The sequence below is a fragment of the Oryza sativa genome, chromosome 3 (genome assembly GCF_034140825.1).
Source record: "Oryza sativa Japonica Group chromosome 3, ASM3414082v1".
Lineage (NCBI taxonomy): Eukaryota > Viridiplantae > Streptophyta > Magnoliopsida > Poales > Poaceae > Oryza > Oryza sativa.
Genome location: NC_089037.1, coordinates 30944333 through 31011682, shown reverse-complemented (window position 1 = coordinate 31011682; position 67350 = coordinate 30944333). Strand labels below are relative to the sequence as shown.

The 67350-nt window shown below is 43.3% G+C and overlaps 12 protein-coding genes, 1 long non-coding RNA gene and 1 pseudogene across 13 annotated transcripts; 8 read left to right on the top strand and 6 right to left on the bottom strand.

Moving 5' to 3' along the window:
- Window positions 1–1747: 1747 nt before the first annotated feature.
- LOC9270243 (uncharacterized) lies at window positions 1748–4492 on the bottom strand. The gene is made up of 4 exons (XR_003241545.2): window positions 4076–4492; window positions 3625–3686; window positions 3432–3487; window positions 1748–3319 (listed from the first exon to the last, which is right to left on the bottom strand). It is a non-coding gene; the product is annotated as an uncharacterized lncRNA (long non-coding RNA).
- A 1455-nt stretch (window positions 4493–5947) lies between these two features.
- On the top strand, window positions 5948–9598 carry LOC4334023 (uncharacterized). The gene is made up of 8 exons (XM_015777738.3): window positions 5948–6249; window positions 7457–7537; window positions 7617–7705; window positions 7803–7877; window positions 7995–8101; window positions 8172–8423; window positions 8513–8578; window positions 9106–9598. Exons 1-8 carry the CDS (start codon window positions 6127–6129, stop codon window positions 9201–9203), a joined length of 891 nt encoding a protein of 296 aa, XP_015633224.1. The 5' UTR covers window positions 5948–6126; the 3' UTR covers window positions 9204–9598.
- Window positions 9599–12273: 2675 nt separating this feature from the next.
- LOC4334022 (pentatricopeptide repeat-containing protein At3g28660-like) lies at window positions 12274–14051 on the top strand (annotated as a pseudogene).
- A 310-nt stretch (window positions 14052–14361) lies between these two features.
- LOC4334021 (WD repeat-containing protein PCN) lies at window positions 14362–19338 on the bottom strand. Its single transcript, XM_015776760.3, has 11 exons — window positions 18913–19338; window positions 18679–18810; window positions 17941–18256; window positions 17795–17858; window positions 17578–17691; window positions 17337–17499; window positions 16989–17139; window positions 16319–16902; window positions 15763–15935; window positions 15260–15514; window positions 14362–15012 (listed from the first exon to the last, which is right to left on the bottom strand). Exons 1-11 carry the CDS (start codon window positions 19084–19086, stop codon window positions 14715–14717), a joined length of 2424 nt encoding a protein of 807 aa, XP_015632246.1. The 5' UTR covers window positions 19087–19338; the 3' UTR covers window positions 14362–14714.
- Window positions 19339–24620: 5282 nt separating this feature from the next.
- LOC4334020 (glucose-1-phosphate adenylyltransferase large subunit 1, chloroplastic/amyloplastic-like) lies at window positions 24621–29957 on the top strand. The gene is made up of 15 exons (NM_001418647.1): window positions 24621–24997; window positions 25295–25408; window positions 25517–25690; window positions 25799–25891; window positions 26187–26270; window positions 26354–26409; window positions 26567–26660; window positions 27209–27321; window positions 27535–27607; window positions 27808–27888; window positions 28171–28257; window positions 28498–28602; window positions 28697–28803; window positions 29207–29267; window positions 29511–29957. Exons 1-15 carry the CDS (start codon window positions 24806–24808, stop codon window positions 29610–29612), a joined length of 1536 nt encoding a protein of 511 aa, NP_001405576.1. The 5' UTR covers window positions 24621–24805; the 3' UTR covers window positions 29613–29957.
- A 220-nt stretch (window positions 29958–30177) lies between these two features.
- LOC4334019 (GATA transcription factor 19-like) lies at window positions 30178–35026 on the top strand. Its single transcript, NM_001418640.1, has 8 exons — window positions 30178–30445; window positions 32743–32829; window positions 32914–33029; window positions 33777–33893; window positions 34003–34108; window positions 34262–34330; window positions 34408–34481; window positions 34720–35026. The coding sequence occupies exons 1-8, from the start codon at window positions 30272–30274 to the stop codon at window positions 34790–34792; spliced, it is 816 nt and encodes a 271-aa protein (NP_001405569.1). The 5' UTR covers window positions 30178–30271; the 3' UTR covers window positions 34793–35026.
- Window positions 35027–39155: 4129 nt separating this feature from the next.
- LOC4334018 (folate transporter 1, chloroplastic) lies at window positions 39156–43863 on the top strand. Its single transcript, XM_015772861.3, has 11 exons — window positions 39156–39416; window positions 39506–39585; window positions 40290–40366; window positions 40606–40699; window positions 40961–41054; window positions 41369–41442; window positions 42069–42179; window positions 42625–42696; window positions 42790–42810; window positions 42889–42956; window positions 43334–43863. The coding sequence occupies exons 1-11, from the start codon at window positions 39284–39286 to the stop codon at window positions 43464–43466; spliced, it is 957 nt and encodes a 318-aa protein (XP_015628347.1). The 5' UTR covers window positions 39156–39283; the 3' UTR covers window positions 43467–43863.
- A 2505-nt stretch (window positions 43864–46368) lies between these two features.
- On the top strand, window positions 46369–46995 carry LOC4334017 (uncharacterized). Its single transcript, XM_015774518.3, has one exon. The coding sequence runs from the start codon at window positions 46500–46502 to the stop codon at window positions 46812–46814; it is 315 nt and encodes a 104-aa protein (XP_015630004.1). The 5' UTR covers window positions 46369–46499; the 3' UTR covers window positions 46815–46995.
- An 841-nt stretch (window positions 46996–47836) lies between these two features.
- LOC4334016 (uncharacterized) lies at window positions 47837–48767 on the top strand. The gene has a single exon (XM_015776830.3). The coding sequence runs from the start codon at window positions 47949–47951 to the stop codon at window positions 48474–48476; it is 528 nt and encodes a 175-aa protein (XP_015632316.1). The 5' UTR covers window positions 47837–47948; the 3' UTR covers window positions 48477–48767.
- Window positions 48768–50442: 1675 nt separating this feature from the next.
- On the bottom strand, window positions 50443–51001 carry LOC4334015 (proteinase inhibitor type-2 CEVI57). The gene is made up of 2 exons (XM_015776832.3): window positions 50935–51001; window positions 50443–50831 (listed from the first exon to the last, which is right to left on the bottom strand). Exons 1-2 carry the CDS (start codon window positions 50978–50980, stop codon window positions 50629–50631), a joined length of 249 nt encoding a protein of 82 aa, XP_015632318.1. The 5' UTR covers window positions 50981–51001; the 3' UTR covers window positions 50443–50628.
- A 1282-nt stretch (window positions 51002–52283) lies between these two features.
- Window positions 52284–52898, bottom strand: LOC4334014 (uncharacterized). The gene is made up of 2 exons (XM_015776831.3): window positions 52793–52898; window positions 52284–52699 (listed from the first exon to the last, which is right to left on the bottom strand). The coding sequence occupies exons 1-2, from the start codon at window positions 52854–52856 to the stop codon at window positions 52485–52487; spliced, it is 279 nt and encodes a 92-aa protein (XP_015632317.1). The 5' UTR covers window positions 52857–52898; the 3' UTR covers window positions 52284–52484.
- Window positions 52899–53620: 722 nt separating this feature from the next.
- On the bottom strand, window positions 53621–54403 carry LOC4334013 (uncharacterized). Its single transcript, XM_015776834.3, has 2 exons — window positions 54277–54403; window positions 53621–54011 (listed from the first exon to the last, which is right to left on the bottom strand). Exons 1-2 carry the CDS (start codon window positions 54320–54322, stop codon window positions 53809–53811), a joined length of 249 nt encoding a protein of 82 aa, XP_015632320.1. The 5' UTR covers window positions 54323–54403; the 3' UTR covers window positions 53621–53808.
- Window positions 54404–57036: 2633 nt separating this feature from the next.
- LOC4334012 (uncharacterized) lies at window positions 57037–57806 on the bottom strand. Its single transcript, XM_015773806.3, has 2 exons — window positions 57703–57806; window positions 57037–57592 (listed from the first exon to the last, which is right to left on the bottom strand). Exons 1-2 carry the CDS (start codon window positions 57746–57748, stop codon window positions 57405–57407), a joined length of 234 nt encoding a protein of 77 aa, XP_015629292.1. The 5' UTR covers window positions 57749–57806; the 3' UTR covers window positions 57037–57404.
- Window positions 57807–63128: 5322 nt separating this feature from the next.
- Window positions 63129–66998, top strand: LOC4334011 (endoplasmic reticulum oxidoreductin-1). Its single transcript, XM_015772704.3, has 10 exons — window positions 63129–63445; window positions 63566–63697; window positions 64494–64749; window positions 64845–64955; window positions 65245–65363; window positions 65451–65555; window positions 65685–65887; window positions 65974–66097; window positions 66433–66596; window positions 66686–66998. Exons 1-9 carry the CDS (start codon window positions 63224–63226, stop codon window positions 66583–66585), a joined length of 1425 nt encoding a protein of 474 aa, XP_015628190.1. The 5' UTR covers window positions 63129–63223; the 3' UTR covers window positions 66586–66596; window positions 66686–66998.
- The last annotated feature ends 352 nt before the right edge of the window (window positions 66999–67350 follow it).

Genomic DNA, 67350 nt, shown 5'->3' with positions numbered 1-67350 from the left:
GACTTTAAAGTTTAAATTTTAAGTTGAAAGTTTTTAAATCTATCTTGAAAGTTTTTAATATGTTAGTAAAAAAAATCTTACCTTAATTATCATCATTATCTAAAACTGATTTAGCTAGTTAGACTATGTTCTTTACCGTGGGTTCCCAACCCATCTCCATCGTTTTACGTGTGCACGCTTTTTAAACTGCTAAACGGTACACGTTTTGCAAAAAGTTTATATAGGAAAGTTGCTTTAAAAAAATCATATTAATCCAATTTTTAAATTTTTTATACATAATACTTAATTAATCACGTGCTAATTTACCATTCTGTTTTTCGTGCGGAAGCCCAGCCCCTCCCAAAGAACTCAGCCTAAAACTACTCTAGGAAAATGCACGTTGCCGGCGCGCGCGAGATAACTTTTCCGGACGATGTAAGCGCAGTCGAGACGGACGAGTGGGAGATGCGCCGCCGACGCCGAGAAAGAGGAGGGGTTTGTTGCGGGCTTCGTGCGTGGCCTAATTATGAATGGGCATGTATCAGCCAGGCCCATATACGATTACTTCCATTGATTTGTGATCCAGATATGGGTAGAAAAGGTCCACATGTCGTCCCTCAACAACAAAAACAGATGTAGAGTGTCCTCCAACTTATCAATACCAGTGTAAATTGAGTCCTTGATAAATTGGAGAGTGAATTTATCCTATGTGGCACCCACATGGAATGTTGACTACATGATGAAAACACTGTATATATACTAATCTTTACTATTATAAAAATTGAAGATGTTTTTGTCGATATTTTGGTACGCTATTCGTGTTTGAGTCGGTTTTTAAGTTCGTTCACTTTTGGAAATACAGATCCATGTTTGAGTTGGATTTTAAGCTCGTTTGCTTTTGAAAATACAAAAAAGAGTCGTATAAGAAATCTCTTTTAAAAAAACTTGCATGCTAACTTGAGATGAAAGTCGGACTCCTAATTGCAGCTCGTGATTTTCTAAAAAAAAATCCATACGAATTCCCACAGTGAATTTTACCCTATCTAAACCGTATAATAATAATAAGATTAAAATAACATTCACCCGTTGCAACGCACATGTTCTATTTCTAGTAAAAATTAATATATAAATAATACGGTGGACCGCACCGCAAACGCTTGATGTGGGTGAGCCTCCACCTGATGGTTCATAGGGCAAGGCCGACAGAAAGGAGATAAAGGTCTCATCTCCTCTCCTCAACCACCCTCTAGGAAGGGTCGTAGCAGCATAAATGTGAGTACCCATGCCAGTTGGAGTCTTGTAGGACTTGAAGACTAACCGGTTGAGCTACACTCCTTTTATTATAAAGATTGACACGTCATTTATTATCAACCTAATAGTGGATACATACATGTGCTTAGCTATACATATATATACACTACACCATGGGTATTTGGCCCACTTCTTTCACACGTAGATTGTTAGAGCCCGTGATGTAGCTAGGCATAAATTAGTAGCTTGTTTTTCTTCTCTCTTCTCTCTATACGACAACTCATATAGCCCACGCTTATGTTATCTTATTATACTCACTCTTAGGGATGTGTTTGGTCATGTGTCTATCGTGAGCTTGCAGGTTTTCATGTTAAAGTTTAAACTAGAAATATTTGCGCGCTACGCTGCGCCTGGCTGATGATGCCACTGATTTTGAAGGAACACCCATTATAAGTAATGGGTCTGACAAATGTCTGAATTTCATTCACCCGAATCACATCACATAAGAACGTAGACATGTTTTGCTTCGGCATGCAATGGTTGAAGTAGGATAAAAGAACTTCTACAAAATATCTTTACACAAAGCGGTGTCTGAAATCAATGTCAACTTGCAATTACATTGGTATTAGAATTAGGCAGAATCAACTAATGTATGGTGATCTCCCGTGTTTGACTATGGCCAGGACACCATAAAAACAAAAGGTAAATCTTTGCTCTATTATCCTTCCAATTGTACCAATATCATTCAGAAAGGCATCACCTATCATACAATTCAACAGAATATATACCGGTGTTACCACACTAATAGATTGAGGATAGTATCAATGGAGAAAAGGGAAAAAGATGCAAGTGCAGTGAATGTGATTCCGTAAAGATGGGTAAGGTATATATAAACAAAGGAGATGTTGACCTAGTGAAGAAAGCACCAGTTATTACTGCAGTCAACAGAAGAGAGAAATAACTCAACGAAGTAATGAATTAGCCAGTGACTAAATATAGCAGTTTCTTTGTGTAAGTCAAAACTAAAAACATATGGATATGCTAATTAACTTATCTTACAAAGATTAAATAAGATGTAATCATGCAAGGACTTCACTTGTCAATGCTTAGCTAATTCACATAAGAGGATACATTCATTAAGTCATAATGTGGCATAAAGATCTAACCACCATCTGAGAGTATGAATACAACACAATAGAACTTGATTACACGTGCTATTTGGGAGCTTTGCTCAACAACTGATTACTACCAAATGGTTCAATTATTTATTTGGACTGTAGCTTGGAATAAACTAATATTAATATGAATATATAATATGGACATGTAACTTTATAAAGGGTCAAATAAATCTGTTTTAGGGTATAACTGAATCCTGAAATGCAATAAAGGTAAATTGTCTTTCAGTCAAGCAAATATTTAGAGTAAATTTATTTTATTTGAACACTACCATAAGGAATGTGTGTGGTAAGAAATATCTACAGCTTTCAATTGGTTGTGACCAAAGCACTGTTGAAGATGAATTCAGACTTTATGAATTATTGCACGTAAAGGAATTAAGACCCCATTTTATATGGGCAACCAACGTATCTGAAGAATATGGTACATGCAAGTTGCAGGTCTAAGCAAGTATGTTCTCTGAAGTGATGTGCCAGTTGTAAGTCTTAGTTCTGCCAGATAGCTGATCTGGTCAAGTAACAACTTTATAGCTAAGTTAATGACCATATAGCTAAGCCTTATTACCCACAAGCCATGTCTAATTGTACTAATGCCTATCTTTTTGCTACTTAGGTCATATGAAACACGCCAAATTTGGACATTTGTTATGATTCCACATCTGTCCTACCAGCAGGAAAGAATCCTGAAATGACTATTGCTGCTTCATATAGATGCTATAAAAATAGAGTAAGAAACTATAACCAGAAAAGGCACCTAGAAATGTGATAAATTGGCATTGAAGAATGCTAGGTATAACCAGAAGAACATAAGAACCTAACACTGTTAGATTTGTGCTGCAGCAGAACTTGCTTCAGCGACTGATACTTGTTGAATACATCAATGAGGCTTGACAAAAAGCAATTGCAGTGAGCAACTGCAGAGAAAAGGCATTGCAGTCAACCTAAAACTTAGTGCCACTGATTGGGATCCAATGCATAATTTATGTCATAGAAAGTAGCAGTTAATCGCAATGAGAGGAATAGTACCGTGTATTACTTGAATAGATGGCAATCCTGATGTTGGAATCGTCTTGGACAAAAGACTGCAACATGCAAGTAGTCAGGTATGACATCTGAACTTTACAGTACAAAGAAGATTTGAAGATAAATCTGCACCCACACACGTTGAGTACCTCAGAATGACAGTTAAAAGAATAGCACAATGATATGTTATGATTACCTCAAGCATTATGGGGCAATTGTCTGTCCTCGCAGTTAGTGATAGAGCATGAAGCTTGTTTGCTAGAAATCAGCAGCATAATCAAAATATAAGAGGGGCATCAGATAAGTAGAAAATGATCATCATAATCATAAATAGATAAGGCACCGAAGTCCTTGTTGATTTGCATTGCTTGGCAAGGACAAAAAGAACCATAGAATTTATAAGTTTATTTAGACAGAGGCATGAACCATTTGGCTACTTAAACACTGACCAACTTAATTAACTCACCCAAGCCAACAATATCATCTAAATTATATATATATATATATATATATATATATATATATATATATATATATATATATATATATATATATATATATATATATATATATATATATATATATATATATATATATATATAAAAGAACTAACCTCACCCATTATAAATCATATGGCAAGGAGCTACCTCATTCAAAGAAACGTATCCATGGCAGGGAAAGAGCAGGGCCACACAGGCAAACACCTCTAGCTGCAACTAGGAGGGCAGTTTGGCGGTGACGGCACCAGAGCAGAGGACAACAACGAAGGTGGAATAGAGGGCGGCAGCATCACCGGCGAAATAGAGGGAGGTGGCAACGGCATGACCGGCGGAATAGAGGATGGCAGCGGCGGTGTCGCCGGCGAAATAGAGGGAGGCAGCGGCGACGGCGACGGAGAGGAAGGCGAGTGGCGATGGCGACGAAGAGGAAGGCGCGCGATGACGGCGACGGCGACGGAGAGGAGGGCGCGCGGCGGCGGCGACGGAGAGGAGGGCGGGCGGCGATAGCGACGGAGAGGAGGGCACGTGGCGACAGCGACAGAGAGGAGGGCACGAGAGGGCGGCGGCGGCGTCGTGGACTGGAGGAAAGGGATGAAGCTAGGGTTTTCGTTAGGAGGCTTGGCTCAAGGGATCTGAGCCGTTCGTTTCTTTTTCTCTGATTCAACGGTGGTGGAAGGGTCGGCACACAGGGCCACGTGGATGGTTGGATCAAGCCTTGTATCAGATCGTACGGTCTACGTGAATTCGAACGTGTATGCTATTTCACCAGATGATGAGGGGTTTTCTGTAAAAATTGCTGACGTGGCGCTCCAACGATCCCACGGCTTTTAAGTAAACAAATTTCCAAACGCGCTTTAACCTTTGGGGGAATCTTCCTTGCCAATGGATGGTTGGACGAAGGATACCCATTAGAACTTAAATCCTAAAATTATTACTCGTGATTTACCGTGTTTTGAATTGCACACATTCATACGTTTTAGTGGCTATATAGCACATGCCATGAAAGGCGATTCATGGTCTTATAACATTTTCAAGCATGTCTAAAAGGTACAAACCAGAGTTATATGATTGGTAATAAACATTATGTATGTCAAGGAGGGTGTAGTCTATTAAAAAACTTAGGACAATGTTAACTTTTGTTTATCGTTGAGCAAAAGCCGGAACATTATTCCATTATAAAAAATATGTTAACTTTTTAATTGGACTTTTGCATGGCAGGAAATTTGTGACAAGGTTTTCTTGAAAAATGTTTTGTCAAAAATTGTACGGAGTATGAAGGCTATAAGCTTATTTAACTCAGGAATGAAAGAACCTTGTTATAGGGCTTGTTTACTTTGTTATTATTTTCGGTTCTACCATTTTTGTTAAGAGGACAAACAAAATATAGTACTTTTCTCTATTTAAAAAAATCAACTTCTAACTATATAGATTGACATGGTCATAAGTTGTTTTTTTTTTAACGAACGATGTACTTGCAACTTGCCAATGCTACATTATCAAACTTTGACAATTCTAGAAGTTTTCGCTCTTAAAAAATCTGCCAAAATTTGACAACTCTTAAAAATAAACGCATCTAATACTACCAAAATTTAATTAAACTACTAAAATAGGGTTAAAAATAGCTACAAAAGTGAACAAGTCTATAGGGCATGTTTGGTACAGCTCCAACTCCTAAATATAACTCCAGGAGTTGAGTCTGGAGTGGAGTTGTGGAGCTGCCTAAACCCAGCTCCACTACTCTAGTACATTTTGTGAGAGAACTATACCGGAGCTGAAACTGTTTGGCTGAGCTCCAGCTCCAGGAGGGGTGGAGCTGGAGCTGTGCCAAACAGGCCCATTGTAGATTCTATGGCCACCCCTCGAAAAAAACGGCCTTAAACAAGGAAAGAGCCATACATCCGACGGCCCAGGAGATTTCCCAAACGATCTTTTCTCTATCCTTTTTTTCGCCGTCGTTAACTAGATAGAAAATACTAATAAAAAGGCCTATTTCGTGTAAGCCGAGCCTCCCCACGAGGCGTGCCGTCCGTATCGTTGGCTCCGCCTCTCCTAGGGTTTTAGCTCCCCTCTCCCCTCCCCTCCCCTCCCCTCCCGCCGCCTCCTCCTCCTCACGCTTCGCAATCCCTTCCACCACCTCGCCGCGGCGGCGACGAGCGGGCGGCGCCGGCGGCGCAGGCGCAGGCGCGGGGGCGGCGGAGATGGACCGGTACCAGAGGGTGGAGCGGCCGCGGCCGGAGTCGGCCATCGAGGAGAACGAGATCCGCATCACCGCGCAGGGGCTCATCCGCAACTACGTCTCCTACGCCACGTCCCTCCTCCAGGTGCGCGCCCCTTCGCCCCTCCTCTAATCCTCTCGTCCCCCCGCTCTATGGTGTTCGTCTTGCGTGTGCGTGGTGGAGGATTCGATTCGGCTTTGTCGGTGTTTGGGGTTTGGGAGGTCGTGGTGCACCCGCGCTAGTTTTGTGTGGAGAGATCAGTATATTCGAACGGCTAGTTTCATGTGGTCTGATTCTGATGGCGATGTTGCGTTTGGGCGATGTGGTTTAAGATGTGAGATGGTGTCGGGTTGAGTTTGGCCTACTGAAGCGACAGATAGGTTACCTATGTACTGCCTTTTTTTGGTGTTTTGATGCGTATTGAAGAAAAAAAAACATGTTGAACATGTGTGGTTTAGCTGTTAATTCACCTGGAAACCCAATTTGATGTATCCGATGTTGAGATTCTGCGATTCTGTGTCATCCAGCGGGTAAATCTGGAGGAGTGAAGGTTAAAGTGCGAACCTGTATTTTGTTTTGAAATGTTGATAATGTATATGCTGATAGTAGGGCTAGCTTGTATAATGGTAATATAATTTGGCATTCCTGATATTCATTGAGGTTGTATGGTCTGAGTTCCATGAGAAATTGGAAGATTAACGCACCAACCTGATCATCTTGGCGTAGCATCAGGGATATCAATGCAACTATACATGGATATTTAAAGAGTTATGTGTTTATAATTTCTAATTCCATGTCTCTGTTGTGATCTTGCCCTATGGGTCCATGTTGTTGATTTTTGTGTCTGACTTCACCACCATCGGACACAGCCCGTTTGTGTTATATACTCCGCTGTAGGACTTGAGATGTCTGTGGTCTAATTATCAGTGCTTAATGTGGTTCTAAAATGTAGTTCCTGATTCCTATGCTGATTGTTATGCTAACATCAGTTCTAACTTTCAACCATACAGATCTGTTGTGTTTTGGGGCAAATTTTTCCCTTTTTTATTTTGTAGTTTGACTCCAACTGCTGGCCATTTGATAAAATACATGTCGTTTAATTGTTAGGTTTTCTTTATACATTATTTACCTGTGTTATCGAATATCTTTACTTACATTGAAGGGCTGAACGTTTTTGTTTGTTGTGTCCCGATTGTATTAGTCAGCACTCGACTAATTTGTCAAAAAGTCTTAGTTTGTTTATGGTTTCATTGTGGTCATGTTTTTTTGGATCCATCTGGTGTTGCTTCATAAGATTATTGTTTTGAATTAGGATCGGAGGATTAAAGAGATTGTTCTGAAGGCCATGGGGCAGGCAATCAGCAAATCTGTTGCTGTTGCAGAAATTATCAAGGTGATAATTCATATGTATATATTTTTCTCATGGGTCATATCTTATATGCGACATTAACTGATGGCTTTCATGAAAACAGAAAAGAGTCCCTGGGCTTTATCAAGATACCAACATCAGTTCTGTCAGCATCACTGATGTCTGGGAACCTATTGAAGAAGGCCTTGTTCCGTAAGATTCTTCCTTCCACTGTACCCCGTCCGCATGCTCTACATTATTCTGCTGTGTTGAGTATTCTTACCTAATTTGCGGTGTACCCACTTTGCAGACTAGAGATGACTCGTCATGTTTCGATGATTTCAATTACCTTATCTCCCAGAGATCTGGACAAGAACTCTCCTGGGTAAGTCAGATGCTTTAATGCTTATATCCATTAATTCATTAAATTTCTAGGTTATGAACTTGAATTGCAGTTCTATACAAAGGAAATTACTTTGGAATGCTAATATGTTCTTTACAGGTACCAAACCCCAGTTTATGTTGAACAACCCCGGCAACAGCCGCGCCTCCAGCAGGCGCCACCACCACCACAGCGCCAAGTTCGTCAACCACCACCTGATTATGAAGGTACTATAGAAATAATTAGCACAAAAGTTGGTACTTCTGTTCAAACTTCTGATAGTTTCTGCTTTGTTAGACTCCTATGTCCGGGGTCGTGGCAGAGGAAGGGGGCGTGGACGTGGAAGGGGTTGGGGTAGAGGAGGTTATGGTGGTTATGGTGGATATGGAAACAATCAAGGTGGGTACAACCAAGGTGGTGGGTACTATGATAACCAAGGTGGGTATGGTGGCTATGATAATCAGGGAGGATATGGTGGCTATGATAATCAAGGGGGATATGGTGGTGGTGGATATGGCTACAACCAAGGCAGATATGGAAACTACCAAGGTATTGGAGGGCATGTTCTGTAGTTGAATTTTTAATCCTCATTGTTTAAGAAACCTTGGATAGTTACTTATCTTGTTTTGTTGAAACAGAAAATGGTGGATATAACCGAGGACGGGGTGGCATGCGCGGGAGGGGCAATTGGAATTACCGTGGCGGTATGTCTTGTTATTGCATACTTGTATTTTCTGAGTGCTTCAAATGTTATGCTTTATTACTTAATAACGATCATGATGTTTCCTGACCTGTGTATATGCACTGATGCTACCTTAACCTAATCTGGTTAAATTCACCGTAGATTTATATCATATAAACAAATCCTGTCTCCAAAAACTTACATCACGAACACTCATGCAATGATTGGTTTCTATTTAATTGTACCCTAAAGCATATCAATGGTGGTAATTCTGATGGCATACACCTGTCATGCTGTCACACGCGGGCTTATAAATTTTTATACAAACACTAGTTTTAGATAATCTTAGGGTAGCGTAATGAAAGAACTGCCTTTTCTGTGTTTCAGTCAGACACGTAATTTGTCATTTTCTTTTTGCTGATGCTTTATCATTCCTGGCTTTCCATGCTGATCATCGGCTGTTTCATCAGACTATGCTTAGGTAATCATGAACAATAACGGTTACCATTTATTAGCGTAGTACCCACATTTGTTGTCTGCAAAACACAGGGTACGAACGAGGCAGAGGTGGCGGTTTTCCTGGTGGAAGGGGATATGGCGGCCGCGGGCGGGGAAGAATGGGTGGCCGTGGTGGACGAGGAAACTGAAGATCCAAGCAGTGAGCAGATGGGTGAGGAGAATCCATGGGCTACTGGTGATATTTAAGTGCATGCTTTATTTAAATATCAGGGAAAAAAGTTATCTATTTATGTGTTGGGAGCCCTCATGTTTGGTTTGTTGTTTTCCCTGAGCGCGAGGTTTGGTTGTGAGCATAATGCCTTTTTCCCAAAGGTATCCTGTAGTCTTTCGATGATGTTCGGGTATCATCCTGTAGTCAATCTTTCAGTGTTGGTTATCAGCTGCTGGCGAGTTTTGCTTGTTTCTCAATGGTCGATGAATGCTGAGCATGCCTCTATGTTCATGCCCGTCGTATTTACCTGATGTTATTAAATTCATGCCTCTATGCTGAGCAATCCCCTATGTTATTAAATTGTTCATTCAATTTGTGCAGTTTTCTTCAATAATGCTTCGTTTTTACAAATGATCAAAGTCCATCAAAGACAACTTTGCGTCTGTGTTCCAAATGTGCAACTGAAAATAATGCAAGACAACTTTGTGTTAGCCTGTTACGTAGGTCCATTTAAATTTAAATTATGAATGTTAAATTTCCAAAACCAAATTTTTGGAGCAGGTGATCTGATATACTCAAATGCGATGAATCTCTAATTTATCTCCTTAATCCTTACACGTGGAAACCGATACAAGTACAACTTGATTTCAGCTTATTTAGGTTTATCACATTCCAAAAAGTTTCCATAAAACTATGGTTTGTTTAAAAACTTTGTACATTATTTAGTTAACTTTTTTTATGAGCTTTATAATCCTTCCACGTGGAAACCGATACGGTACAATTTTTTCAGCTTATGGAGCTATATTGATATGGATTTTTCTTATCACGTTTATGGTTTGTTTAAAAACTTCTGTACGTCAACATTATTCAGAATTTCAGGAAACTTTTTCTATACCCTTCATAATACTACCTCCTTTTTTTAATACCTTTGAATTTTTATTATGAGTTTGATCATTTGTTTTATTTAAAAAATTTTCGTAATCAAAGTATTTTATGCATGATTTACATTATATACATTTGAATAAAATTTTTGATTAAGACGAAGGATAAAACATATATCCAAAAGTTAACGGCGTCATCTGTAAAAAAAAAAATGGAGTCACGTGTATTTTTTTCTCTGTTTATAATCTACTATCCGATCATCTGTTAGAATGCTGTTGGTTATAAGGATGAAGCTACGGCTCGGCAAGTTTGGGCAGCGCTTGATTTACGTGCAAAACTACTTTAAACTGATTTTTCTCCTAAATTACTTATCCAAATCATGATTCGATTGTATCATTAAATTTGTTGCAATTAAATCTTCAAAACAAGACCACACATGGATATATTCCAATGAAAAAAATTTAGCTTATTGTTAAATTATTTTTAAATGTTGCACGATGTTCCAGTAGTTATATCGGAATTGTTTCACTAAGCAGATCGAAAATGTTTCACTCGTTTAAATCGGGTGTTGTTTCACCTTATATTAAAACAATGTTTCAGCAAATAACGAAAAAATATTTCAGTTCACAATGAAACATTGTTAGTACACTAGGTGAAACATTTTTCGGTGGAACAAAAAATAAACCAAATTCCCTTAATAGGGGGTTTCCAAAATATGTGGGTTTTTTTATTGCAATGGAATATTCCGTTCACTGCAACATTAGATCTATACATAGTGAAACATTATGAGTACACTAGGTGAAACATTTTTTGTGGAACAAAAATAAACCAAATTCCCTTAATAGAGGGTTTCCAAAATATGTGTGTTTTTTTGTTGCAATGGAATATTTCAGTTCACTGCAACATTGATCTATACATAGTGAAACATTGTGGGTACACTAGATGAAATATTTTTTTGGAATAAAAAAATAAATCAAATTCAGGATTTCCAAAATATATAGGTGATTTGTTGCAACGTCGTGCATGGTGAGGACAAATGGCAGTGTGGCAGGGAAGATGTGGTGGGGCCCTATGGGCCTTCGCACGCCTCCTTTGTGCTACTAGCTGAATTCATATGCGTTGCATCAGGATTTTAAGAAATAACCCATCAAACATGGTAAAACCAAAAAAAAGATTTCACTGTAATTACCAAATTATATTTAGCATAATTTTAGACATGTATGTCAAACTACATAATTGTTCGTAGGGATGAACAATATATTGGACATGAATTATCTATATTTCTAAACTATTGTATATGATATGCTAGTCCTTGGGAAGAAAAGGTATTTTTAATATTTGGTTGAGAATTTCCCTTTACTTATTTCAGTCCATAAGAAAGTTTTCTACGACACCCATATTTTCACATGGAGTGATGGAAGCCATCATCCATTTGTCTCCAGAAGCAGATCGACAGAATAAACACCAGAAAAACCAACCTACTATTGCACAAGGCATAGAAGCCCATGAACAGCCCAGCAGCCCATCGACATGCCTAACCCTGACTGCTAACTGCCTAACTCCAAGTCTCCAACCCCGGTCCACTCACTGTCCCACGCGGCCACGCCCGCACTCGTTCACATCGCACACACGCCACGCCGCTTTGGATCCGACTCCGTGGCCAGCACCCGCATCGCCGCGGCGCGCGCCAACGGTGGCGCCGACCTGGCCGTCTTCGAGCAGTTCGAGCGGCTGGTGCGCCCGCCCTTCTCTATCCCCCCTCTCGTCGACGGATCCCGCCGCCTCTCCGCGACGGGTTCGAGCAGCGGGCGAAGCAAGAGCAGCGGCGGCGGTGGCCCGTCGACGAGGGCGGCAGTGAGCTCGGGCGACGTCAGCGGCATGCAACCGTGAAGGTCCGCCGGCGTCGGCGACGGGAAGGGCGGAACCGGCACCCCCTCCTCCTTCCCTGCAGGCTGCGCGTATTTCGCCACCTCTCCGCCCCGCACGCACGCGGCCGGATCCTTTCCCCCTCTCACCGACAATGTGGGCCCACAAGTCAGCCTGGCAATTGTGGGAACGGACACCACGGTTGCTGTCTTTTTAAGATGGTATAGACTACTGTGAAAATGCGCAGGAGGGCTCCAAGCTAAACAAACGGCCATTCCAACCGCGCGCGCCGGGCGAGCATGCGTCCGTACATCCCCAAGCAAACCTTCGCCTTCCTTCTGCCACTCCCTCCTCTCCTCGCGCCTCCTCCCGTCCGCCGCCGCCGCCTCCTCCCCCACGGCGCCGACCCTGCCCGTGCAGGCGCTCCTCACCACCGCCGGCCTCCTGCCCCCGCGCCACCCCGACCTCTCCCTCGTCGCGCTCAACTCGTTCCTCCGCGTCCTCTCCCGGCGCGCCTCCTCCCCGGCCCACCCGCTCCTCGCGTTCCGCCTCCTCCTGCTCATGCTCTCCCCCGCCTCGCCCCTCCCGCCGCCCGACCACCTCTCCTTCCCCTTCGCGCTCTCCGCCGCCGCCGCCGTCTCCCCGTCCCCCGGGACCCAGCTCCACGCGCTCCTCGTGAAGAACGGCCTCTTCCCCTCCGACCACTACGTCGCCACCGCGCTGCTGCAGCTGCACGCGGCCCGGCCGGACGACGCGCGAAGGGTGTTTGACGAATTGCCCAGGCGGGAGGCTATACATTACGACCTGGTGATCGGCGCGTACGCGCGCGCGGGGATGGCAGCGGAGGGGCTGGGGGTGTTCAGGGCGATGTTCATGGACGGGGTGGCGCCAGACGCCGTCGTGCTCACGACGGCCATCACGGCGTGCGCGCAGGCCGGCGCGCTGGAGTGCGGGGAGTGGGTGCACCGGTACGTGGAGAGGAGCGCGCCGGAGCTGCTCGGGGACGCGTTCGTCGGGTCGGCGCTGGTGAGCATGTACGCCAAGTGCGGCTGCCTGGAGCAGGCGGTGCGGGTGTTCGACGGAATGCCGGAGCGGAACGACTACGTCTGGGGAACCATGGTCGGCGCGTTCGCGGTGCATGGCAGGGCGGAGGAGGCCGTGTCGTGCCTGGACAGGATGGCGAGGGAGGACGGCGTGCGGCCGGACGGCGTGGCGGTGCTCGGAGCGCTCTCCGCGTGCGCGCACGCTGGCAAGGTCGACGACGGGCTCAGGCTGCTCAGAGAGATGAGCCGCCGGTACGGCGTCGCGCCGGGGCACGAGCACTACGCCTGCACGGTGGACATGCTCTGCCGTGTCGACCGGCTGGAGGACGCCGTGGCGCTGATCGAGACAATGCCAATGGCCCCGCTCGCCTCCGTCTGGGGCTGTGGAGCTGGCGGAGGTGGCCGCCGCCGAGCTCGGCAAGCTCGGCGCCGGCCCCGACGAGGGCGTGTACGTGCAGCTCTCCAACATCTACCTCGACGCCAACCGGAAGGACGACGCGCGGAGGGTCAGGAAGCTGATCGGTAGCCGCGGCATCAGGAAGGTCCCCGCATACAGCGAGGTGGAGGTCGACGGCGTGGTGAGCTCGTTCGTCGCCGACGACCAGGCGCACCCGCAGCGCGTGGAGATTTGGGAGGTGCTCCGGCTGCTCGCTGACCAGATGGGAGGGGAGCTCGACGAGGGGGAGACCATGGCCGAGCTCTCGTGACAGAAGGAAGCCGAACTGATTTTTCCCTCGAGGTTCTATCAAACACAAACTGCACAAGCGCTGAGAGCCTGAGATTGAAGCTGGTATTCATTGGGGAAAGGAATCTATTAGGAGATGAGGTTTATCAACACATTGATCTCAAGCCATTAGAGAAGAATGAAGATAATAATTGGCCTCGATGATGTAATGTATGAATAGTTCCCTAACATCAGAATTTAGAGAGGGAACGAGAATTTTTTTGCAAGAACGAACACTTTTTTGTTTGCATGCCTTAGCTTCAGTTTTGCACTAAATGCCATATGTTTAACATATGTAGGATTATATTCAGAGAGCATTTAGTGTTTTTTCCTTTCTATTGGTATATATAGGGTGGTAGTAAGCTATAATAAGAACTTCAATGCACTATTTTTCATTACAGCTTGACTGTTCACCTGCAATTTTCAGGCTGCAATAATAAACGGTACAGGAACTAGTCTCTTTTCAAAGAACTCCCCTACTCTTGTTTGTTAAAAGCATATAAGGGTGAGCTGCCCAGCAACAGCAATCGGACCTTCACAGTGCACACAGCTAAGAATCATTTGGCCGGACTACCAGGTAAAAATCCAATCGCCTGCAAACCCTGATATACACGAGAACATTTTGCACAATGCAAACAACAAATAACACATAACATAACTGATACATAGTTTACAGATGCCAAAATTTGCGCAGCAACAAGTATGACAAAACTCGCGCAGCGATTAGTCCACTAAATTTCGTACGCTAAAAGAAAAAAGAATACAGCAAGGCTACCCAAGGAACAATAGCCATTTGACAGCATTAACCCATATTAGTTGCTATAACTCCATATCAGCAGACATTTTTATGCTGCTAGCTGTTTGGATCTCTTAACAAACTTCGATGTATGGCATTTCACATCTTGGGTGAAGACAAAAGAATGGGATGCCTGTCGCAAGTGCCAAAAGTTGAGATGTGCCAGGACGGCATGGATCATGTACCGTATATATGTCTATGAACTGGTGCGCCAAAACCTTCAACTACATCCATCCATCTCTTCTCTACCATTAGAACAGAGTTGTCTGATAGGTGGCCAACAAATAGCACTGGATCTTTAAAAGCAAAGAAATCAAAGTTATTCCTTATCTCTTGCCTCAACTCTTCTTCTCGAGCCTTCCTCTTAAGCTTTTTGTTTGAACCCTTTTGAGAGTCTATCTTTTCTGCAACCACACCATTTGGCAATTGACCATCCTGAACAACAGGTAGTCCAAAATCAATGAAGCACATCGCCCTGAAAGGAAAAGAGGAAAAATGTACTTTTAGCGTCATTTCAATCATATGGCAATAAAACAAATAAGTTAATAAAAAAATGCCTTCCTGCGCATGCCAAATTCTACCTATCAGAATAACACTCACAAAGAACAACTGAGTACTAGGAACAGGCTATCAGGTAAAAAGATATGCGGGCTAGTTAATCCAGAACATCAAAACAATGGAGGTATGAGAAGTCAACTGAAACACAGACAATTGAAGGTTACCTTGCACTGTAAACCACAACTGAAGATGAACTTAGGGGAGGAAATGACAGGCCAATGACCTCTCCAGGAAATTCCTGGAATCTTCTGGGCAAGTGATGTGTGTTGCGTTTGGACCAGTCACCCAACTGTTTTGCTTCTACATCAAATACATACACCTCATTCTTGGATGTTGTAATGACGAGGGCATTGTTCTTGGGACAAAAGCCACCAGATGTAACAGACCCATCATTCATTCTAGGTATGAACCAGTGTTGCCTGCAATAGCAGGAAACATTTAGTTCGGGCAAAAGTATGGCTTTGATGCCTAATCAAGCAGATTAACAGAAAGGACTGGAAATCAAACAAAAAGAGAATTGCAATATTAAAAACAATATGCAACACTGCATTACTATCTTATCAGACATAATGCAGATCAGGATTGTTCACAGATAATCAAATTGATACAAGACATACCTCAAGGTATATTTAAGACAGACAAGGAATCAAATTGTTGAGAAGCATACCTTTGCACCTCGAGGTTAAATATGTAAATATCCCCAGAACAGTTAACTGCAGCCAACCACTGTCCATCCGCACTGAGGAACATTTTTGTAACAGGTGGTTCTTTGGAAGCTCCATCCATTTTTCTCATAGGTTGAAAGACATTTGAAATTTCCCGTGTGGCAATGTCTACAACCTGCTTGGCGAAATGAAGAACATTAGCCTTCAAAAAGAGCAGAGAATACACAAAAGCCTTTAAAAAGAGCAGAGAATACACAAAAGCATTGTACACAGTATCTTATCCCTAAGGCTTATTTGATGATTTATATCATTTAAATCATAATAGATCATTGAAAATCCATTCAATCTTGTGTTGTACCATCATGTGCACTAGCAGAACGATGAGTAATGTTCAGAAAGATCAATTAGCGCATGCCACTTTAATTAGTTTACGAGATGTGCAACAGGTATATTTTAATTCATTATGCTAACTCGAAAGTTTGATCGTCTAAAGAGTGCACCATTTCCCACTGAATACTAGGAGTGTTTTACAGAATGAGAATATTTATCGGCACTTACATAAATCTTTCCATCACGGCCAGCTAGAATCAAACTGGATGAGTCAATAGAAAACAGCATACACTGAGAATTCAGCAATCCCTTTGGCAGCTCTAGTTTGTCTAGAGTAAACTTTTTTCCACCCTTATGTCTTAGTGCAAAAAGGCAGGGTTTCACACAATCTGAATAGGCCAACATAGTTCCATTAGTTGAGGTAGCACTGGAAATGATTTTCCGGGAACCCTTGCTTTTCAGACGAGCAAGGTGTCGTACTGTCGCATCTCCTCTGGAAGAGGTGCTTGGAGTCAACTTGTTCTGAACTACCACAAGTAATACATCCAGCCAGTTAGCAGACTGAACAAGCATAACAGAATCTCCATTAACTATACTCTCTCTTGCCAGATTAATCAAAGGACGTTGAGGTGCAGGGCAAAAATTATGAGGTGCAAACTGAGTAAACTCCCTTGCAGAATAAGCAAATAGCTTAGTGTCATCCCCACCAGAAATAAGCATCGGAACACCCAGATGTGCCCATTTGTGGTAACTGAACTCAAGTGGCTTTTCACGCCGGCGAATCTTCTTTGTCTTTTCCTCTGGCAACGCATCTAGGAACAAGAAAACACAAATTACTCTATATTAGGTCAAGTGGATGTAAGTTTAATAAATGGCAAATCGCTGAGTAAACACAAACCTTCTCTACAAATTGGTACTGCCATAGTCAATGCCCTTACATCATGAGTGTGAGATCTTACGTATCCCACATAGACCCACTTGCGCACTTGCTCTTTGGCCACCTCTTTATCAGCAACGAGCTCATCTTTTGATATTTTGTACAAAATTACCTACAACCCATGAAGAATTAGTAGGCTTAAGATGCACCACATGGTAATACTTGTACAGTTAACTACAAATTCAACAAGTCCCTTCACTGCTGTTTTTTACAGCTTTCAAGCTTTCTAAAAAAATCAATATAATCATGGGAACACAGAGTCCATAAGAAGTTAATCCACCTAATGGTTGTTTCAGTAATACTACCAACCTGCCCATCAGACCCAGCAGAAAATACCCTGTTCTGACCAGGCACAGTTGCTAGTGCATTCACATCGCCTTTGTGGTAAGTATGGGCTTGCAAAAGAGTTCCATGGCGGCTATCCCAAAACTGGACGCTCCCGGAGCTATCACCACTAACAAGTGTTCCACACCTATACAATGGCAACAATAATCAAAAGCAGCATAAAAGGTAAGACAAAATGTTTGAGAAAAGGGCAATTTTATCTCACCTAAGAAACAATAACGACCATATGCAAAGCTCATTTCCACTACCAGCACCTCCTAATCCAGCAGTAATACGGTATTTTTCATAGAAAGAAGTGGAATCCCAGCATCTAATTAAACTGTAAGAAGCAATAAAAGAGTATCAAAAAAAATTGAAGCCATTAAGACCCCTAATAACACAACCACAGTTCAATAAAAATTCATTAGGAATGATCAAAGTACCCATCGCTGCTTCCAGAGAATATGAATTTGGCATCATTACTCCATGCCACACTCAACATCCGCCCTGCAAGGAAGTGCTAGAAGAATTACCACAGTTGAATTTCTTTGTTATCTCTTTGGGTTCTGAAAGAACAGGTAAGACATACCGCTTACTCTCGGGAGAGATCTATAGTAAGTCAACGCGCCAGATTCGGGCACATTATAGAAGCGCACAGAGCCATCATCACATGCCAGGGCCAGACGCTGAAGTTCATTTGCACGATATGGCAAACTAGTATTGGCAGAATCATCTTCATCGTCAGTGTTTTCACCATCATCGACAGAACTTGAGTCAGAGTCAGTGCGGCCATTTGCATGGCCATTAGCAGTTACTTTTGAGCCTTTATTTTCAGAATCCATAAGATCAACTGAAGGTTCAATGGCCATTTGCCATACTGGTACCCCGACAGAATCTAGGACGGTCTACAAAAAATAAAATGATATAAACCCATATGAGCATCATTATTATTTGCTGAATATGACCATCAGCTAGCAAAGGGACAAAAGTTGCAAGTAGACTCGACTTAAATATATATATATAACAAAATCGGCTATTGGAATTTAAGCGAGATACAGCGCTGCCCTATTAAATTCCCTATATCCAGTATGCTAAGGTCCAGAACTTCACTAAACAATCACATGTACAACCCGCTATCAACAAAAAAGAAAAACACAACTTCAGGCATCAGCTCATTGCAACACATTCTCCCACAATGGACACCAATATGCATTTATCTAGAATTTATCTAGAAATGATACTTGCATGGAAAGTTTATGGCCCCCAAATCCAATTTACATATGAATCAAAACGGAAATGTGGTAATATTCACACAAAGCGAGTCTACCTTCTGCCGTAGGTGGAAGAGATCCCACTCGGCCACGGACCCGTCGACGCTGGAAGAGAGCAGCCGCCCATTCGCACCGCTCCGCGCCCACACCAGCGAGGTGACCCTCGACTCGGCATCCCCCTGAATGGTCTGCACCCAACAAAACCTCCAAATCAGGTCACCGCATAATCCCAGGTTTGCTCGCAGAAACCGCGGAGCCGCGGGGGGTGTGAGGGGGGGTGGGAGCCGTACGAGCTGGTGGTGCCACCCGACGGAGCCGGGGGAGACGAGCCAGAGCTCGAGGGAACCGTCGGCGCGCGCGGCGGCGACCTGGGACTTGCAGGGGGAGGCGACGAGCGCGACGATGGGTGACGGGGACCAGGAGACCGCGCCCCCGCCGCAGCGGTGGACGCGGAGCTTCTCCATGGATAACCAACGGCGGCGGCGGCAGGGCCCGATGCGTCGGTGGGAGGCGATAGGGCGATCCGGGCGTTCTAGAAGGTTCTGGAAGGCTAGGGGGGTCGTCCTCCTCGGGGCGGCGCCGCGATGGCGCGCGCGGAGGTTGGGGGAAGGGGGGGGGGGCGGCGAGGGGAGGGGAGGAGGAAGAGGGAGGCAAGCGCTCGAGAGAGGCGGCTCGCCGCTCGTTAGGGTTTTGAGGGGGAGGAGGTGAAGAAGGGTAGGGCTGGTAGGCGTGCGGGCCACGTGATGTGAGGCTCTGCTACTGCTCGGCCTGCTCGAGGCAGCGGTTTAGGGCCGAATGGGCTTGAAATTTGTGGGCTACGTCAGATTGGGCCTCTCGGGCTCCCGAGAAATGGAATGCTTTTTGAGAAGGCATAAGTTCACTTTAGGTCACTCAATCTGTTGTCGAGTCTGAAATTCGTCCCTGAAGCGCAATACCAGATATAACACATCTCCCATCTCCCAAAACCACATAATGTCCCAATGCGGATTAAATGGCGGTTTTGCCTGACATTGCACCTACGTAGCTGGTTTGACTTGGTCCCCGTCCTACGTCGCAGTGACAGGGACTATAAGTAAAATTTATTTTTTCAAAAAAAATATAGGGCTCAGTCAGATAAAACATAAAAATGGTGGGGTCCACAAGTTAGTGGGTCCCATCCTCCTCTCTATCTCCACGCACAGCGGCGCCTCCTTCTTTCCTTTCCTTCTCAGCAATCCATCCTCCCTCCTCAAGCTCCATCGTCAGCAGGTTACCGCTGCCGCCTGGAGCTCCTCGGCAGCGGCGCTCATGCGATCTGGAGTAGGTGGTTGGTGGCGCAATCACTGTTGCGTCCATAGGAGGCAGCGGCGGTGGTGGTGGGAAGTCCACTGCAATGGGGCTCAAGGAGCCATAGGTGACGACGCAGATGCAAGGAATGAGCTTAAGGAGGTGAAGGTGGCGGCTGCTCGGGATGTTGGTAGAGGCTTCTTCCTCTGTAGTAGGAAGAGAAGAGGTGGGTGGGGGAGGGGGAGATGAGATCTATGTGAAGAAGAAGCCGCCGGCGGTGACAATGTTGGACGAGACGTCGGTGGCGATGTTGATGTCGTTCATGACGGGCTCGGTGATAGGGAAGCGGTTCTACCACAAGCCCACCATGCGGCGTGCCGATGACAGGAACGGGTGGATGGTTATTGATGCACCCTGAGTTCCTCTCGACACTCAAGGCTATTCTTGGCCCGATCTTTCGGTGAGTTGATGATAACTACGATTTGGGAGAAACGTTGACGACCCGACTACAACCGTACAAGACGTTGCGTTGCGCCTTAGCGATCGATACACCTCTCCATGGGTTGTTGATCTTGCCGGTGCAAATCAACCTTATTCCTGCAAGCAAATCGAAGAAACAAGCAAGAACAAGATAAAAGCAATCTGAATTGCAAATAGGAGTTAAATACGAATGATAAGTTGGGGTTCCGAAGAACAAGCAGACGGACGGTCTAGCCGACATGCGCGCTGCAAGCAAGTAGCAATGGCTAAACTTCAATCTATCAAAACCCGAGAAACCCTTAAGGGGTAACTAGCTATATATAGGGGTGGGAGGACGACCTAGGAGTGCCTAGGGTCGTGCTCCACCAGCTTGGGGTGCACCCCACATGGGCCCCACCTGGGCCGGGGTCCCAAATGAAGTTACAAGCTCATAGGCCCATTATAGGTGACGCAACACCTTGTTCCTGTGATTCCGGCCACACGAGATGGAATTCAGAGAAGAGACTGGATCCGTTAGAAAGAGGGCTCCGACAGCTTTCCATCAAGTACTCACGGGCTGAAAACGGAGGTCGTATGCAGATTCGGTGGCCGTTTGAAGTCAGCAGTGTAGTAGGTGGCCGAATCGGATTCCAGCACTTGGAGTACTTGATCTCGATATCTTCTTGTTCATCCATGATGTGAGCAATAGTTGCATCCGTGGTAGCCATGGTCACATCATCCTCCCCTTCTTCACGGAAAACCGTCCTCGGTTTTTCCATATGGTGCTCTTTGCGTAGTCCATTTACAACAACCTGTTTCTTCCAACCAAAACAAGGCAAACTCGAGACAATTTGGTTAGCAATAACATTTTTCTCTAGCTTGCATGTTTTATCCACATGTACAGGAAGTTCTAAATCTGAGTAGATGTAAACTCTATGCACAAAATATATTCCAAGATCATTATAATCGCCAAAGATGTGAAATATAACATTACGACGTCAGAGGGAGGGAGTCAGACTCAGCTAAAGTGGGCGACAAAAGAAGATGGCACCAACCGGTCTTCACGCGTGGGGAGAGTTTGGAAAGTTTGGCCTTAGATGGAAACTAACCAACCTGATTGATCTAGTCTGCAAAACTTCCTCCAAAAACAGATCTGTTATCTTTTCTTTCTCTCCTCTTCCTCGTGCAAGAGAAACAAGCACGGCCGAATACAGACGACAAACCCTTGATGCAACTCAGCAACTCCAAGACCGACCGACAGAAACTTCTGAAAACTAGAAAAATGAAACCCCGACAACAAGATGATTCCGTTTTCCTAGGTCCCGACGACAACAAAGACACGGCGGGGGCGATGACAGTGGTACAAAACGTGACCAGAACTCGAAACTCTAAACGAACTAAACGCTAAGACCAGCAACACGACTCGACAATGCAACACAAAACTCAACAAAGCAAAAACTGATAAAAACAATGCAATGGCACAAATGTGGCTAGGTAATGTATGAATTTTTTTTGGGCTATTTTCTGGTTAAAGGTAAATGAAAACTCACCGAGCAACGAAAGCTCTGATACCACCTGATGCACCCTGAGTTCCTCTCGACACTCAAGGCTGTTCTTGGCCTGATCTTTCGGTGAGTTGATGATAACTACGATTTGGGAGAAACGTTGACGACCCGACTACAACCGTACAAGACGCTGCGTTGCGCCTTAGCGATCGATACACCTCTCCATGGGTTGTTGATCTTGCCGGTGCAAATCAACCTTATTCCTGCAAGCAAATCGAAGAAACAAGCAAGAACAAGATAAAAGCAATCTGAATTACAAATAGGAGTTAAATACGAATGATAAGTTGGGGTTCCGAAGAACAAGCAGACGGACGGTCTAGCCGACACGCGCGCTGTAAGCAAGTAGCAATGGCTAAACTTCAATCTATCAAAACCCGAGAAACCCTTAAGGGGTAACTAGCTATATATAGGGGTGGGAGGACGACCTAGGAGTGCCTAGGGTCGTGCTCCACCAGCTTGGGGCGCACCCCACATGGGCCTCACCTGGCCCGGGGTCCCAAATGAAGTTACAAGCCCATAGGCCCATTATAGGTGACGCAACACCTTGTTCCTGTGATTCCGGCCACACGAGATGGAATTCAGAGAAGAGACTGGATCCGTTAGAAAGAGGGCTCCGAGAGCTTTCCATCAAGTACTCACGGGCTGAAAACGGAGGTCGTATGCAGATTCGGTGGCCGTTTGAAGTCAGCAGTGTAGTAGGTGGCCGAATCGGATTCTAGCACTTGGAGTACTTGATCTTGATATCTTCTTGTTCATCCATGATGTGAGCAATGGTTGCATCCGTGGTAGCCATGGTCACATCAGTTATGCTCGGCTACCGCACCCTCAAGCCACTAGCGAGTAGCGAAGCATCCGTACAAGCTGCAGTCGCAGACGCTCACCATGGCCATCCGCCTCGAGTGGGAGTACAAGGTCATGATCCCCATGCCTCCCTCCACTCTCGCTCCCCTGTGCGGTGACGCCCAATCTGAGCTCTGCCAATTTCGACGTGTGGAGTGAGGTCTCCGTCTTATCTCTTTGGACCGACGACGACGGGAGGAGCCAGCTCATCAACTTCAGTGGCGATTCGATAACCAATCCCACCAAGAGGAAGGAAAAATAGGAGGTGGCCAAGGAAGCAATCGTTGAGAGGAACGCCAAAAAGCCCAAGGAGAAGGATTCATCGGGAGGTGGAAGGCCATGACAAGCGACGGGCGCAAATCTCGTTGAGATGTCAAATCGACCGCAATTGGTATGTGTGCGCTACATAAGTTAAAATCGTTGTTGAGGACACTTTGCAAACGCATAATCGCAATGGTGGAGCCACATACAAGCTGTGGGATCGGTTGACCCCACAACCTTTTTTCACTGCCATCCTTGTAGTTACTATTTTTTTCCATGTAAAACAATTGAATTTCGTGTAAATAACCTTACTAAAATATCAAGTAATGATAATTGATCTCGGTGGATAAAATTGTTGGTTCTGAAAGTATTGTTTGCACATGGCCGACAATGTCTCCAAGCGCCAAGTCGCTTCAGTGAGAGCATTGTTCGCACAATGATGCTTCCCCGACAGTAGCTCCGCATAACTATCTACTTTCCAAGCTACTTAATCAGAGCGCATGTGTCCTCGTAGGAAAGCTTGGATTTAGGGAGACCACTTGCCAAGTCACCATATTGTAAATGCCTAGTATAATGATTTGTTTTTGCCTTAATGGTAAGGTTACTCCCTTTCTTGCGTGAGCATGTTTCCCAAGATGCTAAACAATGAGGTTTTTAGAATTTTCTTTCGAAAGTTACTTTTAAATGATAAAGCAAATTCATTTTTTTTAAGTTTGCGATAATCAATACTTTTACTTAATTAATCAGGATGGGCCTCTTCCGTAGGATCGAACAACCCTGAAACGAGCAAAACGAGCATGGTTTGTTCGTCCATGTGTGCTTCTCCCTGAATCGTCGGTTCGACGATAGTGCAAAACCTCTCCCTCTCACGAGCCATTGCTTAGCCAGGTGGCCACCACACTCGCATACAAGTCAGCAACACAAACGAACGAAGCTAGAGAGGCTCCAATGCAGCAAAGATCTGGAATATGCCACTCCGAGAGCAAGTTCAGTAGTATAGCCAACTACTAGCTCCAATTCATTTACAGTCAATCTAATAGTTAATTCATACAATAGTTATATACTATAATATTAATACTTAAGTCCCACCTATCATATACACACTATGTATTAAAACCCGTGCTACAGCTGGCTGTAAATTTGTAGCCCGCTACTCTTCTCTCTTTTTATTTATTTTCTTAAAATACATTTTCATCTGGCTTATAGCCATGCTATTGTACCTGCTCTCACAGACGCTCAGGCAGAAAGAAGCCATTCCTTGGCTGCCTGCCACTCCCCCGACGAGTGGCCCCCACGGATATACCTCCAAAACCCCGGAAAGGAACAGCCAGCGAGCAAGCAAAAGCAAAGCAACGGCGGCGGGCGACGTGTGGACGTCCGGCCTCGCGCCGGATAGCGTGCGCGAGCAACCAGAAAAGGGAAATCGGAAATCCCTCGTCACTCTCCCCACCCACACCCACTGACGGCTCGACCCCACGTTGCGTGGGTCCCACGCGGCAGTGGAGTGGGGTGGCGTTATGCTGTGTCACGTGGAATACCGCGCCTTAAAGCGTCGGCTCGCCGCTCGCTCGCTCGCTCTTCCTCTCCACGCTGCGGCCGCCGCGGTTGTGTCCCTAGTGGAAAGTTGCACGAGCTCACGGGGGTCAGGCGACTAGGCGAGGAGAGAAGAGGAGAGGAGAGGAGAGGAGAGGTTTGGATTGGGAAGGATCACCAGCTCACCACCCGTTTCTCTCTCCGGCATTGCGAGGGGAAGGCGGCGACGGGAGGCGCGCGCGGGTGTAGACGCGTAGTGATGGCGGCGATGGACCTGCGGGTGGCCGCCCCGGCCTCCGTGGCCGCGGCGGCGCGGTGCGGCACGAGCCTGGCGAGGCCGTGGCCTGCCCGGGCGGTGGGAGGAGGAGGAGGAGGAGGAGGACGGGGCCGGCGTCTCTCCGTGCGGACGTCCGTCGCGACCACCGAGGCCGCCGCCGCCGCCGTGGGCGCCGTCAGTGCACATGCTCTCTCTCTCTCTCTCTCTCTCTCTCTCTCTCTCTCTCTCTCTCTATATATATATATATATATATATATATATATATATATATATATATATATATATATATATATATATATATATATATATATATATATATATATATATATATATATATATATATATATATATATATATATATATATATATATATATATATATATATATATATATATATATATATATATATATATATATATATATATATGTCGCGCGCGCGCGGTGCTTGATTTGTTTTTCGTGGTGTTGCAGTCGGAGGACGCGGCGCTGGAGGCGCGGGACTCGAAGACGGTGGTGGCGGTCATCCTCGGCGGCGGCGCGGGGACGAGGCTGTTCCCGCTCACCAAGCGCAGGGCCAAGCCCGCGGTGAGTACAGCGTACAAACACCTTAGTCCCGTCGCGGTTTCTTCTGCCGCAAAAGATTCAGCAAATGCGAGTAAATTGTCTCATGGTTGTTAATTTTTGCCATTGCAGGTGCCCATTGGCGGAGCGTACAGGCTGATCGACGTGCCGATGAGCAACTGCATAAACAGCGGCATCAACAAGGTGTACATTCTCACCCAGTTCAACTCCGCGTCGCTCAACCGGCACCTTTCCCGGGCGTATAACTTCAGCAACGGCGTCGCGTTTGGAGATGGATTCGTCGAGGTGCTAAATCCAGACAGTATAATGTTCTTCTTTACGGGATTGTGCTACTGTTAATTTGGTGATCTGATGAAAAGGGATAACAAAAATGGAACTTGCTCTCTAACTCAGGTCCTAGCAGCAACTCAGACGCCTGGATCGGAGGGAAAGAGGTGGTTTCAGGGTACAGCTGATGCTGTTCGGCAATTTGACTGGCTTTTTGATGTACGTTTTTTTATCAGATATTTGAGATGTGCGATGCTTACTTTTATCATCGATATGGAGCACTATAGCCAATGCAGTGACTAGAAGTCATCTATGTTTAACTTTTTACTGCGCCTTCTGACTTCTGTTGCATATTTGTGTGTTTAGAATCATTCGTATCTGTTTACAGTGGTTCAATTTGAGGAAAATCAAATGAACTTTTCAATTATCCCTTGTTATTTGATCGTACTATTCTACTGAAAAACCTCATCATGCTCCTTACATAATTTTAATGCATCGTGCTATCGTTTTGTAGGATGCCAAAGCTAAAGACATCGATGATGTGCTGATTCTTTCTGGTGATCATCTCTACCGCATGGACTACATGGACTTTGTTCAGGTAATTGTCTGTACATACATCATTTCTTGTAGTTGGCTGTTAAAGTAGTATATTTGAATTGATTTTGGGTATCCAATTTACAGAGTCATCGGCAAAGAGGTGCAGACATCAGCATCTGTTGCTTGCCTATTGATGATAGGTGATTCCTGTACCATTTCAGTAGCTTCATCCATGAACAATGAAGTGACCTCTCATACCAAGTTTTAGATAAATTGAATTGTTTTATTTGGTAAGAGAAATATTTGGATTTTGAAAATACACTACTCTCTTTCATTTGTTTATTTCGTCCTTGTCAGCCGGGCATCTGATTTTGGTCTAATGAAGATAGACGACACAGGAAGAGTTATCGCATTTAGTGAAAAACCAAAAGGAGATGATTTAAAGGCAATGGTAGGTCATATATGTTTATTCATACGGGAATGGATTCTAAACCCTCGAGGGGATATCCCCTCGTATATCTTTTTCTTTCAAATTCGATACAAATAGTTATGAAAAAATCTGAAAAAAATTGACAATGTAGAGTATAATGATACCTACTAATCCACCAAAATTCAAGTTCAAATTCGATCTACACATCGAGAAACAAAAAAGACAAATTTAGATATAAACAGTACGCTACTATTCATATGCTGAATTTGTCTTTTTTATATCTCGATGTGTGAGTTGAGTTTGGACTTAAGATTTTGTGGAGTTGTATATATGTGTTGTATGAATGTTGTTAAATTTTTCCAGAATTTTTCATAACCGTTTAGATGGTTTTTAGGTAAACGAGGGAACATCCCCTCGAGGGATTAGAATAGTTTCCCTATTCATACCACCCATCTGTCCTATGTACATATTGGAATCATATTCTAGATGGCCCAATGCACCAGTTAGTGCTGCACACAAAGAAAATAACTGATAATTTCATCAGACATTCTTTATTTTTCTTTGTGCAGCAAGTTGACACCACTGTTCTAGGCTTACCACAGGATGAAGCAAAAGAGAAGCCATACATAGCGTCAATGGGGGTTTATATATTTAAGAAAGAGATACTTCTAAATCTTTTGAGGTATGCCAATTCAACTCAATGGAGCTCACATAAAAATTCAGTAAAATGCTCCATTTAATCATCTGACTATAAAGTGTACTTTCATTCTAATGCCAAACCTCAATTTCAGTGATGTCAATAGTATAATAAACAAACCAGCTTTTTTGTTCTTCTGTTTATGTGGTATTGATTGCTATCAGGTCTTAATCTTTACCGCAATTGTTGTTAGGTCAGATGGCGTTTTCCCACAGCAAATGACTTTGGATCTGAAATCATTCCTGCTTCAGCAAAAGAAATCAATGTAAAGGTAAGGATTTAACATAATAAGTTCCATTTGGTAGTGTTCTCTAATATTGCACTATTGGCATCAGATTTACACAAATTTATTCAATAATAATACTGCATATGTATGATGTATTATTTATTTTCTTACAATCAACTTCAGTATCATGTCAGAAACTAGCCTTGAACATCTCAGGCACAGTTGTAACCTAGAACTCATTGCAGGCATATCTTTTCAATGATTACTGGGAAGACATAGGAACTATAAAATCATTCTTTGAAGCCAATCTTTCTCTTGCTGAACAGGTATGCTTTACTAATACAAAATTGCCATTTTATCCGTATTCCTGCAGTTTATATCCCTCTAATAAATATGTAACTGTACACACTGCAAATTGATACTTTATGTTCACCATCCTTCTAGCAACTCCTGACTTCCTTTTCCCCACCGTATTCATTTATGTTATTAACTTCTACGTATAGTATCATGATGGTGATAGTACTACATAGGTACGAAATTTTCTTTTTAAAACAGATCAAATGAAAACTCTCTGTAACTTTTGATCATTTTTGAATTCACTTATGCAGCCACCGAGATTCAGCTTTTATGATGCTAATAAACCAATGTACACATCACGGAGAAACTTACCGCCATCTATGATCAATAATAGTAAGGTATGTGATACCCTATCTGAACTAGCATGTATCCCTTTCTGTGATATTTTAGTTCCCAAATATTCCTTATGTCACTTTCGACGCATGTATCCAATTAGCAATTCATTTAATCCTGGTTATGTGCCTTTGCTCACTTAGGGAAGTTGCTTATTAATATTAAATTTAGAGGGTTCCTTTACCCTTCTTTTAAAATCAATTCGGTTGGCTTGCCATCTTCTAACACTGTTTAAACCATTGCAGATCACTGATTCAATCATTTCCCATGGATGTTTCTTGGATAGCTGCAGGATAGAGCACAGTGTTGTTGGAATCCGTTCTAGGATAGGTTCCAATGTGCACCTCAAGGTCAGATATTTTCATTTTCACTGCTAGAAGCATAAAACACCAACGGAATGGCCTTCCAAATTACATAAAATATTTCTGTTCCATTGTCCTGCAGGATACAGTAATGCTTGGTGCTGATTTCTATGAGACTGATCTGGAAAGAGGAGAACTGCTGGCTGAAGGAAAGGTTCCTATTGGAATCGGGGAGAATACAAAGATTCAGTATGCATGCAAATTTACTTCCTAGCTTGTTGGCCCAATAATATAATAATATAATACTCCCTCCATCCATAAAAGTTACACCTATTTTACTTTTGAGTTTTTCTAAATAAGTTGTTCCTATTTGTAGTATTTGTGCATTTAATACTTAAGCGAAGAGATAAATTAAATATTTTATTAGAACCCAAGGAGTTATCTAAATACTCATTGGTTACATGCTTGCATTTACTCCTTGATTTTGTAATATCCAAGGTGATTTAATTTCTCCTTGGTCTTGGTGTCAAAAGTAATATATGTAACTTTTGTGGATGGAGGGAGTACATCACTTTTACATGTTTGTCTTGGTTATCAATAGTTCAAAAAAATTTATTTTACTCATAGTGTGTCTCATTATTGTCCTCTGAAGGAACTGCATAATAGACAAGAATGCGAGGATAGGGAAGAATGTAACAATTTCCAACTCTGAGGTATGCATTATCTCTATTACCCCTTCTAACATGCTTCTATGTTTTTTTTCCCTGAAACCCGTTTCTATTGTCGAAAATAGTTCTATAACTTGATCAACACTAATAAAAATCACAAAGTACCGAGAAACGCCCAGGGGTATTCCGGCTAGCTCCACAAGGTGGTGGGCTAGACGACCTAGGTTCGAAGCCTCACCCCTTCTAATTATTTGATATTGTGGTTGTCTGTTGGGTCTTAAATTTCAGGGTGTACAGGAAGCAGATAGGACCTCTGAAGGCTTCTACATCCGATCAGGCATCACCATCGTATTAAAGAACTCGATAATTGCAGATGGATTAGTCATCTGAGGTGGAATAAAGCCCTCCCTTATCCAACCAGAAAAAGCCAGCCATGACCATTTGCGGCAGGAATAGAATAAAATCATCAGAGCTCTTTGTTCTTAGTTGTGTACTTAGCATTCAAGAGCTTCTGCATGTCTGTACAAAATCATTGTCTCGTGAATCTACCGTGTGTGTTTTCACACTAAACACATGGTCATGAAGCTCGAAAAAAAAAACAAAATTTTATGATCTGGGGTATTGGTTGTTCCATGTAATCTGCAGGCGAAGAAAACCTTACCTATCTACAGGTGTACTCTCTCCGTCAAAAAAAAAAAAACTTAATCTAGATGGGAATTTGACACAACCTTGAACAACAAATTTGGATGTCTGATTTGTTCTCAGGTTTGATTTTTAGTTTTTTACGGAGGGAGACTTGAAGAAAAGGGTTGACATGAAATACGTTTTTCAGGTTTAGAGGCGTAAAAGCAAAATACGTGACCGTCCACCCTTGTACACTGTCCGGACAGACGCGACGTACAACGGTGCGTATATATCCGTCACACGTGTGCGCCTCCCACCCATCCACCACACGTGCGCGCGAACGGAGCTCGTTTCTTCTCCCCCCCTACCTCTGCCCCACGTTGGCTCGCGTCCGCGGCCCATCTCCACCGTCCGATCCCGAGCCGATGGCGGCGGAGCCCCCGGCGGACGGCCGCGATCCCCCGGCGGACGATGGCGCCGCCGGCGACGGCGCGGTGGAGTCCGCGGCGGCGGAGGCGCTCCTGAGCGCGGCGTCGGAGCAGCTGACGCTCGTGTACCAGGGGGAGGTCTACGTCTTCGACCCCGTCCCGCCCCAAAAGGTCGCGCCCTTTTTCACCCCTTCCAAAATTTTTTTCCATCGCGTCCGTTTGGTTCTTCCCTTTCGCCCTTTCGGTAGCTCCGGTGAGTGGGGTTGACTTTGCGCGCGGTGGCGCGGGAGATTGGCGAGGGTGGGCTGCGGGGGCCGAATTGGACTAGGGGATTCGCGTTTCGTTGGCGATGCTGCTTGGTTTTCGGAGAAGGCGGCGTCCTCGTGATGAATTTGGTGTGCCTTTTCTTCGATTTTGAATGTGTTGTTGCGGTAGAATGGAGCGATGGAAATTAGCATGCATGTTTCCTCCGATTGCACCAAGCGAGCAATCTTTTTGGGTGTAATTGGTTGGTTTGATGAATAGATTGGCCATTTTTGTTTGCTCTAGGTTGAGCAGAGGTCTGTTTGCGTCCTCGTTGAATTTCGCCAGAGAATGCGTACTCTGTGACTTTGTGCTACTGTGTTAACAGTAATTTGTCGATTGATCGTCTAGGAAATTGGGTATTGTTCTAATTAGGATTGACTTTTTTTAAATGTATACCAGTTGATTATATGCTGTTTCTTGCGGAATTTAGTTTCGTGTGCTTGTCTGCTTGATTTGCTATATCTCATCGATTTCTATTTGACTTTCTACAGAAAATGGAGGCTTTCTTAGATAGATTTGACCTTTTGCTGCCTTCTTTCATGTCTTTTTAGTGCCTATCTTTGGTGAATTTGAGAATAGGGTGCAAGTTTAAATGCTGCAACATCTGTTTTATTTAGTTGAATGCATTCCCAGCATGTTGAATGGAGATAAGAATTTGACTGTCTAATGAAACAAATAGTACCATCACTAATCACTTGTTTTGTTTGTGTTTGTACCTTTTCCTTCTTATGCTAAATTGCTAAGGCATTGATTTATTTGCAAATGTGTAGTGCCACAGCCCACACCTAAGTAGTCAACATATTTTCTCAGCTTTGATAGGGGAAAAAGTGTACTTTAGGGCATGTTTTGGGATATAATTGTTACTATTTTGTTAAGAAAAAGTAGCCCCATTGGCATTGCTAGCAGTAGCAGGCATCTGTCTCAACACTAATGCTCGTACTCATATGTTGGTTTCATCCAGTTGTTCAAAGAAGGGGGTCCATCTTCTCTGTTTAACTTTATCTGCACTCATGTGTTTTCTATTTCTTCTATCACAAGTTTAGAGAAATGTACCTTTGATGAATCAAATGGCACTGGAAGAATATATTCTGTGCACATTGAAAATGTTTTTTTTCCCTTTAGTTAACAGTGTTTGGAACCAACGTAATGAATGCATATTCAACAGGCAACTGAAATAAATTGACACTAAAAGAGCTGAATAGTGTGCAAAGCATGTTAATTGTGGCCCTGGGTTAAGGTGGATTATCTTGTACAGTATATACTTCTTGTGATTAATTCAGGTGGTTCTGGAGATTTGAGGGAGAATGCTTGAGCTCTGACTTTTCTTCATTGGAAAGTTGGAGCCATCTAATTCTTAAGGAAATGCCATCTGGAGTAATCTGTGGTTCTGTCAACCTCATAGTTGTTATGTATTTTTTTTTTAGAAAAACATCTTTCATTTGATCCAATGCTTACAAGGTGGTTTTGCATACCTTATAATACAAATGGCTTCAGGAAAAGTGACACACGCTAGCATTTGCTTTGGTCTAGTTCATTTTCTCAAACATAGTTTTCCCTTTTTTTATTCAAGAGAGTATCTTTGACCTTGCAATCATGAGAAGCCTTCTGGAGTCATTTATAGTGAAAATCTTCATTAACAAAAAGGGAATATAACATATCTAGAAACACATCCCTGTTGGTATGAATTCCATCTATTATACTGAGATAATATACTGACTATGTTGGATGAAATATAAGCTGGTAAAATTGGCTTGAAAGAAACGTAAACCAAACGACACACGCATATAAATTGCTGGCTGATTCTGGTAAATGATTATGAGAATAATGACATATTATGCTGTGCATATAGTTAACCTGAGATGGACACATTCCCCTGATGGCAAATAAGTGTGACTCGGTTAAAATGGAAATTTTTTCCAGCTGATGTATTCACCATGTGACCTTGGTCAAGGTGACACACCTTTTCTAATCTGTATTCCTTCTCTTTTTTCAGCTTTTCCTGTCCCATGAATCAATTGTGATGCAACCATAGTAAAGTTTCAAGGGTGATCATGTGCTTATGTTACTAGTGATGAGCTGCTGTTTATTGCTTTGGCTATTATATTGCTCATGGCCATTTGTAGTTGATATACATGACTGACTGTTATGTTAGTGTTATACAGGTTCAGGCTGTTCTATTGGTACTTGGAGGGTCTGACATGCCTCCTGGTTTAGTAAGCATGGCTGTACCTACCACATTCGATGAAAAGGTATCCATGTTCTGTAGAATCTCTACACAAAGGTTGTTTGACTATTTCTAGTTTCTCCTAAAGCTTTTACTGTGTCGTGTGTAGAGTACAACTGTGGCTGCCAGAAGAGTTGCTTCCTTAATGAGGTTTCGTGAGAAGAGGAAGGAAAGATGTTTTGATAAGAAAATAAGATACAGTGTTCGTAAGGAGGTTGCTCAAAAGTATGGACTTGACTCATGCCCATTCCCTTCTGCACTGTCTAAAATATACACGTTCTGAACATATTTCTACCATCATAATTGCAGGGTGAATGCATATGCACTTTTAAATGGCATTCCTGACTTGCTAATTTAGTGTGAAAATGCTTGTTATATCAAATTAACAATGTTGTGATCTTTCATTATTAATAAACCAGCATTTTACCTGATTCTTGTCACATCAACCTTTTCTTATAAGACAATAAACTAAGACAGATGGGGATATAGCTCTGTTGACTAGTATTTTTTTAAATTTTCCATGTAGCTTATCCGTTATGACGTCACTTGTTCTTGAATAGTTATAGAGGGAGTAATGATGGCTCAGAAATATTTTCAGTAGCAATGAATAACAGCATAAAACTATGGGTCATGGAACAATCATGTCTTACTGGTGCAATAAAAGTTTCTTACATTGTAATTTGCCTTTGCAATGTCACATTGCTAACTTTCATGGTTCTAATATGCAAAATGAATGTTTACAGCACTTTATTCCAATTGGTTATAAAAAACCTGCTCTTGATTTTTTGCCCCATTTAGTAAGATTGGGCTGCTCTGAATAAATAAATTGCTTTATCAGTACCATGTCATTCAGTCATTCTCTGTTTACCATTCTTGGTACAGGCAGTCAACATAAGATTGCTGTTGAGCTATTCTTCTGTAACCATTTATTTTGTTTCAGATGTTATAATATGCACGCATTATAATTGTCAGGATGAAACGACGTAAAGGCCAGTTTGCTGGAAGGGCAGACTTTGGTGATGGTTCATGTTCTTCTGCACCATGCGGCTCCACAGCCAATGGCGAGGATGATCATATCCGAGAAACGCAGTGAGTTAGTTGTCAACTGTGTGTATGTGCAAGTCGTGTTACATCAATTCCAGATACTTGAAGCGGCTGCCTGTATATATTGTGCACTGATGTTGGTTTGCCCTTCTAGTTGCCAAAATTGTGGCATCAGCTCAAGGCTTACTCCAGCAATGCGTCGTGGGCCAGCTGGTCCAAGGTCCCTCTGTAATGCCTGTGGCCTAATGTGGGCAAACAAGGTAATTTCCTCACTTTATGAACACTGCTGCCTGTTTTGTTCACTCCTTTTCTCTTGAATATGTTTCTTTGTTTACGAGTAGGCTAAATAACTATTGATGTTATGGTCCATACTAACACAATTGCTGTAACTAAATCACCCAAAAAAAACTCAGGGCACCCTAAGAAGTCCTTTGAATGCCCCCAAAATGACTGTGCAGCATCCTGCTGATCTGAGTAAAACGGTGCGTTATGCCTGTAATATAAACTTGGTTTACCTGAACATTACACTTTTGATTTATTTGTGCTTCTCATTGTACAGGGTGATACAGATGACAGCAAAGCAAATCTGTGTGCTGAGCATAATCAAACCACTATGAAAACTGACACTGAGATGTAAGCAGTCCATGTTTACTGCATCTTGATCAAATGCAATCATGCAAACTAACAAGTGCACTCTAAACACAAGCCTAAGCTTGGAACATACAGAATACTCATGGTCAGGTTTTAAGTGAAAATTTTCGGCAGGCTTTACAGCTTTACTGCTGAAAATGCTGCCTAAATAACTTCTTTGACTATAGATAAGTTTCTCAAAACACAACTACTTGACCATCTAATCTAGTTTCTTCGTCAGGGTGCCAGAGCAGGAGCAGAAGGCAGACGTGTTGCCACCAACCAAAGAAGAAGATAGCATGGCTACCTCGTGACAAAATGTTCAGACGCTTGTGTATAATTGATACGTAGGTTATTTTTCAGGAACTCCTGACTTTAGGATGGTACATAAGGCAACAGAACTAACAAAGATCAGCTCCGTTGCGAACGATGCAGACGCATCGGCGCGCCATATTTATCAAATCCATGTGTTGTTGTACACCCTACCCACTCATTCTGTACGATTTGAACACAGATCTGAGTAATACAATCCGTTTTGATCGGTTGTCAACTATAGTAATTTCTGACTTACAAACAAGTTTCATTCTGGCTACTTCGAAACTGTTGCCAAATTTCATTCTGCTCAATATTTATAGTGTGATCTAAGCAACGACAAATAACTGTTATCAAGGTATGATTTTTGTACTTGGTCAATTCTATTCCTAGCGGTCAAAAATATGAGAAATAAAAAGCGATGAAACCCCCCTAAAGATTTCAAGAATTAAAGTTCGAAAATTCTAAATGGACCAAGAAAACATGAATTCTACCGTGTGGCATTTTCAAGTTCCTTAGTGTGCGTGTGAGCCTTTAGCTCGAGTTTGTAATGCTCTTGTAACACCCTAAAAATTCACTGACAAAATCGAAACCCTAAAAATACGGACCTTCAAAAACTTTTTAAATAAATTGCATCATGCCGGTTTTATTTGCCTATTTTATTTGGATTTGATTTCGGAGTTCATTGATCGTGAGTAAAGAATAATCAATTAGGAATAAACCCGAAAAATAAATTTGCAAAATAAATAATTGAAATATAATTTAAAATAAAGATTAGGCGAGGATAGGAATAAATAAAATACTATCGCGACCATATTGGTAATAATTAAATTTAAGTGCGATGGAATAAGAATTAGCCCTAATTAAAATTCAAATAAATTATATAAAAATAAAATATGGGCAATATTAATCTAGGATGAATCCATTGGTTGAAATAACACAAATATTGAGTAAACTTCATTTGTCCAAAAATTAGGATTTATAGAATAAAATTTATATAGGGAATAGGCTAAATTAGGGTTAAATAGGAGCTAGCACTGTTCATTGCGCAGGAGGTGCTCGACGAGGTCCCCTAGCCCTGCCCCCTCCTTTGCCGTACGCGCCTAGCCACCCCGAGCTCCGCGCCACCGTAGCCATCGCGTCCCCTCGCGCGTCGCGCGCCTGTCGCCTCGAGCCGCCGCGCGCCGTCGCCATCGCCGCTGCCGCGCCGCGCCGCCGTCCCGTCGCCGCGTCGCGCGCCTGCCGCGGTGCGCCCCGCGCCCCTGCCGCGTGCCGTCGCCCTCGCGCCCCGCGCGCCACGTGCCGTCGCATCGCCACCCATCGTCCTCGCGCCTGCGCCCCGCCGCGCGGCCGTCCAGTCGCCGTCGCCTTGCGCCGCTGCCGCGCCACCCGTCCCATCGCGCCGAGCCCCGTGCCGCCGCGCTTGTTGCGTCGCCCCGCCTGTCATGCCGCGCGCCGCCCGCCCGTTGCGTCGCCGCCCCGAGCCCCGCACCGCCGTGCCGTCGCGTCGCCGTCACCCCGAGCCCCGTGCGCCACCGTCACGTCGCTATTAAGCCGGCCACCCCCTCTCCTTCTTCCCCCTCTCCCTTATAAATACCCCCACCCCTCCCCATTTCTTCCCACCCCATTCCCCTCTTCCTCTCCACCGTGCCGCCGCCTTCGTGTCGCCGCGCCGTCGCTGCTGTGACGCCGCGCTGCGGTGTGTGCCGCGCCGGAGCGCCGCCTCCTCGCGCCATTGCCGCGTCGCCGTCGGTAAGCCGCCACCCCTCCCCTCGTTTCGGTCTCCGTCGTTGCCTGGGAAGGAAGAGAGCCGAGAGAGAAAAAAGAGAGAAAAAGAAAGAGGAAGAGAGCGGAGAGAAGAAGAAAGAAAAGAAAAATAGAAAAGAAGAAAAGGAAAACTAAAAAGAAATTAGGGGAGAAGTTAACAAGGTTTAGAAATTTAAAATAATTAGAATTTAATTGTAGATTATTTGTAGTCGTAGAATTGCAAAATTTTATAGAAAATTATAGAATATTTTGGTAATCTCTATAAGTAATCAATTTGTGGTAGAAATTTAGATTTATCTAAGAGCTAGATAATTGTGTTGAATTCTTAGGAATGTACTTATAAAACACAAAATATCTTAGGTTGAGTAGATTAAAATAGGGATAGTCCTATTTCGCGAGCAATGTAGTTGATATAGAATTCGCCTCTCGCGCTCGCTTTTCGATTTGGTCTTTATTGGATTTTATTAGAATGGAATTCAAATCAATTCTTCACACGTACTTTTAGACCCCGAGGGAATTGCGGATCCGAGCGAGGATCAGGACCCGCAAGACTATGAGCAAGGCAAGTCATCACTATTCTTTGAACATGTTGATCCCAATTGCGAAATTATTTTGTTTACAAATAAAACTGCATGCAATGATGAAAATCCTACTTGTGATTATGCCATGCCTTGATTATTGTTTATCCCTTATTCCTTCGTAACCATGTTTACGTATGAAGTCCCTAGTCAATTATGACAAATGCTTAGAAATGCTATTATAGAATCATGCATACTCATATTTATCAAATGCTTTATGCTTGGGCAATTACCTTTGGGAAGATAATTGAGATGCGGCATGTGGAGACATGAGCACCACATTGCCATGATATTGATGACATGATTTGTGAAAGGAAAATAAAATTTAACAACTATTTTCGACTGGGGCGGACGAAGGATTTGGGTGGTATCTGGAAAAGGCTAGTACCGTCCCCGGTCAATTGAGGACCGAGCCATGAAGTTAAGCATGAAACGACCCCCGTACAACCGTACTTCTCGAATGGGTATAGACCTAGCGGATTAGATAGCCGAGCGGAGGCAGTATCCTTGCATAGATGGTTCACCCCTGAGTGAGGCAGGTGCGCTACCGTGGGGCAGCCGTTGAGGTAGGGCCGCGTGGCGTGCTCCTACATCGGTGTCGCCATTGGTAGGACTGTCATGAGTGTGTGTGAGAGATAACTTAACTTGAACCATAATTTAATATGTGTGTGAGACTTCTCTTTCCCGGGAGCGCCAGAACCCCTCTCACTGCTAGAAACATGGACGCCTAGAGTGCATGAGGATTTAAGTTCATGGAGCGGGTACTGCCAATGCGAGTTTATCGAAAAGCTTTACCATGACGCGTCTCATGTGTTGGGACGAGGCTCATGTGTTGGGCAGTCGCGAAGTACAGGTAAAGTGTACATCCACTGCAGTGTGAGTAAACCAAATCTATTCGAATAGCCATGCTCGCGGTTATTGAGCACCGGGACATGTATTACACTTGGCTAGACTCTAAATTCTTAACTTGTGTGGGATGGAATATTGCATGATGATTTTTATGCTGATGGAGCCACTTCCTGAGAGGAGGGAAGGTGGACGTCCTCAGAAAACCATGACGATTCAATGGCGGAAAGCTATCCTTGGGATCACAATGGATGGTGGACAGAACCGTCGTTGTTTAATGTGAACACTGGTACTAAAATTTGATCAGTCTATGCTAGGTCTTAGGCTTGTGAAAAGAATTACAAAGCTTGCTTTGCGCAAAAGAACCATAGCCATCCCTTGAATACCCCTATCATGTGCATTGTTGCTGTGGTGGCTTGCTGAGTACGGTTGGTACTCACCCTTGCAATATACAAACTTAATCAGAGGTCGGAGATGAAGCTTCGGAGGATCCCTACGCTTACTACCAGGAGGGTGATGAAGATGATGGCGCTCAGTAGGTCTTAGTTACGGTCGTTGCCTGTGGCAATGGCGTGCCTCTGCCTTAACTCCACTGCCTTATCTACTTCTGCTTTTGGAATGTATTCTAGACCATTCGGTCCTATGTTCTAAGACTATGCATGCGGGCCTATGATGTAATAATGCGCACTAGACTCTCGTGTATGAGCCCTTGGTATTTCAGCTATGAACTCGTGTGTACCAGACTACTTAATCCAGGGAAATTGTACTATTCACACGATTGATTCCTGTTATAAAAACGGGGGTCCACAACTCTTGAAGTTTAGAGCTTATTCAGATTGTAGCCAAAATAAACCTTACCAAAATTTGACATTGCCAAAATTTTTACAAGATGGCAATATTGCCAAAATTTTAGCAAGATTTCTTATGTATTTACTAAATTTGGCAACAAACTAAACGTAGACATTTTTTTGATAACTTTGCCAAAAAATGATATAAAAGTGAACAGACCCTTAATATATCTCAGTCTTTCCACGCAAAAAAACAAAAGGAAAATTCTAAATGGACCAAGAAAACATGAGTTCTAGAAGATTCGAGAAGAACTGAAGAAGCAACAAGAGAGATACTGCCAAGAGCTGGGCCGGCTAATATGGCGGCCCATGACGTAGAGGCATTCGGCCCATCCCTAATTCAGCGCAGCCACGCAGGCGGAGGTCGCGGAGGCGTCGAGTCGACCGAAGCTGTGGCCGCCGCTCCCGAGCAAGAGAAGCGGAAGAAGGAAGTCCACCGCGCGAAACGCCGGAGATGCCGCCGGGGGCCTCGCCGGCGGCGTCGGCGGAGGCCTGGACGTGGGAGAACGCCGCCGCAGGAGCGGCCGCCGGCTTCGCCACCGTCGCGACCCTCCACCCGCTCGACGTCGTCCGCACCCGTTTCCAAGGTAAACCCAACCCCCCACGGGCGTTCGAACCCTAGGAGGAGACGCGGGAGGCCTGGTCGGTAACCCTGCGTCTGCGTGTGGATGTGCAGTGAGCGGCGGGAGGGGATGCTACGACTTGCCGCCGTACAGGAACACTGCGCACGCTGTGTACACCATCGCGCGATCTGAGGTGTGGATTCCTGTTGCATATCGTTCTGTTCGGTTGGTGGGATGCATTAGAGTCGCGGTCCATCTTTAGGTTTGTCGATGTTAACAATTTTTTTCCAGGTTTATTTGTTCGCTTAGTGAAAAGAAAATTGCTGGTTCCCACAAAACCGGAAACAACTTGCCCATATATGAGTCAGATTACTTAATGTTCTTTAGAAATATTCTAACCAGGTTGAAAAATGTAGTTTCACTTTAAAAATAAACTCTACGTTGTTGAGCTTGTGCTTGAATACGTTTGTAGAGAGCAGATATTACATATGTACATATATACAATAATGTGAATTGTGAAACTTTGAGTATGAGCAAATCAAATGGTGGTCTTCTTTGGTTGAGATGTATAGATGTTTGTGTTTAAAGAACTCTTGCTTGTTAATAACTAGCAGTTCTACATGGATATGTTCACTTTCAAAATGTTCTCTGATAGCGCTTGCGGGTATAGGTTCCTAGTATGAGGTTAAAATGCGGTGGAAGGTTGCTAGGTTGAGACATCGTCTACTTAAAAGGTTGAGATGTTACAGTCTCCTTAAAATACTAAATGATGGAAATCCCTATTGCTATCACTTGGTATCTGTGAACTGTTGTAAGAATTGAAAGAATGTGGTTCTTTCGCTTCTAAGTTTTTGGTATGCGAAGTTGAGCTTCACTGATTGAGTTGGCTATTTGTAGGGTCTGAGAGGACTTTATGCGGGATTTTATCCAGCAGTTCTTGGATCAACTGTTTCCTGGGGGCTATATTTCTTTTTGTAAGTTATATAAATTCGTTTTATTTGAATAATTATAGTGTAGTAAGATAATGATCTGTCTGTATCTTAAATGCTGAAGTTAATTGCATATTTCAGGATTTAAGTTCACTTGGTTCTCCTATCTAATTATTTCATCTTGCTGGGTGCTGACTCCAATTTGGACGATCCTTGTTTACCCATTTGAATTCTCTTTACTATATTACCTGCATTTTGGCTGACTTGAAGATCTATTATGACAGTTATAACAGAGCTAAACAAAGATACTTACAAGGGAAAGATGATCAGCTCCGTCCAGTTCACCATCTTGTCTCAGCTGCAGAAGCAGGTGCTTTGGTTCGTACAGTAACTTTTGTCCTTTCAAGAAAAATGTTAATATCATTGGATTATATCTAAGATAAATTTACTGAATGTTGAGCAAGATCTTAGCGTCACTATTATTAAGTTATTTAAAGTTTAAATTCAATTGGTGGTGCTCTTATGGCATGCATAACCTTAGCATTTTTTTCAAATTACTAACATTTGTTAATGTTATTACTTATCACTTAATACTTATGTCGTATTTTGTTATTTAAACATTATTTGTTCATTATACAGGTTTGCCTATTCACAAACCCTATATGGCTGGTTAAAACAAGACTGCAATTACAAACGCCTAGTCATCATACTTCACGATATTCTGGATTTTCTGGTAATGTTTGCTTTCTTCAATGCTTCTCTGGTAAAGAAGTACTCGTAGTTATGCTCAAGGTTTATAACAGTGTGGTTGGCAAGTGTAAATTCCAATAATATTACATCAAATAATGAATTATGCCCCGTGCTCATCCTCAGCTCTCGCAGAAGCTGCTGTTTTGAAGCAATTATTCAAACCCAATGAAATTCTTTCCACTAATGACTGATGCGTCTTGTTGTTGTTTTTGGTCTCAATTGTTGTTCATATTTCCTTTGCTAAATATTTTATCTTAATTTTGTATGACTTTGCTTATTTGATCGCTGTAAGGCCAGATGCTTTGAGAACTATTCTGAAAGAGGAGGGATGGCTTGCGCTTTACAGAGGGATTGGACCTGGGCTTTTGCTGGTATGTGTTTTTTTCCTGTTGTTTATTCATCTTTACGTTATAGTCCTACAAACATACTCATGATTATAACCACACAAGGCTTAGTGTAATTTTAAATATGGAAGGGCAGTTGAGTGTAGTGTTTCTTTGGTGTGTGGTACATAGCTATGAAATTATGTTTCTAAACAAAGTGCTGAATTTATTATTAACAGTCATTGTGGTATGAATTCGATAATTTTGGTGCAAAACTGCACCTAAATATCATCCTCAGTTTTTTTGTCTGATGATTGATTGATCTAATTTATCTGTAAATACTCTAGGTAATATCATCTTGTGATGCTGTTAACTGGATGATATGTTTTTGTAACTGTAGTGTTGTACCATGTTTAGTTATGTGTTTTTCTCACTGCTACCATGATGTGAACATCGTGATGCTTGGTATGCCAGTCAATATCACAATTCCTCGGTTTTGCTGGAAATTCTCTTCGCTTGTATTCCTTAATGAATTCCCAGGGCTTTTACCATTACATATTTTTAAACTGCCAAACTAGGGTTGATGCCTATGGTCATTTTAATTAACCAGGATCTGACATGGTTGGCAAATCTAATACATTACTTGATGCTATCTATTGTTTCATGCATGAAAGGTTACTCATGGAGCGATACAGTTCACGGCCTATGAGGAACTTCGCAAAGCTTTGATATTTGCCAAAAGTAGACAGACAAGAACAGACAACAGAAGCTGCGATGATTCCTTGGTAAATACTGATCAAATGTTTGCTTGTGCTTTACACATCTACCCTCGTTGGTGCAATAACGGAGCACTACTGTCAACCTTAATTTAGTTCTGAACTTTAATTTCTTTTAATAAAAAACTGGGATTCAGATACTAATTCTGATTACCCATTCGTGGCACTGTATACATTTTGCATATCCTTACTCTTATACTGATTGTCACTTGCCTTTTAACAGTTGGGTCACCATATAGAAATGGAATTTAAAATTAATCAAAATGTTAGTGTTTTACAGTGTTATTTTTAGAAATTGCACTTTCAGACAGGTGCAATGCACTCGTTCACTCAGAAAGACAAATTTTTAGAACATTTTGTCCCACTTATCTCTATGTCAAAAATTGAAAATACATCCTCATCTGGTAGATAGATTCATACTGCACCTGATATGCACTGATTTCGTTCTTGACAGAATTCCATTGATTATGCGGCACTTGGGGCTGGTTCGAAAGTAACTGCCATTCTGCTTACTTATCCTTACCAGGCATATTCTTTCACTCTTCTTATTCTCATAAACTCACCCGTATATCCTGATTTTTTACTGAACCTAACAGCTGAAAGTCATCGTATTTTGCAGGTCATCCGAGCACGCTTGCAGGTTGCATATTTGAATCTTCTTACTCCCATTCCATCTCTCTAGAGTCCTCATCAATAATAATTATGTGTAATTTTGCAGCAACGACCTGGTAGTGATGGCACTCCAAAGTACAAAGATAGCTGGCATGTAGTGAAAGAAACTGCAAGGTGATAATTTTACTATTAACGTTAACACAGATGGAACCTTTTCTTTTCTATTGTGCTGTATGCAACAGTTAGAATTGCAGAGTTGAAGTTGTATACAGTAGATGGGATTTCTGTGGGTTTTTTACCTCCCCCCCCCCCCCCAACACACACACACACACAGATATGCCTAATCTCTATGCTATTTCCAATCTGTGCACACCAAATATTAGAATTTGTAGCTCAGATGTCTGCTACATAGTTTAAAATTAAAGTAGACTATATGCGATTTTTTTTCTGAATTCCTTTTCTGGTCTTCTCCTGCACATAACCAGTGCTTTGACTGTAACATGTTCCAAACCAAGTATCCCTGCTCTTTGGATTGACAAATTCGTTTTCAGGCATGAAGGTGTCCGTGGATTTTACAGGGGCATCACATCGAATCTGCTCAAAAACCTTCCGGCAGCTTCCCTTACATTTGTGGTGTATGAAAATGTGATCAAATTATTCAAAGCAGCAAAGGAGAAGACATAATATTTCCAATTGTTCCCAGGAGAAACAAGAAAAGAATGTGCGTCATGAAATACTGAGCCAATCCCACCTTCTGGAGTTCGAAGCAACATTCATCTTCATTGCTGCGTTATTGTCTCATCCACTTAACATGCACAGGCTAGAGAAATGTTACATGAGAGAAGTTGCGATTGACATAATCGCCGTAGATTTTGTTTTGAGGAACATAGATCAGTTTTTGTTTCTTCCTGAAGTAGTTCTTCCTGTAGTCCAGTTGAATACAGTTTTTGGATCCTTATGTAATCGGGAGCCTTTACAGGTCTACCCATGTGCATGTGTACATCCACCATGTCTACGGCTGCTCAACTGAGTTACAACAGTTGTATAAAACTGAAGTAATGCCAGACAAAATTACACCATATGTTATTATGTTCCAAATGTTATGCTACATGTTCCCAGTCGGAAGGAAACTGTACTCGGAGTTTGACACGTCTGATGGCATAATGGTATGTACTCTCTGTTTTCTAAATCGATAATGTCATTGACTTAGGGCTGGTTTTGTTTGGAGCTAATTTTTGCCCTACTAAAATAATCTTGGTAGTGCTAAAACCTTGACAAGTTTTGCCATTACCAAATTGGGTAGTATTGAATGTGAACTATTGTGGGGTAGTAAATCAAACATGCATTTGCTACTATTGAAGTTACCACAAATTTGGTAGGGCAATAAATTGGTATCAAACTAAACAAATTTTTACATATGTTTGATCATTTGTCTTATTTAATTATGATCATTTATCTTATTCAAAAATTGGTGCAAACATAAAGTTATAACAAAATAAATGATAACAATTACATAAATTCAAAAAAAATCAAGTATATTATTTATTTTTTAAAAAAATTGACGTAGTATGAACCCGTTTGATAAAGCTTCAAATCCTATATTTAACTCCAGAAATTAAGTTCGGAAGTAAAATTGTTTTTTTTGCCGGAATGACCGAAGGAGGTCATTCAATGTAATTAAGATAGGAAGAAAAAGTTACAAGAAAAGTTTTATGCACCAGAGCACACGCCTCGAACCATGTGCCAACCGCCCAAACACACGCTACAGAGAGGGAAGCTAAGCATCGAACCGACCATCGCTATGCGAGACCGATCGCCACTGGGCCAATAATACCACCACGACACGAAGACTCTAAAACAACGCCCTCATGAGGGTCGCGACGCCAAAAGACGCCGTCATCATCCGTCCAAAATCCTGGACAAGGTTTTCACCTAGAGCTTCTTGCCGAGGGGGGAGGGGTACCTCAACAATGCCCTCAGGAGGGTTACCACGCTTGAAGGCGTAGCCATTGCTGGCCCAAAGAATTGGGCTAAGCTTTCGCTCGGAACCCTTTACCGCCGTGGTCCGTCTCTCCATCCGAATCCACCATCTAAACATCGGCGGCACATGGCTTCCACCACACCCGACCGACGCCCCTCTGCCGGTCATCCAGTCCTGCCAACGACAAGACTACCACCACACCACACCGACGCCCCTCCGTCAGCCGACTTCGTCGAACCGCCATCCCTAAGAGCTGGCCCAGGACCCTTCCGTTCCACCACCCGCCGGCCACCTCGCCAGATCTAGCTGAAGGAGAACCCGGGATTGGGTGGCACTGCTTCGGTACCCTAAGCTTCCCCCGTTAACGAGCAGCCACCTCAATCCAATCTAGAAACTCCCCGCAAAGAAGGGGAGGAGCTCTAGGAAGGGTGAGGGTGCCGACCGGCAACGAGGAAGATGACTCACCGCCGCCAGCTCCCTTTGCACTGCCATCTGACCACCAACGCCCCCGTAGCCCGGCTGCCGCGCCTCGCCTTGCCACCGGGGCGGCATTAGCAAAATGGAGCAGGAGGCCGCACGCCGGCAATAGCACCCATGGTGTGCACATGGCGGGCGTGCCCTGCTGCGGCCGGGAAGGACAAGCAGCAGAGGGCTAGGGCGCCACCCCTAGCCGCCGAAGACACGGCCGCCGCGCCCCAGGCTGCTCGCCGAGCCGCCGCTGCCGCCCCCAGCTGCCTTCCGCCGAGCCGCCGCCTCTGCTTCCGGGCCAGCCAACCTTTTGTGAAGCAGTCTAAATTCAGCTCCTCAAAATTTTGTTCATTCTTATTTTAGATGCAGCTCTTGTATAGCTGAGCCGTGGCAAGCAGACCCAACACCTGAGTGCCCTCTTCCAATCCCGCCACTGAAACAGGCCCGCGGCAAGCGTTCTCATCTGCCGGCCGCGCAATCGTCGGCGAACGTCATACCGGCCGAGAAGTAGTAGTACTCCGTATTAGATATGCAGGGGACGAATTGCCCCCCGGCGGATTGAGCAAGCGGCGCCGGCGATCGCGTTCCAACAGATCGAGAAGGTCACTGACCAGTCCACTAATCCAGCCAGACGACCCGTCAATTAATCCAGAGAACACGGACTGCGTCAGTCAGACACACCGCCACAGACGCGGCTCACGCCACCCTTCCCTCTATGGCCCCGTCACGTTCTCCGCCTTTTCCTTTCACACCCTCCTCGATCGGTCGCCCGGCCACGGGCGGGCCACGGCCACCGAGCGGTGAAAAGGGGCAGCAAACGCACGCTTCCCACCCCGCCGTTTTTACGTGGTCGCCGCGCAACACCACCGACGACGACGTCAACCCGCACCCACCGGGGGCTCGTTCCACACGCGCGCGCAAGCGCAACCACCGCTACCAACTGCCTCCTTCCGCTGAGGCGCTGACCGAGAGAGACAAATGGGGCACGTTTAAACTCAAGTCTCGCCTTCTTCTTCCCACCCACGCCAACGAAAAGCCCAGCAACCACCACGAAACCCACGCGAAACACACGCCCTCCCCGCCAAGTCAGCTCTCCTCTCCCAACCGTATATAACCCCCGCTTCCCCTTCCCCAGGAGAAATCCACCCATTCCGCCGCCTCCTCGCAGCTCGGAGAATTTTTTTTTTCGAGAATTCGATCGAGAGCGAGCCACGCTTGCGTGCTTTGGAAGAAAATCATATATCAAGCAGCAGCAGCAGCTGTCGGAGATGTCGCGGTACGTGGAGTTGCTGGACATGGGGGTGCGCGTCGCGGCGAGGTTCCACTCCCACTGCCCGCAGACGGCGCGCATGTACTACAAGCCGCCGCAGACGACGACGACGGCCGACGGCCGCCGCCGCCGCGGGGACGGCGCTGCGGGCAAGCAGGCGGCGGCCGGCTTCGACGCGGTCTCGTCCGCCACGGCGGCGCGCCCGTTCGCGGCGGCGGGAGAGGAACTCGGCGGCTTCCGCGCCACCGCGCCGTCGGGGTTTGACTTCGAGTTCGACACCGCGCAGGCCGTCGTCTACGACGTCGTCGCGTGAGCTAGGAGGAATCGATCGATCGACCTTAGCTTCTGCTCGGAGAGGATTGTTTTTTTTCTCCGGGAACAATTTTTGACACAAGAGGGGAATTTGATTCCGTGAAGTGTATATATGTACACTCCATTCTTTTATTTGATTGAGATTTGATAGCTGAAATTAATGAAAGAAACATTATTTGGTTCATGCTTCTCCAATTTTTTTACGTATACAACTACTGTTTCGTACCATCAAGCAGGGTTTACGATTTCAAGATTGCCTTCCGTTTCGAGTTCTGCCGGAATGATGTTTTCGTGAAATCTGATGGAAAGCCGGTAGATTCTGAATAAATTTTATAAACCAAAATTTGAATACAAATTCTTTGAGTTCACCGATAAGCTCGCGAAAACCAGTCGGCTTTGGTGAAATTCCGAGCGAAATCATCGAAATTTCAATCGGTAACTAGAAAAGGAGGTGAACTGAATTTTTTTTTCGTTTTTTTCAATTCGTTATTCTTTTCTTTCCTACTATAAATTTCAGTGAATGCACGAAATACATCAATTTTTTCGAAAATTTATATCCCAATAGGTTCGCGTACTATTTATAAGATTTTATTTGATTTTTCCTTTTTTGCCAATTCAAATTTGAATTTGGATGAGCCTCGTCGAAACCTTGAAATTTTGCGGAATTCAACTGGTTTTCGTCGGAATTGTTAACCCTGCCAGCAACAGCAAGCCCCCTCGATATTGTTTTTGACGTATATGACATTTTTCTCGGAAAACGGAAGTGGCGAAGAAGGTTCTAAAGTTAACCTCGGATCAATTTCTAAAATTTAAATCCACTTCATCTCCAAAGCCGAGCATTCAAATGAATAACAAATTAACAATATTCATATGTATAATAGATCTTATTTGACTTGGGCCATATTGAAACGAAGCTTTCTTCACACGAATCTAGAAGAAAACAGCTCAGTCCCAACCGGAATGACAGAGTTTTCCTCATCATAATGGGGCTAAATATCCAAAATCCGCCTTCTGGTGTTGTTTGCGGAAAAAACAAAAATACTCCTTCAACATTGAAACGTGCAAACTCCCTCCTCTTCTTCTCCAGTAGGCACACCACTGCATCACCCCTCTCTCTCCTCCCAAAACCCTAACAATGGCTTCCCGCCTCCTCCACCTCCGCCGCCTCCTCCCCTCCGCCCGCCCGTCCGCCGGCGGCGGCGGCGGCGGCGGCGGTGCGGTCGCCGCCTTCTCAACCGTAACCCCGACCCCGCGCGTCTCCGCGCTCGTAGACGAGATCTGCGGCCTCACCCTCATCGAGGCCTCCTCCCTCACCGACGCCCTCCGCGGCCGCCTCGGCGTCGACCAGCTCCCTCCGCTGGCCATCCTCACCGGCGGCGCGGCCCCGCTCGCTGGCGGCGGGGCGGCCACCGGGGCGGCCGGCGAGGAGGCGAAGGCGAAGGAGGAGAAGATGGCGTTCGACGTGAAGCTGGAGGGCTTCGACGCCGCCGCGAAGCTCAAGATCATCAAAGAGCTGAGGGCGTTCACGAATCTGGGCCTCAAGGAGGCGAAGGAGCTCGTGGAGAAGGCGCCGGCCGTGCTGAAGGCGGGAGTCCCCAAGGAGGAGGCGGAGAGCATCGCCGAGAAGATGCGAGCTATTGGCGCCAAGATTGTTCTCGAATGAGAGCACGAGAGCTATGTATGGCTTCGTTTCTTGATTTGTTTCTGTTTCTTGTATGAAGTAAAAGAGAGAATTTTGAGACCTAGGAATCAATAATTAACGAAATTCACTATGGGGATTTTCTCATTTGTTAGTGGAAATTCCTTTTGAACCTTGGAGTTTTGAGCTATGTGTTCATAGGCTCAGTACAGTACCAGAGCTTTGAGCTCTGTCTCTTGACTGTCTGTTTGATTGTACGGCAAAGATATCTTTTTAATGAAAGCAGAGCAAACTAGCGGATTAACAGTGGGTTTCTATCTTATCAAATGTAGCGATAATGCTTTTTTTGGGGGGATCATATACTGGTAAAAATGGTCTTTCACTTATCAGTATATGTATCAGTAATGGAAAGGATGTTTCTTGAAGAGAGGATATCGATGATGCAGTTTTAAATTGTTGCAGTTGTGGTGAAAAGACATGGAGTTTGGGTAGCTCTTTTGCAAATTAGGATATGTGAAGTTGCAATCAGGGGAAGTGTGGTTTTTAAGAATTTTTATCATTTAGCACAGTGTTATTATTTGAACTAGAATCAGGGGATGTCATGGACATTGGCCGAGCTACCAATGTCATGGAAATTAGTATATGTATCAGGGGATGTCATGGACATTGGCCGAGCCATGACAGGGGAAGAACTTATATCATTTCACACAGTGTTACTATTTGAGCTAGAACATAGGTTTTCATCTAGAGGGTAGTTGGTTGAAACAATTGTTTGAGTGCTTTAATGTACTCCATAGTTTATAATACTTATGAAATGTATCATCTGGGAATATGGTGCAAGCAGTAGCCAGTAGGGGAATTATGTAGCCTTCATTCTTCAAATAGTTTATATTAGAATAGTCTGTCTACCTCTTGCATCTTTGCATTCAGGCAGTTGCATATTTTGTCAGGTCACAAGATGGCACCAAACCCATCTTTACTTAAGCCCCGAAAGAATCACTCAGTTCTGTGAAATCTCCGAGTTTGTATGTGGCGTGAATACACAAAATAGATAAGTGTCATGCAGTTTTTTTGTGGACAAAGAAATGGAAACTCTTTACTTGCAATTATTATTGATGCTCACTGCGTACAGCGTACATATGATAAGCTTCATTAGAGTGCCTACAAATGCAGTGTATATGGGCGGTCACAACATTTTTGTGTGTAAAGTTAGTGTACCACCAATTCTGAAGACACCACTTGTCATGCTTAAACTCTCACTCAACTGGACCTGATCATCTTTCATATAGGTTAGATAGCTGAATATTGATCAGATCTGTGTTAACTGTCATAATCTGACTAATGTTTTGATCTGATGGAAACATCCTTATTGTTTTACCATTTTTGACAAGATATGTTGATTTAATATACACACCTTTTTGCTTGTGAACATTTTTCAATGCATGGAAATGAACTGTAAAGTGAAATTCATCCTCTTGAGTTAAGCAACTGAAAGTTTAGCAATTCAAGGTGGGGAAAGAAACATCTTTTCAGTACTGTATCAGTTACATGATGTAGATATTTAAATTTAATCAAAGAATTGGATATTATTAAACAAACTAATTTCGGCGGTAATCACCATATGTGCCCATGTATGATACTCCTATATGTTTTGATTATGCTAGATGCATAATCAGTTAGAAACGCTTTACAATAATTTCGTTGAAGGAAAACTCTCTGGATTGTAGTTGTGTTTATACTAGTGCTGTGTGTTTTATCTGTTTCTTGTTTTGTAACAGTATGTTGTATTGCATAGCTTTGCCCTTTTGGGCGTCGGTAGAAAGATGATGATGATATTACACAATTGTGTTGAGACGTTAGTTCCTAGCATAATCAAATGTGGTGCAGTTCTGCCATTCATTATCTGCTTCCTATAAACTTAACTCTGCCACAACGCAGTGTGACTTTGCGTCTTATCTTCCGGTGAAAATGTGAATTCATAAACCAGAGGTAGCCACGAGAATTTTATTTTTTCCAATGGTATTATATATCACACCAGGGAGACATTTATTCTGCAGCAGTACAAATCTTCTCTGAACATGCAAGAACTGAAGAGACAGTTCCAGCCTTCCAGGGAGAATATTTATTCAGCAGCAAGTGACCATGCAAGAACTGAAGAAACAACAGCTCCTGACTTTCAAGTGCAGTTTATCACTTGCCCGTTGTTCAGGTAGAGGACGCAGCCTTTCTCGCCGGCGATGCAGCAGTTGCACGCCGGTTTCAGGTGCTGGCTTCCCGTCGACGGGCACGTCATGTACTCGAGGCCGTCGTAGCAGAACTGGGGGCAAAACTTCCCCCCTTGTGCCTCGGCGCTCTGTATGGATCCAATCACCATGAGTCCTGCAAGAATTTCAGAGAAATAACATCATCTGTGACGGGTTGAACGCGGGAGCGATGAGGAAGAACCGGAGGAAGAAGAAGATGATGATGAAGAGGTAGCTACCACACAGCAGGAGAGCCATTGGGAGAGCAAGCTTGATGGAAGCCATGGTGATCTGTCTGTTCAGTATGCTCGCTGCAAGGAGTACTGAAGCTTATATGGGCGGCTTGGTCAGAAATACCGGTTTTTTGGGGGAGAAATTTTTGTTTGGTGGGAGGGATATGGATTCAGAAATTTCAGCTCTCTCTTGCTTGTATTTTGTTCTCACATTTCTTCATTCTGACTTCAGACGTACTGATCCATTTTACAAGTTTGGAATCTGGATCCAAGATGGTCATGGTCAAATAAATCGTCTTCTATTTCCAACAGTAGCGGATAAAATTATTCGCTATACTGCGCTCAGTCGTCTTCTTGACGAAGCAGCAGTGAGGGGCCACCATCCTCTGCAGCATCCATTGCTTGTCCAAGAAATGCGTAAGCTAGAAGCAGCTAACGTGCCACCATTGCTGTCTCGCAATGCCATCCGCGGTTGGCAATGGCAGCACATGGTGGCAGCATCCGAAAATTCCTGTGTTAGGTCAGGATCTCTATCATGGTTGCCGAGCACGGTTTTTCGACGTTTTCGGTTCAGTTCGACCCGCAAATTCTTGATCAGACGGTTGGCGTGAACCCAACTAAGGGTCGGAGAATAATTCTCCGACGCGGCCTACAATGGCGCAGTTAGCAACGCCGTTGAGCGCAGGAGACCAATAGTATTTTCCGATGATCAACTAATTTTTACACATATTATCAGTAGTTGGCAGTAGAGGTATCGATGGTAAAACCTGGGTGATCGTCCGACCTGCTCGGGAGCTGTCTCCGCCACTGGCCTCCTGAACCACCGAGCCACTCAAGCGGTGCTCGTCGTCATTGCGAGAAGTCTACCACATTTCTTTTGAAAAACTAGCACGCATATCCGATCAAATCAAATGACCATTATCTAAAAAATTTAAGGTCTGATTAGGTTTGTTGCCTAAATATGTCTTACCAATATTTGATAATCTCAGTAGTATTTTGTATCTTTTGGATTTTGTAATCTCAATTTTGTATCTTTCAGATTGAAGCCAAATTTTGGTGAGCCTATAGAAAAAATATCCCAATTCTATAGTTAACTTAAGGCCTTATTTAGTTCCAAACTTTTTATTTAAACTTTCAACTTTTTCATCACATCAAAATTTTCCTACACACGTAAACTTTCAACTTTTCCGTTACATCATTTTAATTTTAACCAAACTTCAAATTTTAGCGTGAACTAAACACACCCTAAGACTACTTTTGGCTTCAATCCAAATTCCACACATAGCCCTTGTCTTTGTCAAAATTGGACACATCAAAACTTATCGAAATTTGAATTAGAAAAGATCATGCCAAAATTTTGGCCCCAAAACCAACCAGCTCTAAATTTTATTCTGAACCATGAACCGCAGTATTATTATCGGTGTGAAGTTGTATAACAACAGCTTGTGAGGTAAGCTGGCGCTACATTCGCTGAACAAGAAGCAAAGCTGCCGCGGCGGCGGCGGCGGCGAAGGCGACGCCGGCGAGGCTGGGGCAGCAGCAATTGTAGTACTAGTTTAGTTGGGCGCGCGACACTTGTAGGAGGAGCCGTCGTGGAGGTGGAGGACGCAGCGCTCGCCGTCGGTGGGCGCGCACAGGCAGACGCACCCGTCGAGCTTCTTCCCCGGGTAGTTCTTGCAGGTGATGTAGCCTCCCTGGATGCAGCGCACCGTCGAGCAGTCCGCCGCCGCCGCCGTCGCGGCCCCGGCCATCTCGCCGAGCACCACGAGCCCTGCATCGCGCGGCCGGCCAAGCAAATTAAACCGTCAGAGAAACACAGGCAGAGACGAATGCAAAAGCAGGTTGATGTACGGGTCGTGCTCACCGGCGAGGAGGAGGACGACGAAGGTGAGCGACAGCTTCTTGGATGATGAGGAGGAGGAAGCCATGTGTGCCCGTACGCGTCGTGTGTGAACTGCGATTTGAGTTTCACTTTCACAGGACAGTTCACCTGATGACTTATATGGAGGAGAAGTTGTGATCAGTGATCAGAAAGAGCGCTGAGACTGACCGGTTGAAAGTCGAAACTGATGAATATAAAGATTAAGTTTGTCGCATGTAAAACGAGTTAGCTAAGTTTTAACTATTACAAATTTAATAAATTGATATATCTAATATTTTAAAGTAATTTCTATATACAAGGATTTCACACGATAGTTTCAAAATTTTGCCAATAGAAATTGAGGTAAAATCCGAATTCTAATGGCAGCCGGCTTAGCCGCCGCTCTCTCTGACTATCGGTACCTTCTGGTGGTCGCTAGGCCGGGCTGGACGAAGGATCACGCGACATGATCGACGGTCATGTCGCCACGTGCCGTTCTCTACAGTTCTCTGCTATACGTCGCCTCGTCTGCGTGTGGTGTTCTGAACGGCTAGCTGAACACGTAGTACGTACGTACGAAAGTCCAGCAGAATTCGCATTGATCTTCAATTCTTCATTAGCAGTGGAAAGTTGTTGCTCGAATGGTAATGTAGGTCTAATCCGGCATGCATCCACTAGAGTAAAGCTGATTATCCTTTAATTTGCATCCACGAGATATCGGCATCATGTAACAACGGGTTTGACGATCACTCAAAAGTCAGTCCAGCTTGGTGGGGTTCACACACAAAAGTCATGACACACTCACACACAGTCACACACTCATACACTGTATACAACAGCGACACACAATATATCCATTTATTCCATTATTCAACAACCAAATTTATCCCATCTCACGAACACGAACACAAGAATTACATAGTAACACACACATCAACAGTAGTAGAGAATTAATTCTGGAAATGGATCATCATCGATCTGATCACATCTCCCCGGTTACTTAAGTTAACTAGGCTTAGTTAGGCCTGAGGCGGGCAGTTGGAGGGCGGGCCGTGCTCGAGGTGGAGGACGCAGTTCTGGCCGTCCTTGGGCGCGCACTCGCAGGCGCAGCCGTCCAGCTTCTGGTACGGGTAGTTGTCGCAGGTGATGTAGCCTCCCTGGATGCACACCACCGAGCACCTCGCCTCCTCCGCGCCGCCCATGGCGCTCATCACCACCACCGCTGCTCTCATACCAAAAGAGCAAAGAAAGAAAAGGTTGGATTCAGAAACGATCCGGGGGTGACTGGTTTAGTGGCGGATCTAATAAGAGATAGCAAAAAATCTACATCCCCTTTCCATCTACGTATAGCAAAAAATTTTAGTGAGGTTTTTTTTTAAGGTTTTCGTAAAACTCGCGTCAGTAGTGGGGACTCGAGACCCCACCGTTCCTGGATCCGCCCAGTAGTGGAGGAGTAGTACTTTGTTCATGGCTAGCCAGTAGCTTACCAGAGAGGAGGAAGACGACGGCGAGGGAGAGCTTCATGGATGCCATTCTTCTTTCTCTAGCTTCTTGTCTCTATTTGATCAATGTGCTATTTGTAGTTGTGTATTGATTTGATGCTCGTGATCCGCTGTACTCCATGTTATAGGGGGTTTGTATATATAGGGGGAAAGTAGGTAGAGGTTAGCAGCGAGCACGCATAGAATTCCATGTTTCCAGCAGTGCTCTCTGTGACGGCGAAAGGTCGTGATGTGCTCATGTGCAGCTACAATGCGTTACGTACGTTGCGGATCGGTTCAACAATTAAGAAGCGAAAGTTGTAACGTGCGCGTTCTACATGCCTATATATCTAGCTAATCATGTTGTAGATGCTAGTACGGAGGACGAAAATGTGAACATTTTATACTCTCTTCATTTCATACCGTAAGACGTTTTCATCTTTTTTTTAATCAACTTTTGTTAAATTTAGCTAATTTTATAGAAAAACATAAAAGTGTTTTCAAAACAAAATAAGCATACTATCAAAATATATATATTCAATGGTAGATTTGATGAACTAATTAATTTGGTGTTGTAGATGTTAAATCTTTCTATAAACACGATCAAATTTTCAAAGTGTTTTGCAATATAAAATGAAGGGAGCATTATCTTTACTGACACGCAAAAAGTTTTACTTGTCAAATACTACAGAACATGGTTAGCATTATCTTCAAAAGATTGCAGCTGATGCAACGCTGTATATGTTCTTCGTTCCGGCCGTGTCGTCATCTGTTATCCGCCTCCATTATTAGCAGCTAACACCACATATTTTTTTCTAGCTTGTCTTGGGCTTCAAGATCAGGTAAGGTCAGTAAGAAAGTCAAACACTGGTTTGTTTTAATCGTCAACATATTAAAATGTCTGGGTTGAAATTATTTTGTCTTGGTGTGTTTAGTTCACATTAAAATTGGAAGTTTGATTAAAATTAGAACGATGTGACGGAAAAATTGAAAGTTTATATGTGTAGAAAAGTTTTAATGTGATGAAAAAGTTAAAAGTTTGAAGAAAAAGTTAGTAACTAGACCAGGCCTTGGTAAACTACCTTATCCTGACATTGCTTCATTGCAAATCGGTTAACGATTCAAAGTTTCTGACCTGATTCCAATCACAAGGTTCACACTAGATCTCGGGAAATATTTGACTTCTGATTCTCTCCTGTACAAAAGTACAAATTGAGCTTTATCATATATAATTGTGCTATCAGATATGCTCATCGATTTCGTGATCTTTTGGGATTAATTTATTGACGTGCAAGCATTTGTATTCAAGATTACCTCAGTGAAACATAGATAAAAAAAAATGCCTTGTTTTCATACAGCCAGATAGCTAATCTGAACTCTGAACATACAGCAGTGTCCAATTCCCACTATTTATTTCTTCCAACTTCCAATTAAGAGCAAGTTTAATAGTATAGCCCACTGCTAGCTTCAATTTATCTATAGCCAATCTAATAATCAATTCATATAATAGTTGCTTACTATACTATTAATATATGGTCTTACATATCATACACACATTGCGTCTTGGAGTCCGCGCTGCAGCTGGCTACAAATCTGTAGTCCGTTACTCTTCTCTCTCATCTTTTATCTCATTAACATATGTTTATAGCTGGCTAATAGTCTGCTATTATATTTGCTCTAAGCATGATGGCATGCTTGACGCTCATTTTCTTTTTTTCTTTTGGAATTGAACATAATTATCAACCCAGCAATTATCTTAGGACTTGTTTAGATATGTGAGGATTAGATACAATCCCTTTCAATCAGCGGTGATCTTAGTTAATTCCAGTACATACTTTGGGATTGGGGCATAAACTTACCTACCCAAACAAGCATATTCCTTGTTACTGTTGTAGTCAAATTCAGATCACAATATTGACTTCTGTTTTTATAAAAAACAGATCATTGACTATAGGCACGATTGGACTCGAGATCGATAGCGGATATCAAACTTAACAAACTCCAATAAACTCTAAATTAATTTTACACACGTCTGGAGAACACGACGAATCTCTTTGTGCCTCGATCACATTTTGGCTTGTCCTTCAAGGGATTCGCTGCAAGATGACCTTAAAAGGATGTAACCAGTAAAGGAACCGAAAATGCATGTACGATCATGTCACCGTTTTATTTTCCTTAAAACCTTATCCCCAAGTCTGGTCAAAATAGTCTGAATTCCTCAATGAAACGATAGATATTGAAAATTTCAAGGGTTTGGGTTACATATTTTCCCACCAGCTTTCGACTCAAGATCGAATAATATCTTGTAACATTTGAGCCAAAGCCCAAAGTAGTACTCCATCTGAAACATAAATATTTAACGACATTCAACATAAAATTTGGTCAAACTTTAAAAATTTTAATATGTTGATGACGATTCGTGACAGCACATGGCCAGTATCTTGTGTGTTTATTCAATGGCTTTGTGCTGTTTTTCACATTACCGATCCATAGCACGTATAGCTGAAGGGACCCCATCAGGGCACGCTTACGCTGGTTTGTTCTAAGCTCGGCGGGCTAGGTACATAGGAGGTCGTTCAGCACGCGTATGCCTGTAGATTTATCTTGAAAAATACTAATATAATATGATAAACTTATTTGCTTACGCCGTAGATTTATTTAAATACAAAATTCATCGTTATAGTTTTAAAATTTTGACTAAATAATATTATAGAAGTTAAATATTTATGACCGAACATAGTACATATACAGAAGCTTGTCAAGCTGTGACACAAAGGAAGCAAGAGGCAGCCATGCAGGATTCCTCTTGATCGTTTTATTACAGCATTTGGGAATTTGGAGTTCCGAACACACCTTAAGGAGTGACACAAAGGAGGCACACGTATGGCCACACGACTCACACAGGTTTCGTGCAGCCACTTACTCCCCCCGTCCTAGAATATAAGAGTTTTTAGCTAGATGGAACACGTCCTAATACTACGAGTATATTCAGATTCGTAGTACTGAAATATATCGCATCCAATTAAAAGTCTTTATATTTTAGGACAGATGAAGTAATTCACATACAGTGACACACACAAGAACGTGCAAGTGGAAGAGCGACGACGACACCATCCTTTCCCTGCGTTTTCCGATCAGCACTGCTGCGTGGAGCCGTCGGCGAGATGGACGACGCAGTCGACGCCATCCGGCGGCGCGCATCTGCAGGCGCACCCGTAGAGCTGCTCGTATGGATGGTTGCTGCAGGTGATGTACGTCCCTTTAGCGCAGAACAGTGTGCAGACCGCTTCAGTGTGCTCGATCCTCTCCAGCATCACGAGGCCTAAAAAATTTCAGAAAGGGGTGAAAGATAGTATAGCTTTGCACTGACTGAACCAAATCTTAATACAAAGATGTGCAAGTCTTTAACGAAATTTTGGAGAGTTTAATTACCTGAGATTAGGAGGACACATGCGAGGGAGAGTTTGATGGAGGCCATGTGTGTTGCTGTGCAGTGTGTAGACTGCGCAGTGGGCACACTCAATGGCTCTATGTTTGAAATTCAAGCTACCCAGCCTGGGTTGATATAGAGGCTGAGAAGGTTTGACCTTCACTAGATGATACTACATTGTTATATTAGAAAACTTGCTTCGATAGATTTTTGGTGAAATGTTAACACCGACGGAGGGCGTAATTTCTTTTCACACCAAGATCGGCTTCAGATGAAGTAACCAAAGTGATCTTTTGGTGAAATTGGTAACTATCAATTTGTTGAATATTTGTCGAATATGAATGATAAAGACCAATCCTTACAATCTAAAGTCCCACTTTAAGTTTGATTGGTAAGGTGAGCTGTAAAAAAAAAAAGAGCATCTAAAAAGCTGCCGTAAGTTTTTTAGTAAAAAACTTCCAAATGTAACTATAGTCACTGTAACTACGTTATAACTCCGATAGAACTAATATAATACTTGCATTCAAGTATGGTTTGGTTAGTTAGCATAAAAATCTTACACGTAACATGTGTGAAAATTTTCTTTCTAGCAATTTGTTCCCTTCATGCACAAATCTCGAGACAATCCGATGGTCACAAATCTAAATGTTTTAGGGGGGGGGGAACTTATGGAAGTTTTCTAGCAAATCCGAAAAAAATTGAGAAAAGCTTTACTAAGCAGTGGCACAAGGAAGCAAAGACTGCAAGAGCCAGAAGCAGCTTCCTCTTGATCGTTATTACGAAAACCACCATCGATCATCATCGATCCTAACAGTTCTCATGGAGACACAGACACATACAAGAACAACTGAAACACAAGTGAAAGAACACCACAATGCCAATGCCAATGCCATCAGCACTTGCTCGTGGAGCCGTCGGCGTAGTGGACGACGCAGTCCTTGCCGCCCGGCGGTGCGCACTTGCAGGCGCACCCGTAGAGCGCCTCGCCTGGACGGTTGCAGCAGGTGATGTATGTTCCTCGCGCGCACAGCATGTTGCACGCTGCTGCTGCTGCTTCACTGCTTTCGATCTTCCCCAGCATCACGAGACCTAGCTAGTTCAGAAATTAAGCATTGCAGACCAAAAAAAAAAAGGTATCACAAGTTCAGTATGAGACTAGTACTACTGTGGCGCATTGCATGCAGTATATATGCTTTTAATTAATTACCCGAGATTAGGAGGACGAGTGTGAGGGAAAGCTTGATGGATCCGGCCATGTTTGGTTGATTGCTGCGGCAGTGTACAGTCCTAGCTATTAGCACACTCTCTGTGATTTGATCTAGCTCCAGCATCAAGATAGATAGTTTGGGTTGAGTTGATATAGAGAGAGATAGAGAAGGTTGAGCCTTCACTAGATGATACTACCACGTTGTTGGCAACAACTTGCTTCAATGTATAAGATTTTCGGTGAATTGTTAACGCACATCGAAGGAGGCGACGCGTTCCGCGTCTTCAGCGTCAGTGAAGTCAATGGTATAACGTTGTCTTGGTTGTCGATCTGCACCACCATCTTGCAGCGCGTAGCCAGATGATGGCCTTTGTGCAGCGTCGGAGATTAAAAAGAACTAGAAAATCAGCGCGCGTATTGGCGCGCTAGTTTGTATATAGCCCGTGTATATTATCCATAGCTTCATTAGAACATAGAAAAATTTGGATGATATTTAGATTTATTTTTGCCTTATTGTTGAATATTAAGATGAATCCAAATAGAAAAGTAATTTACACTTGTTAAAAAATTTGTTGGTTAATTTGTGGACGCGCTGTTTAGCTTTGACAAATGATTTCATATGCTATTAGGGAAAGAAAAGAAAATGTATGTTTACTAAAAAAATGGATTTCACCAAACCTGAGAGTTTTGCAAACAATTCATTAGAATTTTTATTGATGGTGGAAAATACATATCATAAAATACATTTATGGAGATTACAGTCCAATCAATTATGTTATTTTTTTCATAAATTTACTGTTTATAAATTGTAGTACGCCGTATTTATTTATATATTTTTACAAAATTATTTTTTGATTTTTTTACACTTTTCCTCTCCTTTTGTTTTACATGCTCTCTCTAATGGTGCAATGGTGCACCGCTAGCATATGAGCTGTGCAGGGCCACGTGGCAAGGCCCATGCACGGATTACTGGGCTCTACAGCCCAGCTAGGCACCACCGGTAGATAAAGTCTGGAACTGTTTTTTTCTCTGTTTTTTTTCGGCGTGATTGCATGACATATAGATCAATCGCGAATACGCTTGATTACCGCAGCCCACTCGCGCGTTTCGCTACATCGCTAAAAATTTACGGCGACACGTGGACCAATGGAATGTCGGCAAAAGTGCCGGCTTTAGATTAGTAGATTGATCACTGAACTCACACAGGAAATCAGACAGTGGCAGAGCAAATGCCATTAGATGAAGATGGCTTTGTTCAGTATAGTTTTTTTAAAAAAAAGGAAGTTCATTATAGTAACCAGCAGAACATTAATTTTGCTTTGCTCCAAGCCCATAGCACAACGTAAAAGAAAATCACACTCATGAGGCCTTCGATATGAAGCAGCTAATTGCTGTTTTGGTTGATCTGAACAAAGGATTCAAATTCGGAGAATGAGATAGTACTTGCGAGAGATGACGATGTGCCAAAAAGGATTTAAAACGGTTTACTTATTTGGGCCTTTGGATGTGCATGGGCCGGACAGAATCAGGAATTGGGCCTCACGAACCAAACTGTGTGTAGTTGGGCCTATAAACCTGAACAGATCTGTACCATCAACGCAATTAATTACGAGAATCAACGTCCTATCGAGGAGTATAATTATTCTAGATTTTCCAAGTTTTGTCCGCAAAGCAAAACGTACGTTTATATTTCGAAGCAATCCACCGTGAATCCCTAATAATTTATTTGCACCCAGCACGAGAGGTAATTGGAAATACTGACACGCACACACAAGTACAGGTAGGAGTACTAGTTACTTCCATTCCACCGGGATATATATAAAGAAAATGATGAATTTCGCTTGAAAATGGGTTTGGTTTGCAGATATTTGTGATCCTTCCAGACGCCGTCGACATGTCAAAAACTATTCAACTCTCGCGCGAAGAAACGCCCCGCGTGCAACGTACTTAACGACGTTAACGTGTCGTGGGCTCGTGGCTTTTCATCGGTCAAAGCTACGGCGCCCACAGGTCCACTGCCACGTCAAACGGGACATTCCTGGCTGTCCGATTATTTTCAGGTTCGTAGCGGCCGTTAGATCCGCTTCCGTGTGTTCGTAATTGGCGGTTTATGGCCGCGTGGCGCGGGTTCCCACGATTATACCCCTGACGGAAATACGAAATCGCTCGGTGCACACGGGCGTGGGAGAAAAACTGTACACAGAAGAGTTCTGGAATGTAAAAGTAAACAGGTAAATTGGCTAAATTCTAAAGTTAAATTTATACTGATATTTTGAGATTTAGGCTGAGTTTATTTCTGTTAGCATGTTTCCCAAACTAATAAACGATACGTTTTGTGTGAAAAAATATGTATAGAAATATTTTTCAAATGTGAGAATTTTTGCCTGGAGAGTAGCTTCAAACAGTTTAGCGACTTTGGAAAATAAAAAGAAGAGAAATTTGGAAGAAAAAAAAACATATATCTGTTCTATTTGTGACAGAGAGAAGGAGGATGCAGCTCATGCCCTGTGCAGAAATATTCATGCTAGCCATCTCTGGGCATCCTTATACAAGACAGACAATATCCCTAAGGAAATACTTATCTCACTTCCACGAAAAAAAGTAAACACTAGTACTCCTTTGCTCCGAGGAATCCTACCTTCTCCAAAGGTAGAATCCCTCTCACTTTAAAACACTAGAGTTTTGGGTACTAAAAAAACGAGTGGTTTCCGGGCTCGCCTCTTCGAGGGGCCTCCGCTCATGGACAACCTCACTCCGGGTCTTACCCACCCTCGAGTCCAATCTCGGGTGGGCGCTTAGGCATACCCTATTCACTTGGATATTCAGAATATTCAATTTGGCACTAACTGGCTTTTTGACTGTATTGAAGGTCTATATGCGTATGAGTGTGCCATGTTCTTGATGGTTCTTTGGAGGAACTGGTTTGTGAGGAATGAACTCATCCATGATAAAGTAGCCCCGCCAATTGAGGTCTCAAAGAGATTCATTGTAAGCTATGTAGACACACTGTTTTAAATCCGGCAAAATCCTTCTATCGACCTGGTAAAGGGCAAATATGGTTAATTCAGTCAAGGAATCGCCAAGATCCCATGCCTCGCCCAAGCCTCAGCTGCGATGGGAAAGACCACCAGTGGGGTGGATGAAACTAAACATAGATGGCTCCTTTGATAGTAGTGCAGAGAAAGGGGGTGTCGGGGCAATTCTTCGGGATAGTGCTGGGAAAACCATCTTTGCTTCCGGTAAGGCAATCGAGAGATGCAGTGAGGCACTGGAATCTGAACTCCGGGCGTTTATGGATGGTCTATCAAAGGCAGTTCAGTGGACTTTACTCCCAATAGTGGTTGAGACAGATTGCCTCATAGTTCTTCATCTTCTTGATAGCAAGTAGAAGGACCGTTTGGTGTTTGCTATCATCATTCAGGAAGCGAAGTCGCTTGTTGCTGGCGGTGATAGAGAGATTGTCATTAGGAAAGTGAGTCGAGGCCAAAATTCAGTTAGCCACTTCCTCACAAACAAAAGTAGGGTGAAGTCTTGTTCGTTTTTTGGTTGGAAGAAAATTGTAGTCCTCTTATAGTCTGTGGAATTATTGATTCTGAGTAATATATGTTTTTCTTCCCCGCACAAAAAATATTTTTCAAAAATCCAAATAAATCATTTTCTAGTTCACACTAATTAATATTTAATTAATAATATGATTAATAATTTGTCTAGTTTTTTGAGCCTTGAGCCGCCAACAGCCACCGCCGACTTGCCATATAGCCCTACCGAACTCGATTAGCTTTAGACAAAAAAAAAATGCTCCCGTGACTAGCGAATTGTTCTCATCTCTATTGTTGGTTTTGCATTAAGGTTAACTGCATTCTCAATAGGCTAATTTCTCTTAGAAAATTTGCCAATCAATTACATTTTTTTTGCGGGGATCAATTACATTTTATAATAAATAATCTAAAAGGAATATTTGATTTTGCTGGCCTCAATCATGTAACATTTTCGAGAGAAAGTTATTAGTAGACGCGTGTTGCCGTCCAGGACTCCATGGTTGTACACCTAGCAAAATTGCCTGCCAAAACAACAGGCGCGTCATTAGCGTTAAACACCTCTCGCAAACCCATGTGCCCCACGTCGCAGTGACACACAAATCCACTCTTGTAATCAAACCCCCCCCCCCCCCCCCCCCCCCCCATTTGACGCCATAAATTCCAACGAACTCGCGCAACACGGGGAGACAATTTCTTCTGCGGCTCGTTTCCTTTCGTTTCGTTTCCAAGCCGCCCAGATCTCGCTTCTAGAACCTTCCACTCCAGGGCGGAGGCGGGATGCCTCCTCAGGAGCCCGCTCCCGCGGCGAACGGCGCCGCCCCTGCCCCCGCCCCCGCCGCCGCGGCGGCTGCGGCGGGAGGCAAGCGCCGGAAGCGGGGTCGGTGGGCGGCGGCCGCGGGGGTGGGGGCGCTGCTCGTGGCGCTCCTCGCCGTCGCCGTCAGCTCGCGCAGCTTCCCGGCGGCCTCCTCGTCCTCGCGTGGCGGAGACTGCGGCTGCCCCGTGAGTTCTCTCGCCCGTTGCTGTTGTTGGAGGGTGTGATCTGTGGCCGTGGGAGAACTTGTTTCTCGTGTGTGGCGAGTCGGTTTTTGATTTTTGGTGTGTTGTGCGTTGTGCTGCTAGGGGACGAGGAAGTACACGGGGATGGTGGAGGATTGCTGCTGCGACTACGAGACGGTGGACGCCATCAACGAGGAGGTGCTGCACCCGATCCTGCAGGAGCTCGTCACTTTGCCCTTCTTCAGGTACTTCAAGGTGAGGATGGATCCATGGCCTTTTTGCAATCGTTAGTGTGCGATATTAGTGATTGCAGAAAATGTATGTTGTAGTTATGTTTTGGAGAGCTAGAATTGCTGAAATTTAAAGCGATCCATGCGTGACTGAAGAATGTGGCCATGTGGCTGTGGCGCATAAATGTAGAATCATTTCCCAAACGCATATTGTGTGTTCTATTTACCAAATTGATGCGTTTGGTACTGTAGTGGTGATGCGCGGTTGCATCCTGGGGTTTTTAAGGTTCAGATAGCAGGCAATGGTATCTGTTCTACCCCCCCCCCCCCCCCTCTATTTGTCAATGAATTTTCACAACTAAACAGATTAGTTTGGTGGAGCATTAGGTGAGACGTGTTGCCCCGCAAAAAAAAAAACGGTGAGACATGCTGGCTACCTTATGGTGATATATAGCTTCAATGTCAGATTAATCTTAGTCTTTTTGTTTCTACATTTCCTTGCAGTGGCAATCAATAACTAAACTTAAGATTTGTGGTCAAGGAGATAGTATTGATTAATTGATGCATGCCTGAAAATTCTGCTCTTAGTCCTGTTTCTAGCAAAGGTGGGATTGACTGGTGTAGTATTTTTTCAGTTAGAGCACTTAACCAACTACCATCTTGCACCTACAGATACTGACGTGTAAAATGCTGAGGAGTCAGTATGTCATACACGCTGCCTGACTATTTTATTTGTTAACTTTGTGTATGATTGCACCAAAATATGACATTGAAAATAAACACTCAAAAAAATTCACTTGTTTATTTGCTTTCTTGTTTAGGTTAAATTGTGGTGTGACTGCCCTTTCTGGCCTGATGATGGAATGTGTCGGCTTAGGGATTGTAGTGTCTGTGAGTGCCCAGAGAATGAGTTTCCTGAGCCATTCAAGAAGCCTTACAGTGGCCTTTCTCCAGATAGTATGATCTGTCAGGAAGGAAAACCACAGGCTACTGTTGATAGAACCCTTGATGCCAAGGTTTTCAAAGGATGGATTGAAACCGACAATCCATGGACATATGACGATGAGACTGATAATGGTAAAGTTGTTTTTGCATCCTTTTAGTATATTGTGTCCCTTTTGTGTGTTCTTTATTACTATATGTGACAGTTGCTGAAAAAAACATCATTTCAGCTGAGATGACTTATGTGAATCTTCAACTCAACCCTGAACGTTACACTGGCTATACTGGTGATTCTGCTCGCAGAATATGGGACTCTGTCTACAAAGAAAACTGTCCAAAATGTAAGCATATGTGCTCCCAGATACGTTTACCATGCCACTCTTGACTTCTCGTTTCATTTGCACTGTAATTTGGAAATGCAAGTAGAAATGTCTAATTCTTTATATATTTCATTCCAACTCTTTTTTTTCCTGTGTTACTTGTATTTTATCTATTGTCTATCTCCTGCCTTACTTTATACGATTAATTTTGAGGGAGCTCAACATATATATGATGGTATCATTTGCTTTCGTTCCTGTATCAATAAAATTATCTGAACACAGGTTTTTAAATTGTATCGGTTTCTTTCAGATCCGTCTGAAGAAATGTGTCAGGAGAAGAAGGCACTGTACAAGCTAATTTCAGGGTTGCACTCCTCAATTTCAGTACACATTGCTTATGATTATCTTCTAGATGAATCTGCCAACTTGGTATGTGCCATTATTATGCCCCTGAGTTAGTATTTGTTAGATCATTTTTCATAATTGTTTGACAAATTGTGATGCAAATGACCACAGTGGGGACATAATCTTCCTTTGCTGTATGACCGTGTTCTGAAGTACCCCGAGCGTGTACAAAATTTGTACTTCACTTACCTGTTTGTTCTTCGGGCTGTGACAAAGGTTCCTCCTTCTCCCTTGCTTTAAAATCGAACTCTTTGTTTTGCATGGTACTCATGTACTACAAGGTTAAGCTGCCAATTTTCTGTTCTAAAGCTTGCTGCATATAATAGTTTTATTTGGCTTTTGCAGGCAGCAGATTACCTTGAGCAGGCTGAGTACAACACCGGCAATCCTGAAGAGGACTTGAAAACACAGTCTTTAGTGAAGCAATTGCTTTACAACCCCAAATTAAGATCAGCGTGCCCGTTACCATTTGATGAAGCAAAACTCTGGCAAGGTGAAAATGGCCCTGAGCTAAAGCAGGAGATTCAGAAGCAATTTAGAAATATCAGGTGTGTGTTCATGTTATTCATGTTTTCAGTTCATAATATGCACTTGTCTGATTCAAAATCATATCCTTGGAATGTTATTTTCACAGTGCAATTATGGATTGTGTTGGATGTGAGAAGTGTCGATTATGGGGAAAGCTCCAAGTTCTTGGTCTCGGTACTGCATTGAAGATTCTTTTCTCTGTTGATGGAGAGAACCATTTGAATCAATCAGTACGTATCTCATTTAATTTTTACTCTTGGCTTTATCATTATGCAACATAAAGTAATATGTTTAAGACTCCTTTGTGTTCAATTGGTTGGACCATGCTCCAGTTTGAGTGCTTTATTTGGCAGATTGCGCTCATATTACCTAATTCCTTAACACTTGCTGTTGATGATCACAAAAAATCTTAAGTTGTGGATTGTCTTAACAATTTACTAGTAGCAGTAGTTACTTTTTGGCATGAGAGCAACAGGAAATACTGTTCAAATTTACCGTTGAATACATTTAAGATGTTTGCAATGGTGATGAGTCTGACAATTTGTCTTCTGGGTAAATTATTCAGCTCCAGCTGCAGCGAAATGAGGTCATTGCACTAGTAAACCTTCTGAATAGGCTGTCAGAATCTGTCAACTTTGTACATGAAAAAGGACCATCAATTGAGGATGTCATTAAACAACAGAGCTCTTCTACTGTGAAACCGGTGTTTCCTATCTGAATCGTGAAATAGTAAGTGTTAATTTTTTTCCTCAGGCAGATTTTTTTAAAAAAAAAGACATACTCATACCCTTTCGTTCTTCAACATATGGTTTCTGCAGGCGTTAAACTGAGATGTATTTACAACTTTGATCCATACTAGAACAATGATGTAGGTGCTGGGGTGAAGCTTACTAGAGAATTTTGCAGATCCTAGACAGAAGATATACAGAACTTTGAGATCCAAACAATTGCAATTTTCGATGTAAATCGTGGTATTTGGCAATGGGACCTCTTTTGTAAGGGATCACTGCCCATTTTGCAATGTTGCATGATCAAAGAGATGATGTCCTAACATGCCCATAGACTTCTTCATGTGTAAACTGTGAATCTGTGATCATATTGCTAACAAGCAAAAGCTTTTTGCCAATCTAATTGGATGCTGTCCGCCTTCGATTCAACTATTATTGCATTGTGGGGCAAGAGCATAGGAGCACCTTGTAACAAGTGGATAGAACTTATGAAAGACAACTAAAATTTTCATTACATGAAATAGGTGTTTGGGTATCACAAAAAGATGAGGCAAAAGTCAAATGGCTGAATAGCTGAATGACTTTGGTGGTGTTAGTTTCTAGTGAAGATGAAGATAAAGTTAGGGTATGAAAAACAATAAATTTATTAGTACATTATTAATTGAGTTTTAATTATTACAAATTTTAAAAATAGATTTGTCTCATATTTTAAAATAATTTTTATATAGAAAGTTTTTGAACAATTTTTATACAGA

Coding starts and splice junctions, on each gene's coding strand:
- LOC4334023 (XM_015777738.3), top strand. CDS start 6,127: ATGGACCGGTACCAGAGGGTGGAGCGGCCGCGGCCGGAGTCGGCCATC. Junction 6,250..7,456: donor ACGCCACGTCCCTCCTCCAG/GTGCGCGCCCCT, acceptor GTTTTGAATTAG/GATCGGAGGATTAAAGAGAT. Junction 7,878..7,994: donor CTGGACAAGAACTCTCCTGG/GTAAGTCAGATG, acceptor TGTTCTTTACAG/GTACCAAACCCCAGTTTATG.
- LOC4334021 (XM_015776760.3), bottom strand. CDS start 19,086: ATGGAGAAGCTCCGCGTCCACCGCTGCGGCGGGGGCGCGGTCTCCTGG. Junction 18,257..18,678: donor TCTTCCACCTACGGCAGAAG/GTAGACTCGCTT, acceptor TATTTTTTGTAG/ACCGTCCTAGATTCTGTCGG. Junction 17,859..17,940: donor ATCTCTCCCGAGAGTAAGCG/GTATGTCTTACC, acceptor ACTTCCTTGCAG/GGCGGATGTTGAGTGTGGCA.
- LOC4334020 (NM_001418647.1), top strand. CDS start 24,806: ATGGCGGCGATGGACCTGCGGGTGGCCGCCCCGGCCTCCGTGGCCGCG. Junction 26,271..26,353: donor ACTACATGGACTTTGTTCAG/GTAATTGTCTGT, acceptor TCCAATTTACAG/AGTCATCGGCAAAGAGGTGC. Junction 27,608..27,807: donor CAAAAGAAATCAATGTAAAG/GTAAGGATTTAA, acceptor AACTCATTGCAG/GCATATCTTTTCAATGATTA.
- LOC4334019 (NM_001418640.1), top strand. CDS start 30,272: ATGGCGGCGGAGCCCCCGGCGGACGGCCGCGATCCCCCGGCGGACGAT. Junction 33,030..33,776: donor CGTAAGGAGGTTGCTCAAAA/GTATGGACTTGA, acceptor TATAATTGTCAG/GATGAAACGACGTAAAGGCC. Junction 34,109..34,261: donor GCCTAATGTGGGCAAACAAG/GTAATTTCCTCA, acceptor AAAAAAACTCAG/GGCACCCTAAGAAGTCCTTT.
- LOC4334018 (XM_015772861.3), top strand. CDS start 39,284: ATGCCGCCGGGGGCCTCGCCGGCGGCGTCGGCGGAGGCCTGGACGTGG. Junction 39,417..39,505: donor CGTCCGCACCCGTTTCCAAG/GTAAACCCAACC, acceptor GTGGATGTGCAG/TGAGCGGCGGGAGGGGATGC. Junction 42,957..43,333: donor GTAGTGAAAGAAACTGCAAG/GTGATAATTTTA, acceptor ATTCGTTTTCAG/GCATGAAGGTGTCCGTGGAT.
- LOC4334017 (XM_015774518.3), top strand. CDS start 46,500: ATGTCGCGGTACGTGGAGTTGCTGGACATGGGGGTGCGCGTCGCGGCG.
- LOC4334016 (XM_015776830.3), top strand. CDS start 47,949: ATGGCTTCCCGCCTCCTCCACCTCCGCCGCCTCCTCCCCTCCGCCCGC.
- LOC4334015 (XM_015776832.3), bottom strand. CDS start 50,980: ATGGCTTCCATCAAGCTTGCTCTCCCAATGGCTCTCCTGCTGTGTG. Junction 50,832..50,934: donor AATGGCTCTCCTGCTGTGTG/GTAGCTACCTCT, acceptor AAATTCTTGCAG/GACTCATGGTGATTGGATCC.
- LOC4334014 (XM_015776831.3), bottom strand. CDS start 52,856: ATGGCTTCCTCCTCCTCATCATCCAAGAAGCTGTCGCTCACCTTCGTC. Junction 52,700..52,792: donor CGTCGTCCTCCTCCTCGCCG/GTGAGCACGACC, acceptor CGCGCGATGCAG/GGCTCGTGGTGCTCGGCGAG.
- LOC4334013 (XM_015776834.3), bottom strand. CDS start 54,322: ATGGCATCCATGAAGCTCTCCCTCGCCGTCGTCTTCCTCCTCTCTG. Junction 54,012..54,276: donor CGTCGTCTTCCTCCTCTCTG/GTAAGCTACTGG, acceptor GTATGAGAGCAG/CGGTGGTGGTGATGAGCGCC.
- LOC4334012 (XM_015773806.3), bottom strand. CDS start 57,748: ATGGCCTCCATCAAACTCTCCCTCGCATGTGTCCTCCTAATCTCAG. Junction 57,593..57,702: donor ATGTGTCCTCCTAATCTCAG/GTAATTAAACTC, acceptor GAAATTTTTTAG/GCCTCGTGATGCTGGAGAGG.
- LOC4334011 (XM_015772704.3), top strand. CDS start 63,224: ATGCCTCCTCAGGAGCCCGCTCCCGCGGCGAACGGCGCCGCCCCTGCC. Junction 63,698..64,493: donor CCTTCTTCAGGTACTTCAAG/GTGAGGATGGAT, acceptor TTTCTTGTTTAG/GTTAAATTGTGGTGTGACTG. Junction 66,098..66,432: donor AGAACCATTTGAATCAATCA/GTACGTATCTCA, acceptor TAAATTATTCAG/CTCCAGCTGCAGCGAAATGA.